At 45.0% G+C, this 72089-nt stretch overlaps 2 protein-coding genes across 2 annotated transcripts; both read left to right on the top strand.

The window, feature by feature from the left end:
- Positions 1-36236: 36236 nt before the first annotated feature.
- Positions 36237-41563, top strand: LOC144108542 (THAP domain-containing protein 2-like). Its single transcript, XM_077641756.1, has 5 exons — positions 36237-36339; positions 36494-36668; positions 38292-38408; positions 41156-41209; positions 41512-41563. The coding sequence occupies exons 1-3, from the start codon at positions 36269-36271 to the stop codon at positions 38307-38309; spliced, it is 264 nt and encodes an 87-aa protein (XP_077497882.1). The 5' UTR covers positions 36237-36268; the 3' UTR covers positions 38310-38408; positions 41156-41209; positions 41512-41563.
- Positions 41564-67501: 25938 nt separating this feature from the next.
- Positions 67502-69021, top strand: LOC144130039 (uncharacterized). The gene is made up of 2 exons (XM_077664074.1): positions 67502-68363; positions 68878-69021. Exons 1-2 carry the CDS (start codon positions 67515-67517, stop codon positions 69019-69021), a joined length of 993 nt encoding a protein of 330 aa, XP_077520200.1. The 5' UTR covers positions 67502-67514.
- The last annotated feature ends 3068 nt before the right edge of the window (positions 69022-72089 follow it).

The raw sequence follows: 72089 nt of genomic DNA, 5'->3' as shown, positions 1-72089 counted from the left end.
TGTTTCTCAGCAGCGTTTTTGTATTTGAGGAATGATTCTCTGTAGTGAGATGAACGGGAAACTGCAGAAAAATATTCACCCAAAATATCTGCCTGTTCTTCTAAATTTGTCTGTATGCCAGGGGTTGATAGAAACGGAACTGTGAATGGGGAGTAGCTGCCATTTATCTTTTTTACCATCTGCCACATTTGTTTTGACGTAATTGAGCTGTTTATTGAGGACACGTAACCTTGCCATGAAGGTTTTCTGCATTACGGCGAATATATCGAGCTTTTGCTCTTGCCTTTTTAAAGTTTATTAAATTCTCGTGCGTTGGGTACCTACGAAAAATTCCCCAAGCTTTGTTTTGTTTCTTTTTTGCATCTCTGCATTCCTGTGTATACCAAATTTTGTGATTCTGCTTTACTACTCCAGATGACCGAGGAATTGCTAGGCGTGCAGCTGTTAAAATGCAGTTTGTGATAACTTCATTCAGTTCGTCTATGCTGAGGTCATCTGAAAATATTTTATCTAAACTGGCCCTTTCTCTAAAAAGTTCCCAGTCGGCTAATTGTAACTTCCACCGTCGTGGTTTCGTTGGGGTGACTAGTAGTGGGGATGTTAGGCTTATTAATACAGGGAGGTGATCGCTGCCGTATGGGTTATCGATGACATCCCATTTAAAAAAACAAAAGAGAGAAGGTGAAGTAAAAGACAAATCTATGCAACTCATTTTCCCCGTGCTCAGAGAGCAGTATGTACCTTTGCCGGTGTTAAGAAGGCAAACATTATTACTTAGAATAAAATCTTCTAAAATACGACCTCTTGCATCAGTGTGTGCAGTGCCCCAAAAACCGGAGTGGGCATTAAAATCACCAACTAGCAGATATGGCTCCGGTAGCTGTTCTGAAAGGGATTCTAAATCATGAAGCGTTACTGTTAGGTGTGGGTCAAGATATACGGTACATATTGTGAGTGTTTTAAAATGAAGAATGGTGACTGCGACGGCTTCGTATTTGGTTTTAAGTTTGATCTCGCGGGTTACCACACCATTCTGGGTGACAATGGCAACACCTCCAGACAGTTTGCTTGCTTGCTCTCGGTCACACCGAAAGATATTGTACTTGTTTAAAATATTTTTTTTTGTTTTGGACCTAAGTTGGTATCCTGTAAGCACAAAGCCACCGGGGACATTGTGTTTAAAAGCTCTTTTCTGTCAGAATAGTTATTCATTAGTCCCCGGCAGTTCCACTGTATAAGGAACGCCATATTTGACTAGTGTAGTTAAAACTTAGGGTACCGGTTTTGGGGGTGCCAATACCGGGGTCTTTTTTCTTTTTCGCTCCAGGGAGCTGTGCCTCTGCTGCAGCAAAGGCGAGTTCTGAGTTGTGTCCATCGTCTCATTAGAGGCTCTGGACTTCCGCGGTGAACCCGCAGGTGTACGGTTTGTGGGCTTCTCCCGACTGGGAGAAGCCTTACGGGCGGCCGACTGAGGGGCCGGCAGGCCCTTGCTCAGAGGTGGCAGGGCAGCCTTCGCTGCGTCTGCCGGGGGCGGGGGTGGCCCTGCCTCAGGTATTTCCTGGGCAGTGGCCGAAGCCTGGTGTGGTGTGCCGCCCCTGCGCACCACATCGGCGAAATTTGTTTTTGCCGTGAACTGGAAAGCTGATGGGAGTCTTTTTCGTGCTTCTTGATAAGTTATGTTTTCCTTTGTCTTTATTGTTATTTCCTTCTCTCTCTTCCAGGCAGGACATGACCTCGAGTACGCGGGGTGATCCCCTTCGCAGTTCGCGCACAGTGGTGAAGCACTGCAGTCCACAGATTCATGATTGTTTGACGAACATTTGGCGCATGTTTGGCGGCCACGACAGCTCTGTGAGCCATGGCCAAATCTTTGACATTTGAAGCAGCGTCTGGGGTTTGGGATGTACGGTCTTACATTTATTTTAAGATATCCTACTTCTATGCTTTCGGGAAATTGGCTGGAGGCAAAGGTCAGGACTATGTGTTTTGTTTCTATTTCCTTGTCATCTTTTCGGGTTTTAATACGATGTACTTCGGTGGCGTTCTGCTCTTTCAGACCCTCCAACATCTCTTCTTCAGAAAGGTTCAGGAAATCGTGTTCAGATATTATTATCAGATTGTGTGTGCTTGTATCTCCGAGAACTCTGCACAAAAGAAAGGCCTTCTCGACGAGATTTACCGCTTGAAGTGAGATCCTTCTACGAGCATCGTCAACAGCTCACAGTAGAGGACGATCTGCTACTCTATGCAGTCTGTGTTGTTGTCCCACTCACGTGAGGAAAGAAATTTCGGGCCTTTTGCACGAAGGTCACTTTGGTCACTTTACTGATATGCAAGTTCCAATTATGCTTCAGATGCCAAGTACAGAGCACGCGTTTCTGGAGGCTCCCCATTACCCTTGCCCAAGCACTGTAATATGCTGGCGCATCATCTGACATGAAGAGCTCAGTGCAAAGTGCCTCACCAAGCCTGTCTGATTGCGTGAAAAAAAAGCAACCATAGTTCCCTCCGTACAACTTTTTGAGAGCAGGTAGGCGCATGGAATCCCTGACCAGTCGTCGCCAATTACCAGCAATGTTTTTAGTTGCAGCATAGAGAATTAGTTGCCATTAGTAGAGCCTATGCACACACTTTTCTTACCATCATCGAGCAGGAATTCCCTCTGAGTGGTATTCATAAGAGCCGTTTTGAACTTCCCTATGCCTTGTTCTGTAAGCAGCTCTTTATAAGCGTACAGCAAAACTGAGGTTTCTTGAAGCTCATCAATCCACATCCTCATGCTGACAAACTCATCTGGGTCTTGTGCTCCTCATATCCAATATGAAACTTGCACTTTACATTGTAAACGTCGTGCCTGCTCAAAGTATGGAGCCCATTTAATTCATCTCCACCAGTTGCGTGTGCACCAAGCAAAATCTTTTTACTAACGCTGGCTGAAATAAATGCTTTTTGCGTTCTAGTGTTGAGAGCGTCTTGGTTCCTGTGGCTCCATCTGCTAGCCTAGATCAAGACTAGGTTTAGCGGCCGACTGAATTCTGTAACACTGCCATTTCCACATGGCGTCACAATTGCTTGGAATCCAGGATCAAGTTCCTTCAAGCTACGTTAATTCAAGACCATCTTCTTCGTAGTGAAGGCTCACGCTTCTTCGTTATACTCCACTGTCGGTCTGAGATGTAACCTCAGTTCGCCGGTTTGGTAGGCCTAGCACCACCACCAGCATTCAACTTCGATCAGCTGGCTTCCTGGTCATCACGGGTGGAACAATTTGAAGATTTTCTGTTGCTACGGTAGCGTCTTTGGCAAATAATGAAGTCAAGGTTTGTATGCATCTATAGTGTGCGGGAGTTTAAGTGCACCGTGTCCTCAATTCACTTCGGCACTCAGAGGTGGAATGTATGAGTACACACGTCAAGCAACACTTCACAGCCTATTACAGAAGTTTTCGCTTTCATTAGCACATACGCCAACGATCCGAGAGCGTAGATGCATTCTACTTTGCCCTGCGTTCGATGGTAAAGAAGCTGTAACTTTTGGTCTGCAGCTGTCGAGGACAGGTGGACATAGACCGCTTTGTTGTTGGCCTGCTCGATGCCAAGCTTTCAGAACAGCTGTGTCGCATGTCAGATCTGACTCTTGAAAAAGCATTTTTGTATGCTTGCTTGCACAAGGACGCGCAGAAGGAAAGAAAGGAAAGGGCACAAGATGGGTCTCTGACTGTGAAGTCCGAAGGACCAGCGCACAAAAACAACGGACAGAGTAGAAGAAGGACGACGTAGACAGAAGCGCTAAAGATCAGCGCTCATGTCTACGTCGTCCTTCTGCTCTGTCCTTTGTTTTTGTGCGCTGGTCCTTCGGACTTTATGGATAACCAACTAGCCCAACAGCAAGTGTTGCTAAAGTTAATCTCTGGCTGTGCATGTAAGCACGTGCATCACAAATCCATTCCAACAGAAACACGTCAAAAAACAGATTTGCAACTTCTGCGGACCCGAAGCTCATGTGCATGCCTTCTGGCCTGTGCACAATGCTGTATGTAGGAATAAAGGTTTCAGTTACAGGAATACTTACAGGTCACATTACAGGAATAAAGATTTCAGTTCATGTGGCTTAAGATCAAGAATATCAATGTTATCCTTTAGGTATGTGTTTAGTATATTAGGAATTCGATATTTTAGTGTCTGAAATCCATAATTAGTCCGGAAGGAATGCACTTTCCAAAACTCGAGATTGCGTGTGGGGTAGCGTGATGGACCTTTTATGGCTAATTCGGCAAACCTTATTAAACTATTGCATTTAGCTTTCTTTTCCCTGATAAGCCCAAGGCACAGGTGATAATTGTACATGTTTTCAAAACGTATTATGCCAAGGTTTTGCATTACAGAGTATATATCACAATCGTATTGAGAGCGTGTAATAATTCTAAGAACCCTTCGCTGTAATATACTCAACTTGTTTATGTTAGTTAGGGTAGTACCCCAGACCAGACTACAATATTGTAAATGAGAGACAAACAAGGAATTATATAGGAGTAACAAAATATTTTTAGGGAGGAAATCTCTATGTCTGTACAAAACCGTTAATCGAGGCGAGCTTACTTGAGATGTAATCGACGTGTCTGTCCCAGGACATATGTTCCGTGAAGATCACTCCCAACGTTTTAAATTCACTCACTATTTCTATCTCCGTATTATTTAAACTAAGCGTTTAATTAGGTGGAATCTGTCGTGTCTTAGGACGGAAAACAATCGCTTTTGTTTTAGGAATGCTGATTACCAAGCCATTTTCCTGTGCCCAAGCAGCTACCTTAGCGAGTACACAGTTGGCTATCAAACAATTCTGTGCAGTCATCGGAAGAAAAGAATATGCTAGTATCATCGGCGTAAATTACAAACTTAGCTCGATCATCAAGACTGTCAATATCATTTAAGTATAGATTAAACAAAAGGGGGCCAAGAATACTCCCTTGAGGAACTCCAGTGTGAGTTTGTATTAAATGTGAAGGGTGACCATTGACCTCAACAAATTGACAACGATGAGAGAGGTATGATTTAATTAATTCCCATGCATTTCCGCGAATGCCATAAGATTCCAACTTTTCGAGGAGTAAGGTTCTGTTCAGGTAATCAAAAGCTTTAGTGAAATCAATGAACACACCCAACACAAGTTTTTTAGCTTCGATATTATGTAAAATATACTCCTTTTGATCAAGTAGTGCTAATTGGGTAGACCGATGTTTCCGAAACCCGTACTGTGCGCTCGACAATGCGTCTAATGTATCTAAAAAGGAAACAAGGCGAACCAGAAGAAGTTTTTCTAATTCTTTAGAGAACGCTGGCAGAATTGATATGGGACGGTAATTGCCGAGGTCATTGTGATCTCCTTTTTTATAAATTGGTTTCACTTTCGCTACTTGAAGCTGTTTCGGGAAGGTACCTGTAGTAAAACTCAGATTGAAAATGTGCGTTAGTACAGGTGCTATACAATCAATAACGTATTTTAATGGCTCGATTTGCATACCTTGAGTGTCACAGCTGCGTGAATTCTTGAGATTCAAGAATATAGAAGAAATTTCTTCGTCTGAAGTAGGTGTAAGAAATAAGCTGTGTGGGCAAGGAGGGTTATTAGAGAGCTTTGTATGTCTAGATAGCTGAGGGGTTGGGAGGCTAGCGAAGTGATCATTAAATGCGTCGGCTAGGGAAGCCCCATTAACTATTATTCCATTTATCAAAAGTTCTTCCACTGGGCTAGTTCTTTGTGAGCGGCAAAGATCTTCATTTAGTTTCCTCCATGTTGATTTACTCTTATTTTTAACTGCACTAAAAGACTTTTCTCGGTAATGTGCTTTAGCTTTCTTAATATCTTTATTTAGCTTATTCCGATACTTCTTGAATTCTGTCAGGAGGATGATATCTTTGGTCTGAATGAACCTGTGGAACATGTCGTTCTTTATTTTTATTCTTGCCATTAGATCGCCATTAATCCATGGCTTTCTTCTTTTTCTGGATAAATTAATAGTAACAAAAGGAAAACAAGATATATAAATGTCAGTGAACTTTTGAATGAAACAATCATAAGCAGAATTTACATCCGAGCTGTTAAAAAAATCTGACCAGTCAACTCTCATGACATCCCTGCAAAATGCTTCCAGCTGGTTGGGCAAAATCTGTTGGAACGTAACTTTACGCTGTGCTAATTTTTCTTTATTTGGAGATTTGACACATAGAATAATCGGCAGGTGGTCGCTAATATCGTAAGCTAAGACACCAGATTTAAGCTCATTCGACTGGTAATTAGTTAGAAAAATATCAATTCGTGTAGATGACTGTAACGTGACTCTTGTTGGCAAACTGATCGTATTTCTAATATAATACATTTCTAGCATTAGCTTAAAGTGTTTAACAGGACCAGACGAGTCAAGCAAGTTTATGTTAAAATCTCCTCCGCAAACGAGACTTAGGTCGTTGTCATTTGTGTATGAAAAAAGGGACTCCAGGAAGTTGAAGAATGTGTCAAGGTTGCCTGCTGGTGGGCGATATATCGTAACAAAAAGTTTACGGTGCGAGAGAACAGACAAAACTTCAAATTCGCTTGAAGAACGTGTATATACAGGTAGTCTTTCATACTTTATATCCTTTCTTATTAACATCATAACACCACCTCCTCGGCCGTACTCTCGATTGAGAGTACAAGAGTCATACTCGGGCAAGCAAAAAGGGTAATCTGCAGTGTCATACCATGTTTCTGTTAACATGAGTACATCAAACTGAACATTTATTTGACTCAAGAGGGATTCTAGAGAAGTGCTCTTATTTCTGGCGGACTGCAAATTTGCATGAAACACCTTGAAAGACGATTTAAAATCAGAACCAATGAACTTGATTGCCTCATTGGGCAAAATGCAACTGTGACGAGCCATAGTGCATAAGCGAGGAAACTAGAATACATCGCTGATGGGCCTTTTACTCTGTGGCAGATTCTATCATATGCAGGTCATTCAGAGACTTGATACGCAAAGCGCTGTCCCCCTCTTTCCGCCGGACGTAGATTTTAGCATTACGGTGCCAAACAAACTTGAAGTTGTGGTCTTTTGCCCATTTTTTTGTTGCCATGAGTAGTTCCCTGCACTGTTTGGTTATGTTTTCTTGAAGATAGATAGCAGTTTCAGCATCACGAAGAACCTTTCGCTTTTCAAACCAGACGTCCCTTGTTTCTTGCCTAGCAAAGCGGACTATGATGCCTGGAATCTTATCGGGTTTCGTCGGCAGGCGGTGAATAGCAAGTAGGTCATCTTTATCAAGTGCTGGTACCCTTAGCGTTTCGAAGTCATTCATGGTGATATCTTTTTTTCTGACACGGAGTGTCTGAGGAGTAACACTGATGGCTTTGTGCTATGAGGCTAGCTTAAAATTTTGCAGTGCACTAGCAGGTGATGGAATATGTATGACTCACGCACTTTTCTTAACCTTGTTAAATATTGTTGCATGGTCCCTTCAATTCCTACATTTTGTTAGAGCAATATGAGCTGTCTTCGCAAGGATGGCTTTGTGTGACAGTCTTGTTTTTTACTGTAACATGGGCTACTCATGCTAACGAAATGCCCAAATTAACTCGTCACACTTGGCCGCTCAGTGACATCATACATTTAACAAAAAAGTTGAATTCTGTTTTGAAATAAACGCTGGAAAAAGACTTCCAAATTTTGAAAAATGTATACTGAAGAGTACAACCTAACATAGCACACAGTACATTTCATATATTTACAATACTGCTGCTCTTGTACCAAAAACCTACGAAATAGCCAAAACAACTTAATCATGCACATATGTATCAGAGATTACAGCAAGAAGATGTATGGTAGGAGATCTTCAGCAAGAGTCTTCACAATGGCAGCAAAAAGAAAATGACCTGTGTTTTTGCTCAGTGGTAAACACACACATTTTTCACAGAATTCTTTTACACCCCACATACAGTCTCTTAGAAAGCCCCTTGGCTCTTTAAACACCTATGTCAGGCAGGTGGGGCATTGCAGGAATAGAGTTTGCAATATTGGCATAGTACTGACCACAAATAAAGGTTTCTCTACCGGCTGTTAGAAAATTTCTTACTCGGACAATGTTTAGATCTTTCAGCTTCAGACAGCTACCTCCAGGTTTTGTTGAAAGCTCTTTGTTTTTAACTGTCAGTTTACTGAATTGCTGGCCATCGAAATTTGGTGGGACAGGGCCATTGTTGTGCATGTTAGAAAGCTTAATGCCATTTTCGCTTGGATGACGTGGCTCCTTCCAGTGCAACTTTAGCTCAGCAGCTCTCAAAAATTTGCTCGGCTGGAAGGGCACCCCCTCTGACTAGATTTTTTTCAGTTTTCCAAGAAAACTTTCAAATGGAAAGGCAGAAAATGATCCTAAATAGCCAAATCGTCGCACATCCTCTGCTAAACGTGCAAGGCTGTGTGTGCTGAGAGTATATATGCCATTACCATACAGGCTGCCAGCTAAGAAGCAGCTCCTCAGCTTTGTTACAGTAAGCCATACAGAGGTTGGGTGATGCTAGGGTAATGGCATAAGACAGTTTCAGAAAATGAAGGTAGAATGGATCAGGCAAGTGGTATTTGAGCACAACGGGGCCGAAGTACAATAGGAAGTTCCTGAACTCAGACGCCTTCCAGAACTCTAGGGCTCGCAGTGACCTTGGGCGGCGTTGAATTTCATATGGAGCATTAACACCCAACCGCACAAGCTTTTCAGAAATTTTGCGACGTGAACTCACAGGCAACTTCGATGCTGATGGGATCGTCGATGTCCAGTAGTGAACTAGCAGCCTTTTCATGGTACCAAGGCAAACAAGATGCATATAGTCTAGTGGGAATGTGCTAACTAATCCAATCGCAAGATCAAGCAATGGTGATGTGGAGTTATGGTGGTCAGGTTGTACCCTGTTGATGAATTATTCATCCGTATGCAGAGGGACAAACACATCAGGAAATATTACTTTCCTGTGTTCAGCTGAATACACACCCTTCTGCGAGCACTTTTCGCAAGCGAAGTAGGCTGCATGACCGTTGGTGCACTTGAGGAAGGCCCGCGCAGGCATGTCACAAACAAATGCGAGCACAACCACCGAGTACACATCATCAATCCCTCTTTGAGGAGAGAAGCGAGCTCCCTCACCACGTCTCGCATGTAGACTTCAGCACTCTCGGGTTTAGAGTCACCCATGTACAGAGATGCAATGAAAGGATCTCGACGTGAGCTTTCTTCAACCCGCACAAGAACAGGCCAAAACTGTTTTGACGAACTACGAAAAATAGGCACGCCATCGACATTCACCATCAGAGTGATTGCAGAAGTGTTGGTGGCTATGGCACCGCATTCTAGCAGCTCGGTGATGTTTTCAGTCACGCCGAAAAAGCAGTGAACGCCGCTTCCCATGCTGGTAACTTTGATGGAACGAGGTGTCCGCAGCAGTGCCCTGGCATCAGAAGGGAGATCGGGGTGGTGCGGTTGCAAAATCTTTAAAAGCTTCGTGACGTGCACGGCACAGATGTTACTCACGGCCCACGCACGAAGCTGGTTGCGTAGCTGTGGAGTTGTATCCGCTTCACTCTCGCTTGATGAAAGCTCTGAGGATTCCGCCGCTTCATCAGTTGCTCGTGGTTCGCGACACACAGCCGAAGCAGATTAATCACTGTCGGTGCCCTCAACGCAGTGTTCAGATCCGTGCTCGGGACACATACGCTCTATCTGGCGAGGTTCTTCACCTGGTACATCATTGCTTGTGGATGGTTCTCGCTGCATTGTAGCTCCGCCATATTCACAAAATGCTGCGATTTTGTTGGCTTTGCGCCTCAATTTCTCCCTCGTGCTAACGTCAATGAGGCGTCTCTTAGTCCTTTCCATTGGTGCCGTCCGCGCAGTATACGTGCGTAACTCACAGAAAATTTACACCCACAATAGCTCAGTGATGTTTTCAGTCATCCCGAAAAAGAAGTGAATGCTGCTTCCCATGCTGGTAACTGCGTTGTGGTCAACACGTGAAGCACGAAGCAGAATGAAAAAACAGCACGAGCCGTTGTTGCACGTAGTCACAAGTTTCCGCATGAAAAGGTGCACAATACAAATAGTCGGAAGATGCGATGCCAACGCTGTTTCAGGAAAATAGATCCCCACAAACTGCAAGCACTCGGTGACAACCACAGCCAACGTTGGTCACAGCGTAGTCAGGCAAGGTGGAGCCGGTGGCTTGTCTTGGCTGCGTTTAACCGAAACCTTCATGCGATGAACATGATAATGCACACTTTCTTTTATCAAGTTAAAACAAATTCAGATAACAGAAGTGTTTCTGAGATTAAAATAAAACGTACCCAAAAGCACATTTGTTTTGTCTTCACTACTTATCTGCTTTGGCCACACCACAAGCCAACGTGAGACAAAAAACTAGCAAAGGCTTGTTTTTGTACCTCATTGTGTAGCAAGGCATATGTGGTGAATGGAGTAATTCTTTGCACGTTTCTGGGCTGCTGACAGGTGAGTGCGCATTGTGAGTGCTACTGATTTGATGGCATGTTTATATCTTGTAGATATAGTTAAGTCTCCACTGCTTTATCGTTGAGGAGCCGTGAATTTCCGCATTTGTTGTCTTGTTTGCTGCATTTGAATAGCATCCGCGTTGCCACGTGCTATTTCCTACAAAAATAGTTATTGTAGAGAGAACATAACGTTACTCCGGTGCCCACGGTCAAATCGTCGTGGAGATGCGCCGATATAATGTTTCAGCAATCCTTTCTCTCTTGTTTTGATTGTGCAGGAATCACGGTGTCTTGCTAATACACCTTGAATCAACACGCACGTGGCTCACAAACTTCGTCAGTCAGCGCGCTCTTTTGGTGCAATTTAGCGCATGAAAAATTATCTTACTAGTTAACCCTCAGTGCTTTGTAGTTCGCAGAAAGATTGGCCAGTCTTTTTTTTTTAGCATTATCCATTAGAAGTAAATGTCTTCACGTTTAGGCAGCAAAGTCTACTCGTACGCTAGCTAACAGCGTTATGTTCTCGCAGGATATATTACATCGTGGAATTCCTCAGAGCGGACGAAGTCGCCGCAGTACCGAAAGTTTGGGTTAGGAACGGAGCCACATTTTGGCCTCCGTTCCGAAATCCTTCCCAGTGCCGGAACGCCATAAAAAATTGCGAGGAGCCCGGAGAAGGGTGACCTGTCCACAAGTGCCGCATCTTGGGCGAAGCTGGTGCGTTTTCGTATGTCTAAGTGGTGTTGCAACTGTAAAATACTACTGAAACTTTAGAACTGCCATGTGAAGTACATTCCCCAGAAAAGAGAAACCATTCCAAATCATATAATGCAGTAATTGTTATTGTAATCACCTGTCAAAGCTGCTTTTTCAATAATCCCGTGTTAATCATTTGCATTGAAATGCCCGTTAGCAAGTCCAATTAATGTGGTTCGCTAATACTGAAATCCTTGCTTGTAGCAAATCCAAATCCTTTTATTCAGCATTTTTTCCATAATAAGCAAGGAAAAAACACTGGGACAGGAACAAAAAGCTACTATCCTAGTAGCTTGACGGGGTTCCTGCCCTGTCTTGGCATGGGTAGCAGACAACAGGCACTTATGTACAAAACTTAAATAACGCCATAATCATGCACACGCTCAAACACAACATCGCATAAGTCATTTACAGGTCAGATTAACAACAACAATAAGACAGAAAACATAAAAAGGATAGAACATTCAAATGCACATTTGTGTCAAATACAGTCTTTGCCACTCCAGAATCATAAACAAATAGAGTTACATGCTTTGTGATATGAGGTATTCTTTCCATTTTTTCTTTGAGATGTTACATATGTCAATATTATTTGCTTGCAATAGATTAAGGTACTTCGGTATGTGGTACTGTAGTCTCTGTAGGCCATAATTTGTGCGCGAAAAAGGAATTGACCAGAATTCTCTTTTTCTAATGAGATAGGGTTCTTCTGGATTTTTCCTGATTACAAAGCTTTATAAAAGTGACGCTGTCATCTTTCATGGCTTCTTTGTATTTCATAATGAGGTTAAATTGGTGAACGTCCTGTAAAGGAAGCACATTAAAGGAGGAAAATAGTACTTGTGTATGGGCATCATAGGGAGCATTTGCTACGTGACGAATGGCTTTCTTCTGCAGCAGACGCAATTTGTTTATGTTGCGTTGGCTGGTGTTAGCCCAGATAAGGCTACAATAATTGATATGAGGGAGAAACAAGGAATTATAAAGCATAAGTTTAATTTTCATTGGAAGCATGTGCCGGAACCGAGAAAGCAAACCCGTAGCTTTCGCTAGCTTTCCTGCCACATGGTCCACGTGCGTATTCCAACTTAAGTTTTGATTAAAGATTACCCCTAAGCTTTTAACTTCACTTGCTAGTTTTATTTCCTCTGATCCAAGCTGCATGTTGAAATCCCTAGTAATATTTTTGTGCACAGGCGCAAATAACAGAGCTTTTGTTTTGCTAGTATTGATTTCAAAACCGTTTGCTTTAGTCCACTGAAGCAATTTCATTAGTGTTGTATTTGCGGAAACCTTTAAATCGTTTAAGTCATTCGACTGGAAGAAAAGGCTAGTGTCATCTGCATATATAATATAATATGCATGTCTGCTAACATTTATTATATCATTTATATAGATGTTAAATAGTATCGGCGGTCCCAATATGCTGCCCTGTGGTACCCCTGCAGTAATATTTAGTACACTAGAACGCCATTCATTAACTACAACACACTGCTTGCGATGATTAAGATATGGTTTAAGAAGTGTACCAGGAATACCGCGGAAACTATAATGGTCTAATTTGGCAGACAGGATTGTATGGTCGATTCTATCAAGCGCTTTTGAGAAATCGATAAAAACAGCAAAAGTAAGTATATTTTCCTCAAAACCTTTAAGCAATAATTCTTTCTGCGTTAAGAGGGCCAACTCTGTAGATCGACCTTTACAAAATCCAAATTGCTGCTCCGAGAGAATCATATGCTTGTCACAGAAAGACATTATTCTCTTGCATATAACCGTTTCTAATCCTTTGGAAAAAATGGGTAGCACAGAGATTGGCCGATAGTTTGATAAATTGTTTTTGTCACCAAATTTAAGTATAACACTTACTCTGGAACACTGCATGCTTTCTGGGAAAGTACCTGCTTGTAAGCAAGCATTAAAGATAAAAGAAAGTTGGGGTACTAGAAGGTCGGGGACATATTTTACAGGTTTGATTTCTAAGTCATCAATGTCTCTGACCTTGCTGTTCTTTAGAGACATGAAAACAGAATATATTTCTTCATTAGTGTATGGCTCAAAGAATGCAGTTTTAGAATTTTGTGAGCTTAAGAATGTTTTAGCGGCATTCCTGTCAACCGCGTGCGAACATAAGGAGAGAGTTGATAAGTTTTCATTAAACTTTTCTGCAAGTTCTTCGCTCTGAAGTATTTCATCATTTAGTGTTAAACGAAATTCACCATTGTGGCGAGTGCCAGAGTTCAAGAGTTTGCTGAGTTTGCGCCATAAGACATCACTTTTTGTACAGGAAAAAAGATTTACAAAGTATTTTTAATTTTACGTAAAAAGTTTGTTACATAATTCCTGTATTTTTTGAAAGCTGCAAGGTCAGCCAGGTTTTTTGTTTTTGTGAACTTCTCGTACAATTTTTCCTTCCTTTTTATCATTAGAAGACATTCATCTGTCATCCACGGCTTACGCAGTTTTTTACACTTCTTTACCACCTTAAGTTTAAGACAGGAATAGTAACATGTTTCGAAAAGGGCCATAAATGTTTCATAGGCTCCTTCAGCACATGTGCATTCAAACACTGGGTCCCAACATATGAGTGAAATTTCGTTTCGGAATATTTCTAGAGTCTCCGGATTTATTTCTCGCAGAGTATATGTCTCCGAACAGAGTTTACTCCTTTTAAGAAAGTCACCTGCTTTGCAGAACATGTAGATAGGGAAATGATCGCTTAAGCTTGTCACAATTCTCCCCGACATTGCACAGTCATGAATGTTATTTGTCACAAGTAAGTCTAAAAGGCTTTCGGAGTGATGACTGATTCGTGTAGGTACAGATATAACATTGTGACAAAAATATGAATCAAGAAGTATCTTAAATTCACGTGCTGGCACTGTGTTTTCTAATAAATTAATGTTGCAGTCACCACCTAGAATCAAATGCATCTTATTAACAGTTGCAAAATTGAGCAACTTTTCTAAATAGCCAAAAAAATTGTTTATATTTCCTTGAGTGGGGCGGTAAAGGACTACAAAGAGTTTGCTTTTACACTGTAGGATTAGAACTTCATAGTCGTCATTAACTTCTGAAAATGCTGGTTGCAAAGAACATGAAAATTTTTCCGATGCTAACTGCAGCACACCACCGCCACGTCGGTTTTTCCTATTTAAATAAAAACTTCTCTATCCAAGCCGACTCAACACGTCATCCTCACATGTGTACCATGTTTCAATGATCATAATAAAATGAAAACTGAAACGGAATTCACTAAAGAACAGAGTGAGTTAATCTGCTTTGTTTCGCGCGCTTTGGGCATTACAGTGCAGGATGGTGAGATAGCTTTAGGTGCAGCCATAAAAACAACAAGAAAAGATAGAAGAAATAAGTTTCTGTGTGCTTAAGGGGTGGAGACAACATTGTGAATCTTGTGCAGATCAGCTTCACAGTCAATTCTTATCACACGAGAGGTTTCCGATTCACGTGCGTACACTCTGCCGTTCTTGACCCATGCAAAACGCCATTTCATGTCACGTTTCCTTCCGATCGTCATGCCTAGCAATCTTTTCAGCTTCGGGCACAGATGCTCGTTTAGAAAGACCGGTTCTTTCTCAGAGAAGCCTAGTTCATCTGATTCAAACTTCATCTTTTTTGCTTTTCCGAGAACGGCATCACGCTTCGCACGATTATTGAACACCACCACAATGTTTGAGCCAAGTCCAGTTTTCTCCTGCTGCCTTTCACTGTCACTTTCATTGGATTTATTTCTGTCGGTGGTGGTATTCCGTGTAGGAACCCGATGGCACACTTGAACATCTTGTTCTGTTATTGGCTCTCTGACTACATCGCCAACCTTGGCGAGGATATCAAATAGGTTTTCATTTTCTTTTGGGGGAATCCCTTTAATTTCAATGTTATTCCGCCTAGAGTACTGCTCCTGTGCAGTGATTCGCAACGAGTTTTCATTTGCAATTTTTTTCAGTTGTTGAAGCTCATCTGTCATTTCAGCATTAATTGCTCTGAGAGCAGTGTTTTCTTTCTTCAAGTTAGCACACTCCTTTCGGAAGTCCTCAACATCTTGGTTCATGTGTTCTAGACTGGCTTTTATCTCACGGATTTCTTTGCGCATCTCGCGTTTGAAGTCAGCCAGCTCAGTTCCCATGGCAAATTTCACTGCGCTTGCAAGGCTCAGTACACAAAAATGTTTGACAACAGATGGCAGCAAAGGCAACGGAAAAAACTACCGGCAGGAAACAGCCAAAACTCAAGAGTTCTAACCTGTGAACAAGTCGAAAAAATGAGCGTCTGCTCTGTACGTCGCCTCCGCTGCCAAGTGAGAGCTGAGCCGCTGGCGTCGTCCTTTTCAAGGCAGCTGAAGCGGACCACGTGGTTCCACGCTGGGCTTGCTGACGCCAGTCTTCGCTGCTGCCTCCGTTAATCAGCTTGATCGGCACTCGATAAAGGTGAAGGCTGGCCGGGTGCGCCTGTGAACAAGTCGAAAAAATGAGCGTCCGCTCTGTCCGTCGCCTCCGCTGCCAAGTCAGCATACGCAGAAGCCAAGAAACAGGAGAAAAAGACAGAAGTAGTGTCAGACTTAACAACAGATGATGAAGTTGTAAAGAAGAGAACCAGGAAGCCGACTGAAAAGCTTCTGTTGTGTGCAGGTGAGTTTTCGGATTTCTTTTGTGCCAAGAAAACGGAAAACTTTGCGCACTAGCAATCCTTGGATGACAAAAGATATTGCGCGTCTGGGACGTAAGCTTAAGAAAGCGAGACAACAACACTCAAAGCATCCTTCATCGGCCACTGCAGATAAGATTTCCATGCTACGCCTGTCGTTGCGGAACGCTATCAATACAGCCAAACACCAATTCCACACTGTACGTATGAAAAATTTCCTTGTTTCTTCTCCAAGCAAGTTCTGGCAATATCTCGCGCCACGCAAGAAATTGATTCTTGGCCTTTCTGCAGATAGTGCGGGTATGCACGACAAGTTAGAAACAGCGCAGGCGCTCAACCAGTACTTCAGCTCGATATTCACTCACGATGACGGCTGCAAGCCACATTTTTCTTCCTTTGATGATCTGGCACCAATTAGTGACATTTGCATAACTGAGGAAGGTGTGCTAGCTCTTCTGCTTAACTTGGACACAAAGAAGTCACCAGGGATTGACGAAATACCTAATGCCTTTCTGGTACGGTACGCTGAATGGTCCGCCAAATATTTAACTTTAATATTTAGGAAATCACTAAACTGCTCTGAATTGCCAAGTGATTGGAAACACGCAAAAATCACCCCGATTCCCAAAGACCAACACAAATCAGCACCTTCTTCCTACCGGCCAATTTCTCTTTTGTGCACTTCAGTAAAATTCCTTGAACACATCATCTGTAAACACTTGACTAACTTTCTCGAGGAGAACCACGTCCTTGATAATCGCCAGCACGGGTTCCGTCGCGGTCTCTCCACAGTAACGCAGCTTATTGCAACAGTCCACGATTTAGCGGCAGCACTAGATAGGCATAATCAAGTTGATATTGTTTTTCTTGATTTCGAGAAAGCATTCGATCGTGTGTCTCATCAAAAATTACTGCAGAAGTTAAAACCTATACTGAAACACGAGTGCCTACTCTCATGGATCGAAGCCTATCTTTCGCATAGACGCCAAAGTGTGGTTGTTGATGGTGTCCTCTCTGATTCTGTCCCAGTAGAATCCGGTATTCCGCAGGGCTCAGTCTTGGGTCCCCTTTTCTTTCTAGTATTTATTAATGACATAGTTCACAACGTACATGTTAAAATACGGCTTTTCGCAGACGATTGCATACTTTATCAAGAAATTTCTAGCCCTGAAGATCAACTCCTTTTAAGCGATTCACTGTCTGCAGTAGAAAAATGGTGCTCCACGTGGCAAATGACTTTGAATTCCAACAAGACAGTAGCGATGACTGTGACACGTAAAAAGAATCCTTTTAGTTTTACATACCGCTTAGCCAATGAGCCCCTCTTAGTTGTCAACGCTTTTAAATACTTAGGAATTCAGATAGCCTCAGACCTTCGATGGAACGAGCACATATCGTATATAGAAAAAAAAGCTCTAAGACAACTGCACTACTTGAGAAGAACGCTGGCACAATCCACACAAGAAATAAAGCTTTTAGCTTACAAAACATTTGTTCGGCCAATTTTGGAATATGCTGCGGCAGTGTGGGATCCCTGGACCGAAAGTAACAAACTTAAAATAGAAAATGTCCAACGCAAAGCTGCTAGATTTATCTTTAATTGTTACAGTTGGAATATTTCCCCAACAGCCCTACTGCAAACCGCAGGACTTGAACACCTGGCCATGCGTCGTCATCGAGAAAAATTAAAGTTATTCTACTTGTATTATCACAATAAACTAACAATAGAGGAAGGAATTTTAGTTGAGCACATATCTCGACACCCTACACGCTCTTACCATACCAAGAAAGTTGCCGCGTTTTCATGCAAAACTAATGTATTTAAGTATTCGTTCTTTCCCCATACTATCATTAAGTGGAATGGTTTACCTGCTGATGTTGTCAATTGCGAATCGGTGGATTTATTTTTACAAGCTCTGAAGGATGTATAGGGCTCTTATGTATCCTTGTTTTGGGCCAAGTCCGATGCCTTCGTTTGCTGCCAGGATCGATGTCATTATATGTTCTATGTCTTTGTAATCGATTTTATGTTGTATGTACTGGTTTTTGCTCTGTTCGCTATCTGCTTCTTTTGCAATGTACTTGTTATTTTTATCAATATGTTTGTACCCCACTCCTGCCTAAGGCCTGTAACACAGGCCGGCAGTATTTGCTAAATAAATAAATAAATAAATAAGTGTGTTGGTCCGGCATGGTTGTGTTATTTTGTGTTTTAATCATTATATTCCACAACATATATCATAGGTTTTGCTGCTATTTCTGTAATGTACTTCTGCAAGCTACTTATAAAATAAAATAACTGCAATCACTGTTGCAATTTTTAACATTACAGAGTCCGAGAATGAAAGCGGAAATGAAATGCCAAGAAGCAAAAAACAAAAGAGGGCTAGGATTCGTCGCATTTCCAGTGACGAGAGTGACGACTCTTGTCATGAACTATCGGAAACTGCAAGGTCACCAGTTCAGCAGCTGGCATTTGCTGCGTGCCCTGCGCCAAGAGCAGCACTTCCACCACAGAACTCAGCGATGCCAAATCAAGCGGAAAGTGCAACACTAGGTGAACACTTACCACTTGTGCTTGTACTGAGGTAGTTGTAGTCACCATCTATTACACAGTCCATTGTTGAAATACGAACTAAGATCACAAGTGGACGTGTTTAGCTCTGTAGGGGTGCTTTCATAAGCTGGTATAAAAAAAAATTCGCCAGTTTTGAAATTCTGGGCAGCAGCCCATTTTTGCCATGGTATTGTTATTGTAGTGTTTTGTAATTTTCATGCTTCTGTTTGTTCCAGGGCTCCTTAAGAATTCCATTAAAATGCTGGCAAGAATGAAGAAAAAATCGATCAACTTTCCGAAAGTATTACAAAATTCGAACGGGCTCAAGAAAGCACTCCAATTATGATATCCGCAAGTGCCGATATCATTCTTCACTTGCCACTTTCAAGCCTTGAAGGACTGGCAAGCGTGGAGGATCTTCTTGACGACCCAGAGAACAGGAAGATTTTGGCAAGCACTTCTTTATATCTTTTTGAGGAGTTAAGCTGCTGCTTGTTTTGTTTTATAGGTTTCAAAGTTGTATTATTTCATTTTTGGCCATATGTAATGATGCCCTATGCCAGCATTTGAAGTAGCTGAAGTCTTTTCGACATGGAGGCTGAGTTGGTCAGTGGCATTCGGCTGCTAAGCTGATGGATGTGAGATCGAATCCCAGCCGCAGTGGCCACATTTGAAGGGGGAGGGGCAAGATGCTAAGAAGACCCTCTACTTCTTGAGAGCAAGACATAGTAAAGAACCCAGTATGGTCTAAATTAATCTAAACTTCTCAACTACAGTGCTTCATAGTTTGTGTACAGCTTTCAGGTGGTGCAGCTCTAGTGGCAAAACATACAGCAGAATACAGAAATGAGTTTAATGGCAGCCTCAGTACATGAGCAAACATTTTGACGCCAGCATTTTTCGGCTTGCCTTCATCTAGGTATGTGTGGTCATTATTCGTGGGGTTAAATCAGGCCTTCATTCCAAGGAGAAAGCGCAAGTATGGAGGTGACTACATGGAGTCACATTTTTTTCAATATTTCTCTGCACTTCATTTCTAACGGTTCAGCCATTTCACCTGCTGTATCCTCTATGCCTGGACAACCATCTTTTCTGGTTTACATCTACCACCTTGCCGTTCATTCAGATCTACATCCTCACCAGTCCTACTTCGACAAAAGGCCCTATTTGGTCCCTGCCGATCATGACCACACTTGCCCAGATAAAGATGAAGTCCTCTTGTCAAACTGTGGTTAGCGTTCCGAGGCTGCCCTCATATTTTATTTCTTTTACTCAGTTTTGTCTTTCCGTCATTAAAATATGAGGCATATATACATACTTTTGGGCACCATCTAGCCCAAATTGAAGTTTTTCTATATACACTTACTTGCGGTTTGAGAATTTATTGGCAGTTTGCGTATTCATTCGATGATTACCTAGGCAATTGTTTGAATTTAAGGTTGCATTTACGCTCATTATCACATGTTTGTATCACATTTTTTGATGTTCTCAGGTATCCCACCTCGCTTTGATTGGAGGTTCGAACCAGAAAGGTACGGTACGCGCAGCTGATGAAAAGGAACATAACAGACGAGCTGGCAAAGGACTATTGCCTGACGGGCAGAAAAGGCAAGAAGGCGTTTGCAGATTTAAGGATCATGAATGTGATCATCGGTTAGTGAAAATTTCGCCTTTTATGTTGATGACTTTTATCTTATCACGAACATTCGTTATATCAGTGCTTAATTGCTTATGTTAAGCGCTGAAAGGGAACAGTGTAGCCAGTGATGCAGACATTGAAGAGACATGTGCATCTGAACAAACATTCAGCAGCTATCTTATTTTTCGCCGTTAAAAGGGATTTACATGCAGCATGGTAAATGATCACGCGGTATGAAATAGCTTGGAAGCTGTATATCTTTGAAATTCATAACAGAAGCTACGCAAGTGCGGTTTCAGTATTGTAAAAGGTATAGGGTTAATTCTGTGATACTGTTTATTTTTGCAGCAGCACTTCGGCAGTCTTGCCCATCAGGAAAAGAAGTCGACTTTAAACATGACGTCGCTGATCATTTTCGTCATGCTCCAGCACGCTGCAAAAAAACAGTAAGTCTGCGCCAATGTTCCTAGGTTGAATGTGGAAGCTGGACTGATCACTGAGCAGGTTTGTACAGTGCCATGGAAGTAAATGTACTCTGTATTCTGCTAGAGACAGCATGCTCTCCAGTGGTCTGAGCTGCTTCTGAGCACAGAGTAGGGATTAATGCCCAATGTGCAGGGGTTATTGTGTGTAGCTATACGATGAAAACAGTGGGACGTGCAGATTAACTTCCATTTCATGGTGCAGTGTCCTGTCCAACCAGCGTGCTGTAGTGACCACGGCGGCCCAGCTGGAGACTGATCATGCCTAATAAACATTCACTTCAGATGTGTGCCGTTGTTTGCACTGTGGTGCCTGCAAGTGACAGGTGAGCAGTGTAAGTAGACCTTGAGAAACACACCACTGCTTAGCCACTTTTTTGCAGGTGGCTTACATATATGTAGTGCGAGTAAGCCAGTTAATGCTAAAAGATAATTCACACTTGTCAATCGGCTAAGGCCTCATCTTGCACACCGTGATGTAGTTTATTGAATCCTACTGTTTTTTTGTGAACTCAGTGCATGCATTGCGGATAGTAAAGCAATATAGTGGCAACGTTATTTTGTGCATATCTTGTTAATGCAACTTCAGGATAATGTCATGTCAATTGAACTGAACATGGCGCAACGTTATTGTGTAATGTTGCCTGGTGATCAAAAAAGTGACGTTAGCAACAATCAGCCAACGTTATACACTGACATTCGATACTATTCATGCAACGTTCTGGCAACATTTTGCGTCAATCGGGCGCCAGGCTTGCTGACTGCACTTGCCTCGCACACGGTTAAGAGAAGCATGAATCGGTACTCACGTCTGGGTTCAGGATGCCCACACACGGCATCCGCTTCAGCGCAGCCGTCAACTTGCGGTTAAGCAAGCGACGACTTGCCTCGGCGTCCGTCGAGGCAAAACACCGCGGCAACACCTTTGCCACAAGCACGACAGGTGCCACGTCGCTCAGCAGAAGCAGGACAAGGGCCTGTGATACGAAAAGATGTATGAGAATTCCGTACTGAAATCGACAGCAATTCGAAGTGCTCAGCAATTGCGTATTACCTTGACGTTAACGCATATCGCTTGCGGACTGGCATTAGCGCTTGCGAGGTGCACGGCGTCGTAGCCCCCGAAGCTAAACGTACAGGTCTCAACCGACGGGCATAAACGTAGGCGAGTTCTGCACAATCGCTTGAGTTGGCTGTCGCCGACAAGTACGCCCCGCATAGCCATTGCTAAACTTAAATAACGCAACCATTGTGGCCTAGGGACTGTCAAGCTCTAGGTTCAATAAATTGAGCAGCTAAAAACGCTAGGCTCAACGCGCTAGGAACACTAGAGGGCTGGTGTACCTAGGGTGTTCCGCAGAGGTTACACGCCTTGTACCCTATCAGCCTGTCTTTGTCCCAATTGTGTGTGATGTGGGATCGGAGCCAGCTCGGAAAGTGAGGCCTCGAGCCAGGGTGGTGAACAAATTTCTTCTAGACATCAACCCACATACATTTTTTTTTTTCCTTTTTTTTGCAAATAGTTTGAAAAATTATACAAGTTCGTGCTACTAGCTTCATGGAAAAGCCCAAAAATATTTCTGGTTCGCATTTTGGCTTTCTAAAACAGAAACACACCGAAACAACTTTATTAGCTTGGAAGCAAAATATGGAAGCGAAAACCTCCTCTACGCTACGTAAAGCAGTCTTCGTGTAGACAGCATAACGATCTTGAACGACCTTCAGCCCAACCAAGGATCGCTGTACATGACCATGTGTGCTACAGTTATGGTGTCGAAATCTTGACCCCTGTCCTTTATTGACCTCTGACCTTGAGTTAACCTTTGAAATTAGAGTACGTTCGGGTATACCTTTGATCTTAAGAACATCCGATGGGGTGATGTAAAGCCACGTGATGACATCCGATGGGGGTGTCGTAAGACCATGTGAAACCATGTCAGAGCCACATTGTCTTGTGGGTATATGCAGAAAGGCTGTCGCGAGAGTGTAGCGCAGCTGTCATAATCGGGCCTCAGACGCTTAGCAAGCGTGCTTGCTTTTCGCTGCATTCCAGGGTTAGCCATGTTAAGGCACTGCCAACTTTTTGTCCTTTTTTAGGAAAACTCAATTAGCCTTGATTTTCCGTATATTTCTGAAAAGATTTTTATTCCATAATTCACTAATTTATTGCTCAAATCTGAAAACCGATTTTCACAGGTAACTTCCTGCACCTTATTGGAGCGTGTTTAGAGCACCGCCATTAACAGGCGGTAAAAACCAATGATTCATCCCGCATAAAACCCAGCCATTGAGGCGTGCCGGAAGGCAGTTATATGGGACCCACGCTGTTCAATCTCTACATTAACACAGTGAACGTCGAGAGTAATGCAAAATTTTTCATCTATGCAGGTGACGTGCGCGTATTTCTTGCTGCGGAAACAATATGTGAATTTGCAAAATAAGCTAACAAATTTTTGCATAAATTCGTCGCATGGAGTGCAACACTTTTAAAAAGTAACGCAACAAAAACTAAAGGCTTTTTTTGTCATACAAAAATAAGCCCCTGAACACTATATACATGATTATGTTTGGTTAAATATCCACCGAAATAGCTTCCTCAGTAAAGTGTCTAGGAGTGACACCGCATTCTAACATGTCATGAGATTCGCACATCGATGATCCGGTCAAGGAGCTTACCAAATCAGACGCGCTTCTTAATACCACTTAATATCAGACTTTTACAAACGTTCCTTTTCTGCCAAACCTTTCCTACTGTCACTTGGTGTGGGGCACGAAAGCATTACAAAACATAATTAGGCCACAAGAATGCAGACAAAGGCCTTCCGTATTATTGCAAACGTTCCATTTCATTGTTCATGCCTGGCCTCTCCTTATAGCTGAAAATATCAGCAGTAACTGAGTTTGTTAAATCAGCGCTGTCAAGAACCGAAGAATTCGCGTCTCTATTAGTGCGAAAGCACTTCTAGCCGCACTCCGCAGGTTTTAGTGGTGTGCGTCTGTAAATGTGTGCGAAACGTCTGAGTAACAAATGTAAGTTGCTAAGTGGGTCAGTGGACACCTCAGTCACGCCGTGAGTGGCGCTGGCATCCATCTACAAATTGAGGAATTTATGCGCCTTTCCTTTTCTCAAAACCAGCGGAAACCTTTGGTCTCCGTTGATTATGAGTGAAGGAAAGGCGCATAACTGGGTCAGTGGACCGAGGGAGACAGTCGCTCTTTGAGATACGTGGCGGTGCTGTACACCTGCAGAAAACCGTGCTTTCACACAATATTTCGTGCATAGCAATGCTAAACCACCAGCAATTTTTTAATGCGAAAGATTACCAGCCCCTCTACAAGAAAAGCCGGCGCGTGTGTGTCTGTACTAGCAGATGGTACGGAAAACCCCAGCGAGGACAACAAAATTAGGTTGACATCATCAAGCGGCCGTATGACGCACACAGCAAGCCGAGCACCACCACTTCAGGCAATCGTAAACGTGTCCTCGGTCTATGTATTCTCGCCACTGGCCGACCTCTATGTGGGGCCAGTTTCTCCGGTATTCATACCAAAATTTTGACGCAACCATTTGTCGTACAGCGTTCGGAATGCTTTCATACACTATCTCGTTGCATATAGGTTCATTATCCAGTAAAGTTGGAGGCTGGCTTGCGACTGCGATTCGAACCGAGGGCATTTGCACCTTCTCGCATCAAAATTGTAATGCAACCTTTCGTCGCACAGCGTTGCGGGCGGTGTCAAAGGACGCGTTTAACCTCTGCGGATCACCCTAGGTACACCAGCCCTCTAGTCCGGTGTCATACGCGTCCGTGAGTGTGTTTGTGGGGGTGAGGGGGGTCAATGCACACAGGTGCAGTAATGCTTTCGCACTGCCACACGTAGTCTTATGTGTGTCTGTAGATGTTTTTTTCTTGAGTTGATTAACTTGCAACCTTAAAGTAACGTAGGGCACTTAAGACTACTTGCGTTATTTGTTTTTATTTTTTATTCCTTCTTAATTTTTAACTGTTTTCTTTAGTTTCTACTTTTTTTTTCTAATGACAGAACTGCTCATTAGCATACTGTCGTAAATCAACGCACATACAAGGTTAACCTTTGTTCGCCAAGAATCAAGGCGGTTTAAAACGCTTTAAATTACGAATTAGCATGCGTGATATACAAAATGCGATAGACGACCTGAGACTGGGCAAATCTCGGGGCCCGGACAGATTGGACACGGCTTTCTATAAAGGTTTTAAGAGTCAAGTTGCGCAGGCGTTACATCGAATTTTGATGGCAAAGAGAGATAACCCACACAATTTCCTTTAAGTGAAGTGGTACCGGCCACTTAGACATGCCAATGTGGATTACAATGTTTTCCTGAGTTTCCTAGCGAAGCGTTTACAATCATTAGTTAAAGATATTGTAGAGCCGCGCTAAAGTTGTGGCATATGGAGGAAGCATCTTTACAAATATCCACGTAGCTAGGAGCATTTTCGAATACTGCGGGGCATTAGATGATCGCATTGCAATGCTGGAACTGATTCTCGAAAAGCTTTCGATCGGGTCAGCCACGAAATCCTTTTTTCCTTACTGAATCAAGCCAATGTGGACTCAGCTTCGTATTAGGGAGTTCAAATGCCCTATGCAAGTTGTACTGCTAGAATAATCGTAAATAAAGAAGTCACAGAAAGTTTTCATATGAGGACGTCTGTCCGGCAAGTATGTCCTCTTTCTGCTTTATTATTGCGAAGACATTATACGACTCATCAGTCAGAAAATCTGGCGGTCCATCTCCAAGAAGCAAACCAAAATCCCACGTGACCTCATGACGTAATCGGCAGTACTTACATCAGGAAAAAAATTAAAATAAAATTTACACCAAAGTGGGTTTAGAACCCAGGCCGGCGCGAACAGATCAACTTCACTGTCCACTTCATTAGAGCATCACCGCTGCCCAACACATTGCGCTAAACTCCCTCTCTCTCAAGCTGGGTTTGTGTAACATCGTCTTCATTAACTTCCGTTCGGGCGGCACGAGTCGATCAGCTTAGTTGGCCACTGCGCAAGAGTAGTACCCTATCGCCGCTTGCCGAACAGCCCGCGTCCATGCTTTCGCATTCACATCATGTAAGTAGTCTTAAGTGCCCTCTGCATGTTTTGTTGGCCATCTACATGGAGCTATTTTGTTCAAAATTCATTCAGAATAAAGGCATCCAAGGATTTAGACGTAAGCAATGTGAAGTAAATATACTGTCGTATGCAGACGAAAAAGCCGCTTTCTGTCATAATAAAGGAAGTGTTTCCGGATCCATAAAAGATGCTACTCGATTTTGTGAGCAGACTGCCAGCGAAGTGAACTGCGACAAATCTTTGGGACTCTAGCATGGAGTTTAGAGAAACGCAACACCACTTCCTGAAGATATGTTGTAATCTGATGCACTTGCGAGACGTTAATCAGAAAGACAGCAGCGCACCGCAATGTGTCATCCAGCCATTAAAGAAAGAGGAAGGAAAGAAAGACTTAGCAGTAATTCAGGGAAGAAAAGCAGCTGGTAAGGATCAGGTAACAGCAGATCTGTTGAAGGACGGAGGGGAGATTGCGCTAGAAAAAATGGTGCCCTGACGGAATATCTGATGCCTAGGGCGTACCAGAAGCTTCTAAGAACGCTAAGCTCATCTTAATCCATCAAAAAGGAGACGCCCAGGACTTGAAAAATTACAGACCGGTCACCCTACTGTAAGTTGCCTATAAGGTATTTGCTAAGGTAATCGCTAATAGAGTTAGGGCAACCTTAGCCTTCAATCAACCAAATGATCAGGCAGGCTTTCGTAAAGGATTCTGGACGCCAGACCATATTCAAACTGTTAGTCAGGTAGTAGAGAATTGAGCAGAATATAAGCAACCCCTATATATAGTCTTCATTAATTTAAAATGAGTTAGACAGGCAGTACGGTGGGTCTCAAATTTAATATGCACAAAACCAAAGTAATGTTCAGCAGTCTCAGAAGGGAACAGCAGTTTACAATTGGTAACGAGGTTCTGGAAGGGGTAAGGTAGTGACCGCAGATAGGGATGACGAAAGTGAAGTAACGAGAAGAATAACAATGGGATGGAGCGCATTTGGAAGGCATTCTCAGATCATCAATGGCAGTTTACCAGTACCTCTCAAGTGAAAAGTATACAACAGCTCTGTCTTACCTGTACTCGTCCGCTGAGGCTAGCGAAAAGGGTTCAGATTAAGTTAAGGACAGCGCAGTGAGCTTTTGAAAGAAAATAGATGTGTGTAACGTTAAGAGACAGGAAAATTTCAGAGCGGGTCAGGGATCAAACACGGGTTAGTGGCGTCCTAGTCGAAATCAACAGGAAGAAATGTGCTTGGGCAGGACATGTAATGCAGTGGCAAGATAACTGATGGCCGTTAGGGTAAGGTACTGAAGTTCAAGGGAAAGGAAGCGTAGCAGAGGGCGGCAGAGAGTTAGGTGGACTGAGGAGATTAAGAATATTGCGGAGATAGGATAACCGCAGCTGGCACAGGGCAGGGTTAATTGGAAAAATATGGGAAGACTTTTGTTCTGCAGTGCGCGTAATGAAATTGATGATGATGATATCTTCATGGTACCTTAGAGTACCGCTTGAATACTACAAGGACCCGAGAGATTACTGGAGTGATATGTGTGTGAACATGTGCGCTCGAGGACAATGAATTGTGGTGGCCTTGTTTTGTCAATGTTTGCGCGTTCAACGGTATGAAATTTGTTCATTGCTGCAAAAGGGCGATTTGTTTTGGAAGCCCTGTCCATATCAAGACTTAGCGTGCAGAAAAAGCAAAGAGTGCTCTCGGTTGTTGTGTGGGCCAATGTAGAAGCTTGGGGACAACAGTCTTAAAAGCAACGCTAGTGTGTACGTCTATTCTCTGCGGCCTGGTCTTTTTTTCGTGCTGTTTTAAGAATGATTTTGTGTGGGCTTCGGTGCAGGCGAGAGAAGCAGTCAAACTAGTTTGTAATTTGTTTCGCTCAGCCCGGAGTAGGGTTAGAGCCACCAGCCTCGCCCTCAGACCGTGCATCTTGCCCTTCCTCGCCCTCTCCTCACCTCACCATGCTTTTCCTCCCCCACTCTCGTCCTCACTAATTTTATAGCGCCCATCCTCATTCACCTTAACCTCACCGACTGAAATCTTCATTAGGAGAGGGTGAGTACGCCCTCATGAGGGTTCGCCCTCGTGAGGATGCCCCCTCTGCGCACGACCTGTCACGGTCAGGGTGTTCTTGCAGCTTGCGAATAACTCCTGGTAGGCGTACTGTTGTCTACCGCTCTTCGGTAACGCGTACACTGCGTCATGGGTCACCCGTGGGTTACATCGTGTACACATGCTGTGCGCTAACGAATACCGAGTCATGCGATGAAGCCGCCGCGTTGGCTCAGTGCATATGGTGCTCGGCAGCTGACCCGAGAGACGCGGATTCGATCCTGGCCGCAGCAGTCGCATTTCGATGGCGGTGAGACGGTACTGTACGATGTGTGTGAACGTTAAAGCACGGCCGGTCTCGAGGGGAGTGGGTGCTTTTCTTCTTACGGCCTTCGCAATGGGGTCTGTTTCAGCCTCCCTCCGCACCTTCGTGGGGTGGCCAGTGCCCCACCGCTCCGCCACTGCGACCGCCGTTCACGCGGAAGGAGAACGCGTGCTCGCTCCCAGTTCGGCTCGCGTCAGTGCTAACCGTCAAGCCTCTATATTTTACCTCTTAAGTTTTACGCAAAGACAGCGTAGTCAACCCCATTGCCATGGGAGAAATCTGAAACAACGGATTTATTGCAAGTACCTACAGCACCCATGAGGCATTATTGTAGGGAGGATATAGCTACATACAATAATACATGCAAAGAAGATGCTCCTAAAACGTACGAGACCTGGAAGAAATACATCAGATCACCATTTCAACAGCACTTTGGAAATAAGGTGCACAAGCCACATCATTCGGAAGCTTATTCCTGTTGAGAATTGTGTTAGGGAAAAACGAATACTTAAATATATTAATGCGGCATTGATAACTCTTAATCTATTTCGTGTTGTCTAGTCTCTCCGACAAACCTAGCAGCACGTTTCTGTACCCTTTCTAACTTGTCAATGAGTGTACTCGTGAAAGGGTCCCATGCCAAACAAGCGTATTCTAATACTGGCCTGACATTTGTTAAATATCATGTTTCTTTTAGTACCCGGGGAGAGCTTTTGAAATTCCGTTGGAAAAAATACAGAAGACGAGAAGCTTTGGCAGTTATCATGTCAACGTGGGCTGTCCAATCTAGGGATGCTGTGAGTATAACACCAAGATACTTAACCTTATCTATAGTTTGGATAGTGTCATGGTTTATGAGGTACGATACTAAAATTTTCTTTTTTTTGTTTTTAAATTGTACATGGAAACACTTAGATACATTCAGTGCCATGCCCCACTTCAAGCACCAGACACAAATTTTGTCAAGTTTAGCCTGTAAGACGCACAAATCATCAAGGCACGTGACTGGGGAATACAAAACGCAATCGTCCACATACAGTCTGACAGTGGATCTGAGGCCGACAGGTATGTTATTGATGAATATGAAAAATGAAAATGAAAAAATGAAAAATGAAAAATCTTTATTTGCCATCATACAGATGGAGGGATTGTAGAAAAAAAAGCTGTCCTTGGACAGCTTGACGGGTCCACAATTCCTTATTTTGGCAGAGTGGCGGCAACGCGTAACATATTCTTGATATGCAAACATATACATACATATTTATTATGATACAGACTTAGTACTCGTAAACGAAAACAACAGAAAACAAAAAGAACAGAAAACAACAGCGGAACTCACTTCTACAAATCCAAACGAAAGCAACAGCAAGGCTAGATAACATTACATAGAAACCAAATACATCTGCCGGAGGTCCTTGTAGGTTACCGTGAAGAGGTCAAAACGGACAGAATTATAATAATTCAAAAGCGTTGGTATTGTGTACTTAAGGCACTGTTTCCCGTAACTTGAACGTGACATTGGTACTGACCAATCCTCGAAGTGTCTTGTAAGGTAACTTGGAGTTCTGTCTTGTAATTGGGGTAGGTTACGTATATTGTTGATATTCCTGTGGATTTCTTGTTTATATACATGGCTTAAGCGATATCTATAGAGATTGTGAGCTGGAATTACACCAGAGTTGCTAAAAAAAGTTGAGGTGGAAGCAGTATAAGAAGCATTATATGTGCGTCGGAGATACTTTTTCTGTAACCGGTGGATGTGTTCTATATTAGTGGATGTTGTGTTTCCCCATACTAATTGACAATAGTTCAAGTGTGACTGAAAGAGTGAAATGATAAAGCAAACGTTTGATGCGTGTGGGAAGGATATACCTTAAACGACCTATTACACCAGTTATTTGACTTATTTTGCTTAGAACATGCTTGACGTGATTATCCCAGGACATATTTGCGGAAAAGGTGACACCCAGACATTTGAAATTCTCGACTAAAGCGATGCATCGTGAGTTTATTATAATATCTTGATGCTGAGGTATGTGCTTGTTTTTCGGCCTGAATATAATCACTTTTGTTTTGCTTTCATTTACCTTCATTGCATTTACTCTCGACCATTCCTCTAAGGATTTCATTGCACTGTTACATTGTTCAACAAGAAGATTAATATCAGTCCCAGCAAAAAAAATACTAGTGTCATCTGCATAAATAATAAATTTTGCTTTAGGGTTAATAGTGACGATATCATTCAGATAGAGATTAAAATGTAAAGGTCCTAAAATACTTCCCTGCGGCACTCCACAACTAACAGCTTTAGCTTTCGATGTAAAGGCACCTATTTTCACAACTTGAGTTCTATTGGATAGGTAGGATTTCATAAGAGCTAGTGCCTGTCCTCGTATTCCATACTTACTTAATTTTTCCAGCAAAATGTTATGGTTAACTAAATCGAAGGCTTTAGAAAAGTCCACAAAAATGCCAACAACTATTGCTTTGTTTTCAAACGCCGTTAATATATATTCTTTCTGCTCTAGCAACGCTAATTCAACTGATTTGTTTTTACGGAAACCGAACTGGTGTCGTGTTAACAGATTGTTTTTCAATGAAATTTGCCATCCTCGAATACAAGACTTTTTCAAACAGCTTTGAAAAGATCGGTAAAATAGATACCGGCCTGTAATTTCCCAGCTCATTAAAATCTCCTTTTTTGTACAGAACAGTAACTTTTGCGCACTGCATTCCCGCTGGGAAAGTTGCTGATTCTAAACACATTAAAAATGTGGGTGAGGATCAATAAAGGTCGGAGCACAGAACCCTGTGGTACTCCAGATAAAACATCCACAGGCGATGATGACGCACCATTTATTACCACCTGCTGCTGAAGTGCGCTTAAATAATCTTTCAGCCAACCGAACAGGTAGTCAGGAAGGCCAAGGCATGATATTTTTTGGAGAAGAAGGTGGTGCGGCACAACGTCAAAAGCCTTCCTAAAATCTAGAAAAATGGCGTCTATCTCAAAACAGTTGTTTATCCCGGATCCAATGTCATGAATGAACTCAGCTGCGTTGCACATGACAGCCCTGATCGGAAGCCGTGCTGCGCTTATGTGAAAAAACTGTTATCTTGAAGGTGTTTTACAAGTCCAGAATAGATTATGTGCTCCAGGGTTTTGCAGCGAATAGACGTCGAAGAAATGGGGCAGTAATTGAATACCTGGCTGCGATCACTTTTTTTTTGTGAACTGGCGTGACATTGGCTATTTTCCAATCATTAGGTAATTTCGCGGTCTGTAGTGACTTATTGAATAAAGTAACCAAAAACAGACTAATACTCTCTGCGCAGTGCTTTAGAATAAAGTTAGGAATGCAGTCAGGACATTGTGCGGAATACGCATTTAGGTTTTGTAGCAGTGATTTGACACCTTGTTCGGTTATAACCATATCTGGCATTGCATTCAGCTGTTCCTGCTTTTCCGTAATTGTGTCTGAGGACCAAGCTGAGAAGACGGAATGAAAATATACATTGAAACACTCTGCTCGTGCTATGTCGTCTTTCAATAAACGTTCGCCATCCTTGATGGCCGGAATGCCAACAACATCCTTTTTGTTGCATTTGATAAAGCACCACACTTCTTTCGGGTTTGTTTTTTCTTTGTCTGCCAATGAGGATAGGTACAAGCGCGTTGCTGTCTTTAATTCGCTCTTAGGGTTTGTAGTCAGGATTTTCAGTTGTGCGTATACAGATGAGTTTTTTGTTTTACAAAACCTTTTATAAACCTGAGCTTTCTTTCTAATTGATGCACGAATTCTTTTATTGATCCATGGTTTATCCGCTCGTTTATTAGGTGGCATCAGCCTTCCGGGAATAATCTGATCAACGAGAAACAGCAGCTTATACCTGAATGCTGTCCACAGTTCGTCTACGTCACAGGAAATAGAACTATCTCTGAAAACCGTAAAAAATGACAAGTTCCCTAGTTATGGCTTCATAGTTACCTTTTTCATGCATGTAAACTTTCCTAAGACATGGCTTCGGCACTTCTATTGGTTTGCATACGACTGTTGCCGCTACCACTTCATGATCACTAATTCCAGGTGTGGCTACTACGATTTTTACAAGACCACTTCGATTAGAAAAAAGCAAATCTAAGGTATTGCCACCGTTCGATCCAACACTCGTAGGGAAGTCCACAAATTGACGCAGCGCGTAAACACTTACAATTTCATGCAGTGCACAATGAGGTGCAGAACCCTTCAAGATAATGGTTGTTCCATGTGATGTCTGGCAAGTTAATGTCGCCCCCTAACATGATAGGTTTCGAAGCTAGAATGGACAGCGAGCGGGAGAGGCTGAGTAAATGATCTTTGCTAGTGGAAGTAGGCGGCCTGTAGAACGAGCCCACGGTAAGACTGTTTCCGGCTGAAAGGATTAATTTGCAGCATACAGATTCTGATCGCTCATCACCACAGTCCAGAGGCACACTCTGTATTCGGTTATGCACGAGGACAAAGACGCCCCCGCCATGTGCATTACGGTCCTTGCGATAAGCTGTGTACCCATACGGGAAACCTTCAGCGCTCGAAATATCGCAGTCGAGCCAGGACTCTGTGCCAATGACAACATGAGTATGGACAGTACCGTTTGCGCGCTCTTTCCTTCAGGCCGACTGTGTATGGCTGAATCTATGCTTCGAGCACAGACGTCAACGCGTTCTACACTTATAGTTGGTTAAAAAGCAATGCTATTGACTTCTGTATATTTCGTCTTTCGGCTGGTCTGAATGAGCGTGTGGATATATATGCGACGTGTGACGCTTGGATGGCAAGTTTTAAGGAGCAAAGAGATTCTGCAGCGTAAATATGGCTCGTAAAATTTCATGCGCAGCTTCTTTAATTTTGCACAACAGCGGCATTAGCAAGAATTCTTGGTGCTCCGAAGAAAAACGCCTCATGTCTTTCGCAAAAGTAACGGGTATAGACAGAACCCAACCCTGCCCGCAGGAGCAGAGCACTCTTCACGCACGCGACGTCCAACTATTTCCTCTTGGAACAGCATTTTGAAGTTTGGCGGCGTGTCACGACTGGCCGCCCCCGCCGATGACAACGCAAAAATTAAGTCAGTTGTTTAATGTAACTACAAGCCCAAACTAACTGCCACCAAAGCAAAATTAGTTCGGGACTGCGCTGTGTCTCGATAAAATCGGCCTTCATGAGCGAACAGACTTATCTGAGATTCGATGACTACCGGCTTTGCATTATTCTCCGGAATTTCTGCAGCCTCCTCATCAATTTCGATAAACCCCCCGAGAGCATGAACGTTCCTCACGTCATTCACGAAACGAAGTAGCAAACCAAAAAACTTTTCCGCAAACTAACGGAGCTCCACTAAACCCCACAGGAATGCGCGTTATACCAGCTGCTGAGCTTACAATTTAAGGGGCTAAAAATTAAGATGCGGTGCTTACATTTCAGTTAAAGTCGCTGAATTCACGAGAATAGAGGGCCCTGGACATTGAACTACTTAATCTGAGATCTTTTACAAAGTTATTTAAAACAAATATTTTAGATAGCTTCAGGACAAGCAGGAGGTTGAATATATGGGGACAACAAAAATGGCGCTGTTTACAGTAGGTGAAGTCACACATTGAACATTCTTAATTTCTGGTTTGGTTTGGTTTACAGGGGTTTAGTGTCCCAAAGCGACTCAGGCTATGAGGGACGCCGTAGTGAAGGTTCCGAATATTTCCACCACCTGGGGCTCTTTAACGTGCACTGACATCGCACAGCACACGGGTCTATAGAATTTCACCTCCATCGAAATTCGACCACCGTGGCCGGGAGCAAACTCGCGTCTTTCGGGTCAGTAGCCGAGCGCCATAGCTATTGAGCCACCTCGGTGGCTCATAATTTCAGAAATTGCGATACTCAGCACGCGTCAATATCTGTGGCAGCATACGCAGTTTGTACTGTTTGCTTCTGTTACGTTCTGGTAACGTTATTCAGGCCAGAATGACGACAAGAACGCATGCGTGTCCTAGAACGAAAACAGTTCGGCGGCGCAGCGATAAAGCAAGTGCTCAGTCAACTAAGGTCACAAGGACGGTCGGTGTCAGCCTTACAAAATTTAAAGGTGACAAGCAACTTGAAGCATTAGAGGCCTGATGCGCTTACGACAATTTTGAACACGAAGAGAGACTTGCACGCGGCAACAGTCATTCGAGAGAAATCTGGTGGCCTCTCGTTCGGCGAACAAAAACGGAAAGGCCGAGTGCCATTGATTTCGACCAGAGAACAATGCATTTCAACACTTTCTGACATTCCCTGCGCATTAGCAGTTAATTCTTTTGAGCTATCGCTACAGGACTCTCGTTTAAGGAAGTTTTGACGTATACGAGGGAGAAAATAAGTACATTCAGTACGTGCGAAAAGCGATATCGGCATAATTAGGTACTATATGTATCTCTCAGTAATCAGTTTGTTCGACATTCCAACGTTAGTGTACATGAGTCTGACTTTCAACTCTACAAGTATCGTCTCAAGCTACCAGCTACGGTGCTATTGGATTTACGGCGCACGCCTCGTAGAGAATTTTCTCCACGATATAATACATTTTTATGGGATGAGCGCAAAACTTTCGTTCCCCGAGATTTCATTCTCTTCACCCTTAGCATTAACTTGCCAATTAATCACGCACGTTGAGACATACGAGAGAAAGTTATCAGAGTATTTCCTTCTGGATTTAAAACGACAAATGCTCGACACAGTTCTCATATATGGGAGATTGATTGCTCATTTTAAATCTTTTCAGCGAGCAAAATTTGTGATGAAGAATCTGTGCACATGTGGACTGTGCTGAAGACACGCACCTTAAGCATCTGCATTTTTTTCTTTGATTTCGGTGCGGCGCTCACCATGAACCAGCGGGCTGCAGCGCGAAACCAGGCAATAGCTAGCCGCCGCCGCAGATGCAGGCGGGGAGCCAGCGTAGGGTAGTCGCCCCTCTGGCGGCGGCGGGAGGCGCAACTCCCGGGGAAAAACTCCCATTGCCTCCACGGCGAATCAGAAGGCCGTAGAAAACAGCGCGCGCTCCTCTCGAGACCGGCCATGGTTAAAGAACCACAGGTGTTCAAGATTATCAAGAGGCCTCCACTACGGCGTCCCTCATAGCTTGAGTCGCTTTGGGACGTTTAGCCTCATAAACCATGAAGAAACTTTTGTCTAGAATACTTTCCATAAGGCAGCTCTGTTTTCAGCTTCCCGTTCCATTTTTCCTGCAGGGTTGCGCGATAAGAATAGGCTTCTCTACTGTCTGCCCAACCACTAACTGTCGATGTTGCTGGTAAATCCACAGCGTTTCTGTGATCTTGGCAGGTCACCAGGGCGCCTGTGGCAGCCTTGGTTTCTGTTGAAGTTGAAGTTTATTTCTCGCTTTTAGTGGCACAGGTATCACTGGGAGATAGAGGACGCAGGGGAAAAAGCTGGTTGAATGCAGCTTGAGAGGCACACTACGCCCACATTTCCGAGGCAGCGTATTGCCTCAGTTATTCACAAGACAGCTACAGGTGAGGTAGTCGAAACCAAAACTAAAGTATCAACATGAATTAAATACAACATTTCAACATTTAACATCCCAATCAAACAAAAACCAATGTAAATACTACAAAACAACAGCACTACATCACCCAAGTGTACAACATAAGCAGAATTTACCCGCATTATCATCTTATTTACTGCTCAGAGCAAGTTCAAGCTAAACGTCTTCAAACAGGTACACAATGGTTTTTAGGCTCTTCACTGTGATATCTCTTAGCGATATGTTGTTATTTTCTATAATGTTCAGGTATTTTGAAAGAATAAAAGACAATGATTGCATACCGCATTCGGTGCGACAAACAGGCAATGACCAAGGAAAATGAGACCGGGCATGAAGGAAAGAAGGAAAAGAGGAGAGGCTGCTACGTCACATTTTTTGAAGCCGGAAACGAGGGCTCCGCCATGACACTTGGCCGTTTTCTCAGCCAATGGCATGCGAGCGCCGCAAAGATCAACGCGAGCGGCGCGAGCAGACGATTTCGCGCCGCGCCAGGCTGTCGGCAGCTGTCAGACACGGCGGAGAGTGAGACTTCTGCTCCCATTGACAACAAAGACGCTGCGATGCCCAGCTGCTGCGTTCCTGGGTGTCGGTCGCGCACGCCAGGACAAGAACCGGGCGTCACTTTCCACACGTAAGTATACTGCATTTTGTTTTCGTATTTAATTGACTGCGTAATGAGTAAAATGCATGCTCGCAGAACATAACGCACGACACGGCGTGAACGTGGTATTCGTACCGCCCCGGCTCTTTGTCCGAGTGCAGTGAATAGTATTGTTTTCAAACAGGTTTCCGAAAGATCCAGAGCGAAGGAGGCAGTGGACTGAGGCCGTTAGACCAGGCCAAAGAGACTGGGAGCCAGCAAAATGGACCTGCGTATGTTCAAAACATTTCCTGCCCGAGCACTTCGATCGGATGTCGCCGCTCGTAGTTCGTATACGTGCGGATGCCGTCCCCCTTCAGGTGAGGAACCACCTTCTATACATTCTCAAGAGATTGGAAAGAAATGCTCTTATTGAGAAGGTGCTTTATTATAACTTGACTGCATAAGCATGCGTTCAATATGATGTTTTAGGTGTTCGTGCAAGAAATAGAACGATTTGTGAATAAATGGCTTTAGCTAGACGTTATGATCGAGTAGCGCGGCTACAGTACTCCCGCACTGATAAAAAGTAATTGTGTCATTATACTCCTAAACTGGCTGCGGTTTATATATGGCTCTGGTGAAATTCTGCTTACTGTACATGATAATTTATTTATTTATTAGCTTACGCACTCCATCATTAGAAGAAAATAAAAAAGAGAGCATCGAGCACACCACAGTTTTCCTTGGGGCATCATTTCTATTTAATTATTACTTGTAGTGTGCAAATGTTTGCGCCTAGCAGTAGGCCGTGCATTTTTTGTTGTCATCTCGGCCATAGAACCTGGGAAGTGTCACTGAGAGAGCACTGTAATTCCTTAAAACTATAGTTCGCTTACAAAGGAAATCACAAAGAAGTTCCATAAGGTATAGAGCACCGTACGTATTTGCTCGCGTGATTTGCGCACGTTTTTTCTTTAGTTAGGGCTCCAAAAAGAGGGTGCGGAATTCACGCGCAAGCGAGCTATCCGAACACGTCCTAAAAAAAAGGTTGGCACCCCTCGCCCCATGGCAACAAGGTTGACACGTCCCCCCCCCCCCTTCCCCACGCTATAGCTCCCCGCGGGGTGGCATGACATGACGGCACGTGCTTAGCTCAAAGCAATAAACGCGCAAAGATTCAATCGCGAAGTCAGCCGTGGGAGGAGATAACGGGCAATAAAACGGGGCCCTTGCGTGTGCCCGACTGACTAGCGGCAAACCGTATAGCAAACGGTACGGTAGAGTTTTGGATTCGGGCCAGCGTCCGGGACAGCGACCGCCAGCGCGAGCAAGCCGGGTAAACGGCACAGTTCGCACCCGCGTACATGCTGATGGTCTGGCTCAGCATAGTGCGCAAAATGTGCGAGTAGTTTTTTTTTTTATCGGGTTAAAAGTTTGAAACTTTTTGGGGTGCATAATCTATGTGCGGGCGCAAATTACGCGAGTAAATACGGTATATGTCATACACATAAGGAAAAAGGGAAGCATGAGACAAAGAAAAAAAGGCAAAACACAGGCAGAAAGCTTGGCCAAATGTTTAGGGGAATCCCGATTTCTTTTGCGAAGTTTCTGTGGAAACAATTTATTGCTTTCCTTTAGCCGCATAGCTGCGCTTGGGTGGATGCCAATGAGTATAATTAGCTCCCTTATTATACAGATACGGCAGTTCTGCATATATAATTCCTCATACACATACCATACACACTTCATGGGGTTTAGCTGGGTGAGCCTGAGGAGAGACACCCCACTCTCCCTTCTCAAAAATATGGTAGACCTGCTGTACTAACAAGGCATTTCTCTGCTGTTGCTTTCTTAACAAATGGGTGCACTCTCGCCCACTGGCTGTGTCCCATATTGACAGTCTCAGATTGGTACATCTGTCTGTTGAATTACATGCATCTTTTCAGTTAAGGCTGGCGTTCCACTGCGAGCATGTGATGCACCTCATTATTCATTTACAGCAGGAACCCCTTTCATAGCAGCCAGGCGATGGCACAGCTGTTGCTGCCACTGCTCAGCATGGCGCCCAGCAAGCACTAACACAAAGTCACACATCTCCAGCGTCTCCACTGCAACAGGTATTTTCAAACAGCGCTGTTTTGTGACTACTACAGCTATTCAAAGCATCACAGTGGCTGTGTATATGTTGGAGTAGGAGCTACAAACACTGCTTCCTGGCACGGGCTCACCAGAAGATTTATCCGAATCCCATGACACACTAGTCATCATATTTCTTAGCCCTTCAGACAGCACTCAAAACAGTCTTAAAGTGTGATGATCCACCTCCATCTTTCACTAGCTGCTTAAAGCTGAACACCTTGTATGCTTGGTACATGATGTATGCGTTAACAGACAAAGAGGGCAATATCATTAGCAATATGGATACGATATCAAATAGCCAAAGAGACACAAATCTATGCAGTAGCCAATGCAATCAGAACGTTAATGAGAGAAGCCGCAGCGCACAGCAATGGGACATCCCGTAGCAGTAAGAGAAGAGGAAGTAACGGAAGCCTTAGTAGGAATGAAAAGCGGGAAAGCAGCTGGTGAGGATCAGGTAACAGCAGATTTGTTGAAGGAGGGAGGGGAGATTGTGCTAGTAGAACTAGCCATCCTATATATGCAATGCCTTGTGACCTCGAGAGTACCAGGAGCTTGGAAGAATGCTAACATTATCTTTATAAAGGAGACGTCAAGGACTTGAAGAATTACAGACCGATCAGGTTACTGTTCATTGCCTACTAAGTATTTTCTAAGGTAATCGCTAATAGTCAGGACAACCTTAGGCTTTAATCAACCAAATAATTAGGCAGGCTTTCGTAAAAGATACTCAACAATAGATCATATTCACGCTATTAGTGAGTGATAGAGGAATGCACAGATTATAACCGACCCCTATATATGGCCTTCATTGATTACGAGAAAGCCTTTAACTCAGTGGAAACCTCAACTGTCATGCAGGCACTGCAGAATCAGCGTGTGGAAGAGTGTTATGTGAAAATATTGGAAGATATTTATAACGATTGCACGCCTACCATAGTCCTCCATATAGTCAGCAATAAAATTCCAATAAGGAAGGGTGTCAGGCAGGGAGACATGATCTCGTCAGTGCTATTCACTGCCTGTTTACAGGAGGTATTCCGCGGCCTGAAATGGGAACATTTGGGGATAAGAGTTAATGGAGAATACCTGAGTAATTTGCGATTCGCTGATGACATTGCCTTGCTAAGCCACTCAGGACAAGAACTGCAAAGCATGATCAATGAGTTAGACAGGCAGAGCAGAATGGTGGGGCTAAAATTAATATGCAGAAAACCAAAGTAGAAACAGCAGTTCGCAATTGGTAGCGAGGTGCTGGAAGTAGTAAGAGAATATGCCTACTTAGGGCAGGTAGTGACCGCTAATACAGATCATGAAAGGGAAATAACTAGAAGAATAAGAATGGGTGGAGCGCATATTTATTTATTTATTTATTCAAAATACCTTACAGGGCCCAGAAGGGCATTGAGTAAGGGGGGCAAAACAATAGATTAAGCAAATAGGAAGAATAAATTAAAAACAACCCGTGATACAAGGCAAAAATTAAACACAATTATAAATATACAGGGCAAAACGTAACTAAAAGACATACATCACCGCGAGCAACAAAAAATTAAATTAGTAGCAAGAATGCATCGCAAGTGCCCAATAGGCATCAAAAGGAAAAAGCAGTAGTCATAAAAAGCATACAGATGGCTGAAATTGCACAAGAAACCAAAACTTTGTAAAATACCAACGAGAAGAAAAGGGGACCAAGGACACAGAACAACCTGAAACAAGACACAATGTCGTTAAAGAAAATGTTTGTGCAGTTGGTCTTGAAATGATTGGTGGTTGCCGATAGATGCGATACAGTCGGGAAGATCATTCCAAAGAATAATGGCACGTGGAAGTGCAGATGAATTGAATGCTAAGGTTCTTCCGTAAATGCGTGTAATGCTATACTGATTATGTAGGCGGCGTGAAATGCGTGAAGGCTCTTCGAGGGGCAAGGGAGATGGCCTGGTGCTATGACGATATTTATGAAGTAAGCATAAAAGAGCGATGGAGCGACGAATATGTAATGGTTCGAGGGAGATATCAAGTTTAATCTTAGTGATACTGGACTGGGGGTGGTACTTTTGTGTGATGAAACGAGCGGCTCTATTTTGTACGGATTCAAGCATGTTGATCAGGTAATTTTGATAAGGGGACCACATAGGTGAAGCAAATTCTAGTTGAGGACGCACGATTGGCGAGGACGCACGATTCATGATGGCAGGTCTCCCAGATCATGAATGGCAGTTTACCATTATCCCTCAAGAGAAAAGTCTACGACAACTGTATCTTACCGGTACTCATCTATGGGGCAGAAATGTGGAGGCTAATAAAGAGGGTTCAGCTTAAGTTAAGGACAACACAGTGAGCTATGGATAGGAAAATGACAGGTGTAACGTTAAGAAACCAGAAGTAGGCAGAGTGGACGAGGGAACAAACGTGGGTTAATGACCTCCTAGTTAAAATCAAGAGGAAGAAGTGGGCTTGGGCAGGGCACGTAATGCAAAGGCAAGATAACCGCTGGTCCTTAAGGGTAACAGAGTGAATTCCAAGAGAAGGCAAGCGTAGCAGGGGGCGGCAGGAAGTTAGGTGGGCGGGTGAGATTAAGGAGTTTGCGGGAATGCGGTGTCCGCAGCTGGCAAAGGACAGGGTTAATTGGAGACATGGGAGAGGCCTTCACCCTTCAGTGGGCGTAGTCAGGCTGATGATGACGATGATGACATTCCTCCAGAATAAATTTTTTTTACAGGCACCTATGGATGTCGCTGAAAGCCAGGAGACTTTGGCAGGCCCATCACAACAGGTATTTTACAATATGCCATTTTGTGACTGCATCAATTCGAAGAACAACAGTGTCTGAGTTTATGTCGCAGCACGAGCGACCAAAAACAGATTTCTCTAACAGAATGCATCCTGGCACTGGCTCAGAGGAAGTTTTCTCTGAATCGCCTCAACACATTAGTCATTTTTTATAATCCTTTTGACAGAACTGAAAACACAGCCTAGCAGTGTGATGCTTTTCTATTTTTCAGTAGTTGCTTAGAACTGAATACATCTTATGCTTTGGTAGAAGCATATTTCACAAGAATATTTTTTTTTTCACAGGCACCTATGGATGTCACTGAAAGCCAGGAAACTTTACCAGGCCCTTCACAACAGGTAGGTTACGATATACCATTTTGTGACAGCAACTGCTAGAAGATTGACAGTGTCTGAGTTTATCTCGCAGCATGAGTCAAGAAACGGGTGAATTTTTATGTAAAAGAAAGCTCCCTGGCGCAGGCTCAGAGGAAGTTTTGACCAAGCCACCTCAGCACACCAGTCATATCTTTATTCCTTCAGACATAACTCAAAACGGTCTAGTAGTGTGATGCTTCTCCACTTTTCACTAGGTGCTGAAAACTGAACGCTTGTTATGTCTCGGTACACACACATTTCTCCTGAACAAAATTTTTTTACAGGCATCTAAGGATGTGGCCACAATGCTGGACATTCAGCCAAGGCCATCTCAAGCCTTTCAACTTACACCAGTAAGTTTCATATCGTCCTGTGTGGTTTCCATCCAGGTTTATTCACTGCATGAGGTAGGATGTCGTTGCAATTCTGCAATGTAAAGTGAAGTAGAACCTGCAGTTGTTTGTCAGGCCCCGTGCTTACCGGAGACAGTAGCAGAGTGCAGTAGGTTCTGCAAAGATCCTTCATATAGGATGGTACCTTTTTGTGGAACCACATAAGCACATTAGTAACTGCCACAATATTCTTTCATGTGCCTTCATTGCTTATGTTCGTTACACAAATCAATATAGTCATCTCGTCAGAGTTCCACTACAAATAATCTGTCAGTATCAAGAAATATTTGGCTATGCAAGACATACTCCACCAGGTCAGTGATATCTTTTCTACAAAATTTTCTCACGTTATTCCAAACTGGTTTTACTGATTTTGGACAAGGTCATTGACAGCTATGTAGAAAGTATTCGGTGCAAACTGGCATGCGTGCTACATGAAAAATTTGTGCTGTCATGTTTTCTTCTTTTTCAGTTGTTCCTTGTATAAGTTTTCATGAAATACTTCTTATATGGGTACATGCCAACCTCTTTAACGTCAGTTCCAGTGGGCATTCAGAAAAGGAGATTGCACGACACAAAATTTAATGCAATAATTTTTAAAGCTGTATGTATTCACGCTTCTACACAGTTGTGCTATTAACCCTGCTTTATTTCTGCAACACTTTGAGTGTATAATAAAAATAAAATGTGTAGACATATAACATTACCTTAACATGCTAGGTGATATGAGTTTAACAATGTGCGAGCGTTTTTCTTTTGCAGTGACATCGAAAGCCATTGAGTACATATGCACTGAAGCTGTTGCGTGGCCCAGTAGTGGGCATGCCGAGTAATTTTGTGATTAGCCTCATGTCCTGCTTTCCTTCTTATGCATTGATGCATGGCGGAGGAGAACAGCGCAACAGGCATTCTAAGGTGGGCTGCATTACTAAACAGTTTATCTTATGCAGGAACTTCCGACTTTGCCAACCGCCCCAGCCTCTGTTGGGACGCCACGAAGAAGGAGGCCAGCAATGGTAAATGGACCTGTCAAATGTGCCTATTTCTGAAGCAGAATTCAACACCATGAATGTCAAATGCTTGTGCATATGCCAAGAGCGTATTTGATAGCGTGAGTGGCCCATCCACAGCATGCATTATTAGCATAATCTTGCACACAGCATGTGCAGGCACCCAGACTGTGTGAATGGACTTAGCTTGATTTCGCCGTGGCAATTTTTACTAATAACTACTAACTGATCTGCATGGTATATTGTATGCAATGATGAATCAATAAACCAATGAATTTTTACGTGTGTGAGTGGCCTGCATCTCAAGCTGAGGAGCACATTATGGAATCTTCTTCTTGGACACCTCTCCATCTACCAGAGGAGAATCGGTGAGTCACAGCTTCATTTATTGATCTATTCAAGTACCCTAAGGGTCCACTAGGGGCATTACATAGGGGGAGATGGGGGGGACTCAAAGCGGAACAAAATTGTTTCAGAAACAAAAAAAGCAGCGTAGGTACGGCACTCAGGTGCAAGTCGAGAAACATCATTGCCAAGTAAATATTCTTACGAAAATTCAGAAAGAAAAAATAAACAGCAGGTGCGAATTAGTCATCTGAGAAATCAAATTTTGTTACTGAAAGTGTGAGGAATCCATATAAGTGATCCTGACTGAAATAACAAAGACTCTGTTATCATGGCAACCCTGGAAGGTAAATCATTGCATTCTTTCATCATTAGGTTACAGGTGAATTTTTGTACTTTTCCATGTGGACAAAAGCAGGGTTACCCATGTAGGCATTACCGGCTTGATGCGAGGTGAGGTGCCGGTAAAATATGTGACAGGGCAAATGATCTGTTGCTATGGTACAATGTGCGAGAAAAAGATGATCAAGTGAATTTTCTGTGCGTTGTGAGTGATGGCATGCTGAGCATTTCCATCAGAGGTGAAACACTTTGATATTAAAGTAGGACGAGAAGATTAACTGAGCTCCTTCATTCTTCTTTTAATGAAACATTCGGAGTGCTTTGTGTTTTATATGTGCGCACTGTTGTAACTGTGGTATGCAAGGCTTGGGTGTGCATTGTTCTAATGATGCATTGCATTTTCTATCTCTCTTCATAGGAGGACACACCCGAAAAAGCTTACTTGAGAGCAAGGGCTCCATGGTTTTCTGCAATGCATGCTCAGTCAAGAGAAAGCATAAAAAGGATGCAGCAAACAAGGCGGAGACTGCAAAAGAAAAATGCGGAACTAAAATTTGTTCTGTCAGCTTTAACTACTGAGAATATCCTCTTGACAGAGCAAGTGTCTGTTTTAGATGGCCTGGGTAAAGTAAATAAGCACCTACTTGAAAGACAAGTCGGAAAGCATGGTGGAATTGGCACTCCAAAGCAGTACTCCCCTGAACTGAGAACTTTTGCCTTAACTTTAAATTTCTATTCCCCACGAGCCTATCAGTATGCCAGGAAAGTTTTTGACACGTGCCTTCCACATCCCAGAACTCTGCGAAAATGGTACGAGACTGTTGATGGCCAGGCAGGACTTTCAACAGAAGCTTTCAATGCACTAAACATGAAGTGTGCTGAAACAGCAAGCAAGGGGCACCGAACAGTTTGCAGCCTCATGGTTGATGAAATGGCTATTCGGCAAAACATCCAGTGGAACAAACGCAACTTTGCAGGGCTTGTTGACTTTGGCAGTGGCATTGACAGCGACTCTTTGCCACAAGAAAAGGCTGCATTCGTTATAATGGCTGTGGCTATTAATGGGCGATGGAAGTTGCCCCTTGGGTACTTCCTAGTTGATGGCCTAATTGGAACACAGAGGGCTAACCTTGTCACCCGGTGCCTTCATAAGGCACATGATGCTGGAGCTATGGATGCTTCACTCACTTGTGACGGGGCGCCCGCAAATCTGGCTATGTTGCAAGAGCTTGGGTGTGATTTCCAACATGTGGGAGACCTAAAAACAACCTTTCGACACCCAGCTACCCAGGAACCAGTGGCAGCTTTTTTGGATCCCTGCCATATGCTAAAACTTGTGAGGAATGCACTGGCACACAAGAGGTACTTTATTGACCACCAAGGAAGGACAGTGTCATGGGAGCATATTGAGCGGCTGCATACTGTGCAGCAGAAAGAAGGCCTACATTTGGCTAACAAGTTGCGCAGAGCTCATATTGAGTGGCAGCGGCAGCCCATGAAAGTTAGACTTGCTGCCCAAGTAATGAGCACTTCTGTTGCGACAGCACTAGCCGAGTGCAGGGAACTTGACCTGGAAGGTTTTTCTGGCACACAGGCAACAGAGAATTTTTTGTTGAAAATTAATGACACATTTGATGCCCTAAATTCTAGAAGCCCATATCATAAAGGTTGGAAGAAACCTATAAATGAAAAGAACATTGAAGCTTTCGAAGGCATGTTCAAAACCACAACCCATTACCTCTCTTCCTTGAAGGAGTCTGCAAATGAAAGACGAATGATTGAAACAAACCGAAAGACAGGTTTCTTAAGTTTTATCATCTGCGTGCAAAGCCTGATTAGTCTTTTTCATTTTCTTGTCACTGAAAAACGAGTGCTGAAGTACATTCCGGCCCACAAAATTTGCCAGGACCATTTGGAACTGTTTTTTGGCCTTATTCGAGCACATGGCGGGCATAATGACAACCCTACTACACAGCAGTTTCGTGCTGCCTTCAAAAAAGTGATTGTTCAAAGTGAACTGGCTGATGTATCAACAGGCAACTGTCTGAGCCTGGACAGCATCTCGATATTGTCATGCAGCAGTGCAACAGTTATTTCTTCTCAGGTCTTGAATATATCTGCACCAAGGAGGCAACTTCTAGACAGTGATGCTGTTCAGCAGTCTCAGGTAACAGCTGCAGACCATGACTACATCATAGCTCCAGGCTACATCAGTGAATGTGGAGGCCGAATTGTGGCTTACATGGCAGGTTATGTAGCTCATAAATTGGCTGCAAAGCTGACTTGTGAGCACTGCACAAGTGCACTACTCACAACAGAACGAGGAAACATTTACTCACTAATTAAGAGGAAAAGCAGAGGAGGGCTGAAATACCCATCAGAAAGTGTACTGAAGATCTGTCAAAAATCGGAGGCGGTGATCAGGACGGCAGTGCGCCTGAACAAATTGGCATCAAGAACACTACTCACTGATCTTCTCCACGAGGTTCTTTACGCATTCCACGGTAGCGAGCTCTTCAATGAACTTCATGAGCACATGTTCGACAACTCTCCACTCGACAATCATTACATACACCTTGTCAGAAGTGTTGCAGAAAATTACATCAACATGCGCTTGTTTCATGTTGGCAAGCAGGCAACCGAGAGCCTGCACACTGCTCAGGTCCGGCAGATATTTAAAAAAATAACTCAATTCAAGGGGCAGTGACTGATGCGACAGTGAGAATTCAAAAATCAGACTTGGTTTTCGTCAGCACATGTCTTAATTTACCGCAGAGTATGAATGCAACCAGCCCATAGGGGTCCCATGCTTCATGTTGACACTGCAGCTTGCTGCCGCAATATGAGCTGAATAAGAATCTTACATGTAACAGACTTTCATGTCTGACTTTGTCAGAATAAAATTCTATTCAAACGGCCGCTCACAGTTTACAGTACATTACAACCTGTCATACTGAGTATTGAAAAGAATAGCTTTTTAATGTGAATGCGTCATGTACACCACCGACTTAGGCTCATGCTTGATGGCAGTCACTGTCAGTTTTTTCAGGAGTAATCAGGGTTTTGATTTAGCTTGATTGCTACTGAATCAACCAGAAATTACCTGCTTCCTAAAATCAGATTTTCGTCTTTTGTGGTAAATGAACAATACGCACATTTTAAAAAAGAAGTCAGTTAAGTAAAATCAGTACATGTCCAGAGCGCAAATGCTAGTTCTTGTTCATGAATCTATATACTGTAGATTCACAGATGGACATGTACTATTGGTCACTGATGTTCAAGAATAGGGGCTGCAGTTAGCAGTCTCCCAGAGCTTTCTTTACAGCGTGCCTGCACTACTGTCCTTTAGGGTACAGGGTGACTGAAGTATCTCGTATTTTGTAAAAAATATGGAGTGCATGTTTTTCATACTATAGAAGCCAGAATAATCAAGAGAGTAATTAGTGTACCATACTTACAATTTTAGTTCTAGATATTAAACACAACTGAAGGTGATTTTGGCCTTTCAAAGTAATAGTGTCAAAAGGGGGTGATCATCCCACTGCACGCAGCAACAGAGTAAGCACTAGCATATAAGTTTTGCAACAAATTCATGTTCTTAAATGATGAAAACACTTTTCCACATGCACTTGGTACATTCATGCATACAGAGGACAACCTTATCATTCTACCAGCCGCAATTTGTACATTATATTAAACATTCTTTAGCTGTCATCATGCCTTAGTTGTGCACAGCTCAAATGCCCGACTTATGTGCAGACTATGTTGGTTGGCTCGTGGTTTTGACAAATATAAAACAGCATGTGCACACAAGTACCACATAGTACACAACAAACAGAACAGAAAATTGGACAGAAAACTATGCTATTTCTATACTGTTTTAGGCTAGGCAGATAAGAGTCAAATACAACAATGCAACAATATAAACAGTGTCAGCAGGGTGCTCTCTTTCTTTACATATATTACAGAAAGGAATACATGAAGCAGAAGGGAGGAAAATGATTCACTTTTTCCACTAGCTGCGACAACTGTTACCAATTTTTCAAGTCACTTCCATGCAGTGCTCCAATTACTTTGCATTTGCATCGCTTAAATTTTATCAACTTTGTGATGCAGAAACAACTACCGAGAAATGAAAGCTTTCACACAATTTGGCAAGATCGGTCCACAAATATTTTTCTGTCTCAAAGCCCCCATTTACTGCCTTCCTATATATGTTTTACTCTCTCTGTTCGAATGGTTCATGGTTGCAAAGTGATCTAATTCAGTTGTGCATTTCTTCTTCTGGTCTTTTTTGTTGAATCCTTTTTATGTGTGTTCTCCTTCCATGTGTTATCACTTTTGTTAAAAGATTTTGCTTGCTTCAGGTAGCAAGCTATGTTTTGTAATAAGTGTTATGCTGTATCAAACCTTTTTAAAGCTCATATTTTGATTGTCCAATAAAATACAAATTTTGGACTTCATTAATCCGTTTAATCAGCTGAATGCAAGAAAGTGCAACTCGGCGAGGTGGTCGCGAGGGTCGACTCGGCATCTCGGTAAACGGTAAGTTGCGAGGTACACTCAATCTTAGGAGGCATGGCCTTACACTTCACCACCCTTAAGCGCAAATGTTTTAAACCTAACACTGCGCCTCCTAAACCCGGCTATGTGTCCTTACGCTCGCACAACAGCACTCGATCGAGACAGCAGCGCGGGTCGGTCGATCCACTGGGTCCATATCGGAGAAAACTTGCACGCAGTTGACATATCGCTCGCACAGCGTACAGTAAACATATGGTACGCTTCAGACTGCTTCGCGTATCGCTTTGCTGACGGATACCATCGCATGCGGCGCGGCTTCCTTGGCACTGCAGGCTTCGGTGAGCACACCGCGGCCCACGCATATCGGTCACCACCAGTTGTGACCGTCATGCATAGGGGAATGTAGACGCAACGGGTATGCTTACAAGGACACGGTCTGGACGAGTTTGTATTTATTCGTGGTTAAAACAGCGCGGGAAAAATACACAAAAATGAAGGAACACGCAGAACACGTATTCACACAAAAAACAATTAGGCGCCGACTCGCACGTTTTCTTCCCGCGCTGCTGTAACCATAAACCAGCGTGTCACCGTCGTCTATCGCTTTATGAGCCGTCGGCACTGTCAATTTCTCCTTGGAACAAGGCTAGCAGCGTTGAGGGACGCAACCGCACAAAGCCGAAAGAGAATAGCGCCAAGCCAAGCCTTTTCAGAGAAAGCTGTCGCGGGCTTCCAAAACAACCGCTTTCGTCAAGACGGCATCCTGAATGAACTAAGCGCACAGCAATGAAGACCAGCACCGACTACAGGCCTCTGGAACTTTGTGCCTCCCGCGGACCACAACGATTGAATAAAAATGCGAATTTCCAACTCTACTCGACCGATCTGCCGACATGGGTGATGCGTGAAGCAGACGACGCCGCTGCGCCCAACGCTGCTATTGGCTGCGCCATCGGCCAACAAATCCCAGTAGGCCTTGCAAAACCACGTGACTTCCTGCACGTTTTTTTGTCATGCGGCTTGGATAGCGAGGGCCTCTCCTATGGTTTCCTTCCTCCGTGAGACCGGGTATCAGACACCGTTGAATAGCGAGATATTTGTAGTAGCGAGAGAGTGGTTTCATTGTTAGCAATAACCGCAGTTTTGTACATTGATAGCAATCTATAAGGAAACAAAGAAGTGATATTTAGAATGCCAAATTTAATGAAGTATGGATACGTGTGGTTATGCCACGATACGTTTGCTATTAGTCTAATTGCCCGCTTTTTTGCTGTTATTAGTTTGGATATGTTGTGCTGGGTTGTCGTATCCCAAAATGCGAGAAAGAATGCTTGATAAATAATTACCTTTACTTGAGACAGAAGTGTGTCCCCAATGTTGGCAAATAAAGCCTGGACTCCATGTACGCGAAAACTCATGCGAACCCGAAGGCGACGGCGGCAAGCGACGAGCGACGCCGTCGCGCGAAGCAAAATGCATGTGTCGCTTGCCGTGCCGCTCGGATCTGCACCCACAGAAAATTTCGCTCGTCGCCCGGAAGTCCACCACGCGACTGGCCAACCAGAGCCCCCCAAAGCCGTTTCCGGTTTGTCTACGGTTTCTCACGGGTACATCTCACGAAACCCGCCCGTCGTCTTGGTCATCGCCACCGTCGAGAAAATATTTGGTTTTGTAGCTGAGAGGCAGACCCGCATGATTTAAATAATTAAAACAATCCACTTGTTGGGCGCGGAGGGCTAACAGCATTTGGAGCGGGCTACGCGAGCGGGTGTACCTGTCTGTTCCCTCTGCGTCCTCGGTGTTTTAGCGCTTCTGAAAAGTTTGGGATGAAGAATGTGCGCACATATGAAGGGTGCTGAAGAGACACACCTTAAGCATCTGCATTTTGTTTTCTTTGATTTCGGTGCGGCGCTCACCACGAACCAGAGGGCTAGAGCGCGAAACCAGGCAATAGCCACCCGCCGCCGCAGATACAGGCGTGGAGCCAGCGGTGAGGTCGTCGCGCCTCTAGCGGCGGAGGACGGCGCAACTCCAAGAGAAAAACCGCCATTGCTTCCACGGCGAAGGAGAAGGCCGTAATACAGTGCTCTAGAATATGGGTAGTGGGTTCAGGGAGCGGCCAGCGGTGAGGCGACTTGTGTCGACGATACCAGATGGCGCCACCAGAGTATGGGCTGTATGAAATGCGGCGCGCCGCGCCTTGGATGCGCGCTGTGCATAGAATCGTCTTGAAATAAGCAAGGCTCTGTCTTTTAAAACAGGTCCTACAAATAGGTGAAGCTGTACACAGATATTGTCGGCGAATAAAGAAAATTAGATGTAGTAGTAGCCAACAGCCGATAGCGCGGTGGTGCGGACGAGCGGCCCCGTTAATGCTTCGCAACGCTGATCGTGCTCTTTTGCAGGTACGGCTCCCATATTTCAACGTTAGTGCATACTAGTATTATCGCCACCCATAGGAAAGGCTGAGTACAGGGAGAGGAGCAAACATTCTATCGATCATCGGGGTTATCCAGCGGCCAACTCGAAGCTGTCGGCAAACGTGGCCGAGTGTACTCCAGCTTGAGCCATCGGAAGTGTTTTAGTAGAGGGGCGGGGCAACAAGAAATTGGAATAAAAAAAAACGCTTCACTTAGAGACCGTTGTGTGTACAGCGTACTATATGTGAATGCGATAATTTTAAGTGTGGTATCCATGCCTCTGTTTTGTAAAAAGGAAAGGAACGCCGACCAAAGGTTGTTGTTAAAAAAGACGTTCTGGCTTCCCTATGGAGGCCTTGATAACTCTGATCAAGGCTTCCGTAGGGAAGCCGAAAAGTCTTTTTTTCTAACAACCTTTGGTCGGCGTTCCTTTCCTTTTTACATGAATCTTCTACCTGACCGGACGAGTTTTCGTCGAACTTTAGATTTCATGCCCCTGTTTTAATTGTTGTTTTGATGCATGCATTTTTTTCATCAAAACGAAGGGTCAATTGCCCCCGATGTATAAACGCTGATGAATGCAAGACAAGATAAAATAACTTTTATAAAACAAAGCACTCCTTTATTGCAGCGCTCCAACTATGCACAGTGTGAGACATATTCTTGAATTTCTCAAAGGAATGCCGTGTTTTCTTGTTTGCACAGTACATTTAGCCGCGCGACTATGAGCACTTATTTGCCCATGTTAGCATGAAGCTTCTTTTTCCTACGAGCTTCTCGCGACTCATTGATTGATTTAACATAAAAATGCAGCCTTGTCAAAACATAAAACTTGAGAATGCTGACTGTGAGCGCTTCTGAGTGCTGGCTGCACCCTACACCACATGAAATCTGAGATTTTCCCAGCACCATAACATCTACTATGCTGTTACTGCACAGCTTTTCCTGACTAAAAAAAGTTATGAAAAGGTTTTCCAGCCTTCTCACCATCAAAAAAAGCACACGAGACGGGTAGAGCAACCCTCCTTTGTCACAAATTGCAGTAAACTCACTGCAAACTCTCTGGCTCCACGCATTGATTTTCGCCCATTCTTAGCTTGCAGTACACAGTACCACTGTAATCAGTTATGCGATGGCAGCTCCAGTATTCTGAAGGAACATCCAGTTTAGAAAAATCGTCCGGCACCGATGCTTCGTCAACTTCACAAGGGTCTTGGTCGTTCGCCAACACGCTACTCTCAGTGTCAATGCCCGGACACCTCGATTCCTTGTTAACGTCGGAAGCATTACTTTGTGGTCTTTTCGCTTCATTAGGATATGTACTTGTGCTTTTCCTCTTTCTAGGTGGTCTCTGTAGCGGTGTTTTCTTTGACAGATAGCTGGGCAGCAAAGTTGGCACCGCATCGGGTAAAAGTTCCGGCTTTCCACGCGGGATGCGGACTTCTTTGCCGTCAATGATGTGTATAAAGTCCCTCACAATCATTAAAGCTGCGAACTGGGCGAGTTCCTTTCTTCGTTGTGTCCCGTTGTTTTATTGCGCTGTTCAAATATGAATCCCTCACAATGCATGATGGCTCGAAATGTAGCTCACACACACAGCAGTTTTCGTCCAAAACCTTATCTTTTCGATGAAGGTTGCGTTCCCACTGCTTCCGTCGGTTCTCATCCTTTGGCACAGCGAAGAGCGACGGCTGATCGCCTTTCGTCCACTGGTATCCCGTTTTGCACCCGGGAGCAAAACAATGCCGTTGACGCCGACGATTCGGCATGACCGTAGTCTTAACGCCGCGAACTCACAAAGAGGAAAAATGCACCGCACAAAAAGCAACAAACAGCTGCAGGCAGCTTGACGGGACTGCTAGCCGCGCGCGCGGGCGCGCCGAGCCTACAGCCCACGCTACAACAGCGCCACCGCTTACATCCGGGACCTGTCGACACTCGCCGCCTCACTGCATCGCATGGAGCGCGCCGGCTCCTGAACCCACTACCCATATTCTAGAGCACTGTAGCCGTAAGTAGAGTGTACTAGAATGTTTTGAGTGGCGCGACCAGCCGCCGCGGAGAGGGCCGGTGAGCGTGGAAGTTGGCGGTGGCGCTGCAGTCAACCGCACTTGAATGCGTCTCCGCGGTCAGCCTGCCGTTTGCTGCCGCGCACGGAAGTCGCTGCGCAATTAATGCCCGCTTGATGTTCATATTAATGCATCGTTCCTCTTTAGTAAAATTAATTATGCAAATGCTGTGACCTCACGCACCCCATAAAAAAAACTCCAAAAAATGCGTAGCAGTAAGTGAAATGCCTGGAATTTTACACAGGTGCTCCCTTCCCTGTGTAGATCCACGATCTTCCTTAGTTTGCACGACGCTGCGACACGGAATTACGTAACAGCTTAGCGGAATGCAGTGACTGCAATGTTGTTGCCATAATGCCATGGCACACACGACGGGGAATAGGCCGGGGTTCGGCGAGCAGCGTGCCGCGGTCGCATGGAACGCTCGCTTTCGTTGTCGTCTTTTAGCGCACGTAGTTCTTTAGAAGGGCGAGCTAGTGGACTTACTGCAGCATCAGTGCAAGTAGAGCCTTTGTAAAAAACTTAAGAGTCGACGGGGTTCGCTTCCGAGCCACATCGCGTAGCTCGTAATGCATTTCCAGCGTTCCATATTTCCTGAAGGTAATATTTTTGGTCCCGTTACCTCCAATGGGCTGAACGCCGAAAAGTGCTACAGGAGCCCCACTACACGGCCGAGAAGCAAACACCGTGAGCTGAGCTCTTGACAAAGGCTGTACCTAGTAAAAGTGCAGTTCTCGTTCATATCTCTAATAGCAACTTTCCATGAACTTGAGAGAAGCGCCAATAATAGGTCAGGCAAAGTTTGTGCACGGAAACCCAGTATTAAGGCCGCAGTAGCCCCCCGCTTAAAAAAAATACAATATGCATGACACAACTAATTTTATTTACATATACTGTGCCCCAACTCAGTCCTCAACAAAATCTTGCATCTCCTACACACGGCTCAACTTTAAATGCTGCTGTGCTTTCCTTCGGGCAAAGTCACGAGACTTGTTGAGACCTTTGACGAAAAAATGCATTCTAGTCACAAGATAAAACCCAGTCAAATTCGAGGTGAGCTCCTTGAAGTGCTGATCACATCCAATACGGTTCATGCCTGTCTTGTTCAGAAGAGCAAGCACATCCATAATGCTGTCGTGATGCAGTTCTCTAGAGCTAAAACATCCTGTGAAAATGTCCTCGAGCTGACTGATAAATTTGAAGAGGCTCAATGTGGGGTAGAGCAAGCCACCAAAATCGCATGCGTTTGTAAATGTGGCCGCAGTCAATTTTTTGCCATCGGGAGCTGGTAACAGAAGCTGATCCATGCACACATGACATTTTGTTTTGAAGACGCACTTCCTTGCAACATACCCTGCAATATAGTACGTAAGCCTTGAGTCAGTCCTCTGATTGTTACAACAATGTTCTGTCATAGCTTCTTTGTTGCTAAGAACTCTTTCTGCCTCATCAAGATTACCCATGTTGATCAGCATATCAATAAGTTGCTGCTCCTTTTGTGAACCTGCCGCTTGGTCCTTGACTGAAAGAAGCGAGCTAACCATAACCTCAGGCACATTTGACCCAGAGACGCTCTTTGCCAGATTATAATAATTGAGGCAGTTGATGGTAATTAGGAATTGCTGTGGGCTTGGGTGGGCATTACACCCCGACGACTGCCTTACTATGCCAAATGTGCTCTCGAGCTTGTCTTGGCTCAGGCGTGATGTCATCACATATGAAAAGCCAAGCTCTGAATGTGCATAAGTCAACAGCTCCAAGGTACTTGTAAGAGTGACTCTCAGTCCTTCAGCTGTTGATTCACTCAGGAACTTCCCCTTCTTTGCATGAGCTTCCCACTTATCCAAGAAGTCCAGGAAATTCACAAGCTCCTGCGCTGCAGATGAGTCTGGCTTCAATGCTTCAGATGGGAAACGTGACGTCATTGTGGTGATCAAGGACTCCATCCTCCTGTAGAAAAGTAACCATAATTGGTTTTAAGTTTGCTGAATTGACGGTATCAATCATGAAAATGATGTGACATTGCAGATAAAGAAAATGCCAAAAACATCTAAGCATTGAAAAAAATGGCAATACTATATTGAATTATAGCAACAGTAGCTGCACTTCGACGAAGAACGTGAAATGCAAAATAGCCCATGTGCTGTACAACATGAGTGCCCTTTAAAAATCCCTAAGTGGTGATCTCGTATAACCCATGTCACTTTTGGATGTTGGAATAAATAGGCCTTTTACAAAGGGACAGGATAAGAATGCAAAAGCAAGCGCAAGATGATAATTTCGAATATCAATAGGAGGGCTGAATTAGCAATACACACCGGAAAAACATCTGTGTTGCTGCAATGTTTCCACAACGTTTTTCAAGCTGGGGCTTGTAGAGATGCAGGCCTCTTAGAGTGTCCGAGCTGAACAGCTGAAAAGCGTAGGACACTCTCATCTTCTCGAAGTTGTTAGGCTCAAGATGCACTTTTGTCAGTCGGGGCATTGCCTTCAGTGTTATATTGTTTGCGTCTAGATTGAGGGCTTCCTTAAGTGGCTCCAGGGATACCTATATGAAAAAATCAAAATGAGGACGAACAGAAATGACCTATTACATCTTGTGTTCTGATGCAATGCAAAATAAAAATGTTCATGCTCATATGAACCACAAGCGCTCAACACAATTTATAGCCATATTATAGACAGTCATGCCTGCGCCAGGGCGCAAACCATGGTGCACCAAAGCTATAGTGATGCCTACCATTGTTTATTATGAGAAATGAACTTACTGTTCCGTCTGGTGTGTCGAAGGTTGTTTGCAGAAGCCGATTGCGAAGGTTCTTCACCAGATGAGGAAAGTCCGACAGGAAATGTAGGAAACGTTTGTTGTCCAATGGGTGGACCCTCTTTGCTACTATTTCCTTTGCTGTTGCCTTCACACCCATCGCTCGCCACATCTTCCAATTCCATGGCGCAGCATCACATGTCACATAATCAACAAACAGACCGGCTTGCTCAGCGAGAACTGTGGCGTCAAGGATAATCTTTGCAAGAAGATCTCCTTTGATGTTGGTATGGGTTGCAAATGTGCCCAAGATCTGAGTCCACTTTCCAACTAAAGGAACGAACATAACCACAAGCCCATGATTTGACAGCAGATGTACCTGCTCCTTCGGTGTGTAAGGGCCCAAGTCCACGAAGCCAGCAACTTTGCCAGCACTGTCAACGGAGAGGTGCTCGGATAGAGACATCTCGTCTACAATCAGCCCGCCGTGACACCTGAAAGGGTCCATTGCAGAGGTTTTCTTCTTCAGTGCTTCCAGCATGTTCTGATTGAACCCAAAACTGCCCATGTAATTTGACAAATACTTTCTGATGGTACATCTGCTTGGAAGCACGAGGATGTTTTGTCTGCGTATGTATTCACAAAGCCTAGGGCTTCGCATCTTCAGGAGAATGCACTCAAGCAGACACTCTTTGTCGTATGACATGCCTCGAGTGCTTTTTCTTTTTGCAGCTTGAAAGCACAGTTTTACAGCTAGCTGTTGCTTAGGCGTCAAAGATTGAATTCTGTCCTGCAGAATGCTCTCGGCGGTGGCTGCAGCAGCTTTCTTCATGCTAGCGATAACACAACATAGTGTTTTAACCTTTGATTCAAGTCTCTTAGCTTTTTTGTTCGACGCTCGGAGTTTGCACAAATTGCTGCAAGTAGTTTTCGTCACTCGGCATTTCAGGCGTGACTTTCTCGTCTGTAGGGTCTTGCGGAGGTACTTGCAGTGTATGCAAGGCAACCCTGTAAAAAAATAGAAAAAAAATTGATCCTTAAATTGCCTTACAAAATGTGATACAGTACTCTTTAATATTTCTTGTCACATGATAAAACTTGCTGAAGCAGGTATGACGATATAAATTGCTTATTTGGGGTAGTTTTACTTAAATGTATCACCTGTGCTCTACATTTCGTGAAATAAGAACATTTCAATCTTACCAGCATCTGGTGATCTCCCTGAGCAGTTCACACTGAAGAGGGTTCCTCTTCTTGACTGGATTTGTGCATGAAGAGCTTTCGTGAGCTCACACGCAGCCACAAACGACGCTTCCGCCGCTCCACAGCACACAGGAATGTTTGCAGCACTTTGCAAGGAGGAAGGGAATTTTAATGAAAGAAAGGCGGAGAGGTCGGCCGGTGGTAACAGGGCCCTGGCCTGCTACTCCACACAGGGGAAAGGGAAGAGGAGGAAAAGGAAAGTGTGAATGAAGGCTGATGATGGCAGAATACAATGAGTTTCACGGGTGATGTCTATGCACACGCACACACACACACACACAACACTGGCTGGCGCTCGCATCGCGGTTACTGGACACACATAAAACTCAAAACTGGTGTCTGCAACACAACACCGACACATGTCATTAACCATGTAGGTTGTGCACAGGCGGTCACAAACGAGTATCCAGGCCTGTTTCACACAAAAAGTTGAGCAGGGCTTTTGTCACACGCCACCAATCAGAACGTCTCGTCCTTGCGCCCAGAAGAGTTTCCTCAGAGAGAGGGCGAGAGTCCAGGTTTTTCACGGTCGCCTCCAATGTTGTTCTTTCAGAAGTATACTTCGGGCACGCGCAAAGAAGGTGTCCAATAGTCTCTGGTGTGTTGCACTGTGCGCAATTTGGGTGACTTTCGATGCCGATCTTGTGAAGATAGTGTTTGGTGTAGGCAACGCCAAGCCGTAGCCGGTGGAGTAAAGTCCCATGACGTCGCACCACCACAGATGGGAAATGTAATCGTGAGCCAGCGTCAAGCTTACACACGCGGTCCTGTTGATGACTCGGATCATGCCAGTGCGACTGCATTGCCGCCTGCATTAAATGCGCCAACAAGGCTCCAATGTCTGATCTTGAAAAGGCTATCTCAATGAAAGCACCATCACTATGTGCCATCCGAGCCTCGGCGTCAGCACGCTCGTTTCCCGCTATGCCGCAATGGCTCGGTATCCATTGAAACTTTATGATATGGCCGCGGTGGAAAGCCTCGGCTAACAAAAGCACAATCTGTTGAACCAGCTGCTCGCATGCTCTTGGTTTTAGATAAGTTTGTACGACCTGTAATGCCGATCTCGAGTCGCAGAATATAGTCCATTGCTGCGCTGGCTGGTGACCAATATAAAGGACGGCTTCTCGTATGGCTGCCAATTCGGTTGCCGTAGAGGACGTTTTGTGCATGAGCCTGAAACGGTGACATGAGGCATTTCCTGGCACTATCACCGCTGCAGCTGAAGAAGTGGTCGTAACGGATCCGTCCACGAAAACATGCTGGGTGTTAGTATACATAGATGTAATGTATGACAGCGCCAGCTGTTTCAGTCCGACTGTTGGAATGTGCGTTTTCTTTGTTATCCCTGGGATTGTTGTCCGTATAGATGGTTTTGGTACTGCCCAAAGTGGCACCTCCGCAATCTGGTGTGGCGCGTAGTTCGAAGGCAGCGCATTGCGCTGCATCCAAAGGGCTCTGAAAAAGGCTGCATCTGGACGCACCGCACGAATGTTAGTCAGGGGGTGATGACGATGCCTGGTCAGATGCCGCAAATGCACACGAAGTGGCTCCTGTTGGAAATAAATTCGTGCTGGGCAGGCGCGGGCCTCATAAAATGTGCCCCATGTAGAAGTTTTACATGGCAAACCCAAGCATACTCTTAAAGCACGAGCCTGCGCGCTTTCAAGCACACGCAGGCCTGATAGTCTGACCCCCGAGAGAACGGGTGCACTGTATCTGAGAAGGCCGACTACCAGCGCCTGGTACACGTGTAGTAAAGATCGCTCAGAGGGACCCCAACATTTTCCTGCCATACACCGCACAATGCTTGCAAAGCTGTCGAGCTTTTTCTTAAGCACAGAAATGTGCTTCGTCCAGGACAGGTCACGGTCTATCGTAACACCTAAGAATTTGTGATGTGTTACGTATGGAACAATTTGCCCATCGATTGTGACCGGATACCACGCCATTATCTTGCGTGTGAAAGCCAATGTTACGCTTTTAGTTGGCGAAAGTTCAAGCCCCTGACGGCGCAAGTACGCAGACGTAATGGACACCGAACGCTGCAATCTTGCTTGCACTTGGGGACGCGTGACACTTGATGTCCAGATGCAAATATCGTCTGCGTAGGCGGATATTGAAACAGTCTTCGGTAGTTGTTTGAAAAGGCCAATGAGCACGAGATTGAACAACGTTGGACTGAGCACTCCTCCCTGAGGAACACCACAAGCAACATGATGATCTGCTGTGTCACCTTCAAGAGTCTCCATGTAGACTGTCCGGTTTGTCAAATAGCTTGCAATCCAATTGTGTAGACGTCCGCCTATACCACATTCTTCGAGTGCATTTAGTACCGCATCATGCTGAACATTATCGAATGCGCCCTTTATGTCGAGGAAAAGAGCAGCAGTCAACCTGTGACGGCGTTTTTCATGTTCTACCGTTGACACGAGATCAATTACACTGTCGATGGCAGACCGGGCACTTTGCAAGAGCTCTTTTGCTTCTTGCACGGTCATCACACGGCACTTATTTATCAGCTTTTCTGACACAAACACTTTACACTCGACACTGTCCTGGCTTGAGCAATCAAAAAACACGGCTCTGTCGATTGCGAGCTCGTTTGAGCGGGAGTCCAATGTGCAGGCCACGTATGACACTCCAGGAAAGTTTGGAAATTCATGCGGTGCCCATGACTTCGAAGGAAGTGCGAGGTTGCGAAGATCAGCTAGACCAAAGCAGTCAGCACTAGCATCGTTTCCTTCTTGTCCTACTGCACCACGATCAATGTCGTCTGATCGAGTAGGAGATAAAGCATCCGTGCGACGACGCTTTATCTTCTTTTCAGGAGTCACTATTTGTCGTCGTTTCCTCTCTGGCCTCGGTGCCGGTGTTTTCACGCTCAGGTAGTTGGGCAAGTTCGGCAAGATTGTCGGCACCGCATCGGGGGAAAGAGTTGGTGATCCTCTAGGAATTCGCAATTCAGCACCATTCACAATGTGCACATAGTCTCTTATTATGAAACGCGACTCAAAATGCAGCTCACACACTGCACAGTCGACGTCGAGTGCTTTGTCAGACCTGTGTAAATTCCGTTGCCAAACCAGTCGCCGTTCTTCGTCAGCAGGAGCTTTGAAAAGGGAGAGCTTGCGGTTATGTCCAGTTCGAGCATATCCCGTCTTGCACCCTGGCGCGTAGCAGTGATTTAGACGTCGCTTGGGAGGCATCACAGGTGAAGAGCGGGCCAGCAGAGATTTCTCGGTAGGAAGAACTGCCAAAACCAAGTACAACAACCATTCACAGCAAGCAAGGGTCTTCAAGTGCGGGCGACGACAGCGCCGCCGCAACTTTCTACACAAGCGGGGGCCTCGGCGAACAATAGAACCGGTCTCCGCTCCTTCCACTCAAAACATTCTAGTACACTCTACCGTAAGAGCGCACGCCCCTCTCGAGACCGGCAGTGGTTAAAGAACCCCTGGTGTTCAAGATTATCAACAGGCCTCCACTACTGCGTCCCTCATAGCTTGAGTCGCTTTGGGACATTAAACCTCATAAACCATGAAGAAACTTTTGTTTACAATACTTTCAATGAGGCAGCTCTGTTTTCAGCTTCCCGTTCCTTTATTCCTGCAGGTTTCGCGATAAGTATAGGCTTCTCGACTTGATTGATTTTCTTGCCTCTTCTCTTTCAACGCCAGAAATCTGGATGAGGGCGCCAACGCGGTATGCGCGAGGACGTGGAGAGCGGTTCGCGACGTTACCCTCTGCAACTTCGCAAAGCCCGGCGTGTTCCTGGACGGGCGTCAAGGGCAGCTATTCGACGCCGTGGTCGCATGCCTTTCCCTAGACAGCGGTTCGGTGGACCAGGAGGCCAACCGACACGCCTGCCGCAACCTGGCGGCGCTGCTCAAAGCCGGCGGGGTGCTAGTGGCGTGCGGTGTGACGGGAAATCCGCATTACACGCTGTCCACCAGACGCTTCCCTTCGCTGGTGTCGTGCGAGGACTCCATCAAGGAATCTCTCCTTTGGGCCGGTTTGACCGTGTGCCACTGGGCGGACGAGAAGTGGCCCGCGTACATGTGGCAGTACGTCGACTACGATTAAGCATACGTCACGGTAGCCAGTAAGGCTACAGTGAACAGCAGGCGGTCGAGACAATCGATGATCGGTTCTGACCCCAACTGATTTTGTCTTTGTGGGAAGCATTTCTGCTGGCGACTGCGGTGGTCAGTAAAATTTGTGTTCGCAGACTGCAACTGCATGCTCATCATTTCATGCTATTATTCGTCATTTCGGGAATAAAGACAGCGGTTATAGTTCCCGGAGACCAAGTATGGCCAGCGAAAAGAATAACTGCGGGACTAGGCAGTAATGCGCAAGTTTCAACGACTGAATGTTAAGCGCTCGGTAGCAAAGAGACTAACGGAGGGAACAATGCCATCACTTTCAGGCAATGCATTTTCACTCTGCTCCGCTGTAAATGAACAACTTTCCCAGGCAGCACAACAACCTTGGTCAAACACTGGGCGATCATTGGCAAAAATGGGCAAGAACGGCGGTCCTACATTGGCATTTAGGCAAAGCGCTTCCAATTTGACACGTTGGCCCCACTTTCAGGCCAGTTTTGGGCCAACTTTTGATCGATCGAGTGGCCAACGCAGTCCTAGAGTACGTTCCGCGGCATGGGCCAGTAAAGGCCTCGGATTGGTTTTCCAGCTTTTGGGCACTGGCATGTAGCTTTCAAACATTAGTATCCAGCTTTCAAACATTGATAGCCAGCTTTCAAACAGTGGTATCCTGCTTTCGAAAACTGGTACATATGAAACATAACCCACTGCCCAATGACTGAAACTGTGGATTACCATTCAACCTAGGAAATATTCATAAATGAGGGCGACCAATAATTCAAGAAAATGACCGGTTTATTGCATCGAGTTACAAGGATCATGCTTCTAGCGCACCCTGAATGGCTTGTGCAGCTGCCAGTCATCCTGGGAATTAAAGAAAAGGAAAACCCAAGAACATGATGGACGAGGCTCTGGGAATATCATTTATTTTAAAGTTTGCTGCGTGCCGATGGTTCAGGTTAGACAACGGAGCTCGGCAAGCTGCTGTAGCATGGCGAAGACATCCATAAAGTGCTTAACGGAGCTGTCCTCCTGTGAACTTATCAGTCATATCTGAAGTAATCGTTGCACTCCTCTTACAAGAGGACCCTTGCACTGCACTCAAATTCTTCGTCCAGCTCTTGCATGTTGATTGCACAATGTGTTGAGCCTGCTGAGAGAGGCGTGATGTCATGATGAACCTAAATATGGCCGTCACAGAACATAAGCAGAAGGGATTAAATACCACTGGATTTTCTGAGGCACAGTCGGCGTGAAGACACTCATCCCCAGGATTCCGGCCTATGCGCCTCGAAAAACGGTCGCGCCATCTCGCGACAGCCGGCGGCGCGACTGTGCGTAACTCAATGGCGATGAAAAATAAAAATTAATACCTAGTCGCGCATAAAAGTTAGAGATTAGCTCTCTCGCCTGTATGTTAAATGCTTCTTAATGTTTCTTTTAGTAGAGTTTCATCAATGTAGATTACATATTGCGTTTACCATGCGCAATGAGCTACGATACAGTGTACTAGAATAGGGGCAGTGTGTTCAGGCGGCGGAGCGCGCCACGCACCGTCGTGAAGCCGGCAGCGTAGACAGGTCCCGGATGTATGTGGTGGCGCTGCAGTCGCACCGGCTGTACGGACGCGTTCTCCGTGTGTTGCGGCGGGTTGCAGCGTGCTTCTTGAGCTCCACCTTGCTTGTGAAGAAACGGGGTGTTTCGGCCGCACGGGCAGTGCTAGCAGTGTGATGTTTTGCTGCGGTGTTCGCGAGTGAGAGCCAATGCCTAATCGCCGACGGCAATGTCATTGCTTTGCGCCGGGGTGCGACACCGGCTACAAGTGGGCCCAAGGCGAGCAGCCTTCCCTCTTCGCCGTGCCGAAAGATGAAGGAAAAAGAAAGGTTTGGGAACGAAACCTGCATCGAAAAGATAAGGTCCTTGATGAAAGTTGCTCGGTCTGCGAGCGTCATTTCGATCCTTCTTGTATCCTACGGGATTACGTCCACATTATAGAGGGGAAAGAGGTACGCATTCCGCGAGGAAAGCCAGAGTTGCTGCCGGATGCCGTACCTACGCTCCTACCAAACACGCCGGGCTATTTATCGAAGAAGGCGCCGACGCCTCGGGCGCCAAGAAAGCGGAAGAGCCCTACGGTGTGTTCTGCTGATCCCATCCCATCCAACCTTTGAGGCAAGCGTTCAGAATTGACAGCGGGAACATCACTCTCAAGGCGATGCCCGGCCTCACGCTGGTACATCTGCAGCCGAATGGCTTTGAGAAAATGCGAGTGACCCTTGCATTTCAGCTGTTTGGGGACCGTGTTTTGAATGGTCTGAATTTCTACAAAGACACGTTGGAATCGTCGTGGGGGAAGATTGATGCAACGTTATCATTTTTCACGTAAGCAGAAATAACTATTAACGTTTCAGGACAAGTGAGCAGCGAGTACAAGTGAATTTTTTAAAGATGCACTTTACCATTGTGACATTCTGTCTTTGCTTCTTCTTTAATGTGGTCTGTTCATGTTCTCGTCCTTACTTTTCTTCACCGCAATGTTTCTGTCTAAAATAGGAAAACCTTTCAACTTCATGCATAATTATATTCTGTGCTCGTTGCAAAACATTCTTATGCTTGTCGAACCACAGCCCATTACTGAGGATCCCATGTGTTTGTGAATGTCGTTGATTGATTGACGGGGTTATGCACCACGAAGTGGCACAGTGGGCTTTGAGGAGCGCCGTAATCGAAAATTGTGGAATAATTTAGTCCACCTGAGATTCCTAACTGCACACAACAATATAAGCACATAGATGTTTGCAATGTGCCCCCATAAGAATATAACCGCCGCTGGATACCACTTCATGTTGAGCAACAGAAAACCGTAGCCAATGAACCACTGTGGTGGGTGAGCGCTGTTCAGAATTACCGCCTTCAGGAACGTGCATATCAACTGTGTTCCTAGTTTCCCTTACAAGCGTTGCAGATAAATGATAACTTTAGCCTATTTATGAACTTCGCACTGTTTCAGGGCTATCAACAAGCTGATCAAGATCATGACTTCTCGGTTCCCAGCCAAAGCCCTTCGTCCAGGATCCGAAAATGTGAAGACTCTGAAGGAATTCCTCGAGTTTTTGTCTCGCTGGGAATCACATGCAAAAGGAGTTGGCGGCTTCTTGAGCCAGTCGACGGCAGATGGGCTCCGTGTGACACTGTGCAGCACTTTGGCCTTGTTAGAGTATTTGGGGGGAGAGGGTTTTAAATACCTATTAACATCTCGACTAAGTCAAGATAAGTTGGAGAACTTCTTTGGTATTGTGAGGCAGTCGTGTGGATCCAACGACCACCCAACGCCATCTCAATTCTTGATTGTCGTCAACTGCCTGTCTTTCTATAACTTGGCAAAAGCAATGCAAACAGGCAACACTGAGGCCAATGAAGATTTGGTCTCGCTACTTCACTCACCTGATAAATCTGATATGGAAGGGAACGTTGCATCTCTTGATGAGTTAGTTGAAGCTGGAAATCTGACGGTGGTAGAACAAAGGCTAAACAGTACTACAGCTGAGCACCGGGCTTACGTGGAGGAAAAGAGCGATGACCGCCTCGTTCATTACATGGCAGGGTATGTTGCGCGGAAATTTCTTACTCGCAACAAATGTGAGCACTGCCGCTCTCTTCTTTTGCAGAACTCAAATGTCAGCAGCAGAGTCTCAAAATTCACAGAAATTTGTGATAGGGGAGGCTTGCTGTATCCCTCCAAGTTGCTTTTTGAAGCAGTAAAGAAACTTGAGGGGATATTTACAATCTTCTTCAGCCAAGAGGAGCTCTGCAGCGACAGCATAGTCGATGTCATGATTCTAGTGAAAGCCAAGTTTGGCTATGCCATAGGGTGCAAATTGCATGCTGATGATTTCACATCAGCAGTTGTGCGCTTTTATGTCTTAACAAGGCTGCACTTTTACGTTAAAGGTCTTAATCAGTCAAGAGAAGCACGACGAAAAAGGAAATTGCACTTGAAAGTTAGCCGTTGTTCTTAGCAGGCTTGTGCAACACATATGCTGACGCTCCTTTGCGTTTTTTTTATCTAAATACACGGCTTTTTTTTGTGCATTCCAAAGCCAATTTTGTAAATATAATTCAAAAATGAATTAAGGAATTCATTTAAGCACATTAATTCCGCTGTAGGTCTCCGTTGTTTGGATTGGAATGTACTCGCTCTTTTTCTGTGTTTAATCCCTTTTACTTGGCCTCTTTCCTACCTGTTTTATTCCTTTCATTCAAATGTGTGATGTTGGTGTGTCTCAGACTCGTACATGAGCCTGACGTTGGGGAGCTCTTCATGACGTAAATAAAAGTCACGAATAAACTGTGCAAATCCAGTCATTGCGGGTAATTCACGAAACCGGAGGATAGAACGAGGGACAAATGTTTACCATGTTTACCGCGAAAGAAGGTAAATACCAAGCAGGGAAGGCCTTTGGCTTTGGGCCGTGTACAGTTTTGTGTTTTCTACAACAGCGGCTGCATTTTTATGAGTGCGAACTGCGCAAGAAAATGCACCTGGAATCCGAGTTGCTTCAACTCAATCGAAGCCCTTTACTACGGTGCTACTTGAAGCGCGAGTGTTGCTTGTGGATATTAAACCCATTAATCAATGTTTTTTTTACGTTCGAATAACTTCTGGTTACGTTGTAGCGTGGCTCAACAGATTTAACGGCTTTACCCCACTATTTCGGTGTCTCCAAACCCTTTGCTGTCAGGTTTGTTAATAAATCCGTCTAATGAGCGTTGTGATGCGCTAAAGTACACATATAATTAATCTCTTATGTGAACGTCAGTTCCAAGCATGCATCTCCACATCCTCCGAGCATTTGCACGTCTGTTCGAGGCGGAGGATGATTACAACACTTCTAAAAACGCGCAGCGCCAGCGCTGCGCCGTTGGTTCCGTACAGCCCATGCTCCTGTAGCGCCATCTCGTGCTTTCTGCATGAAGCGCCTCAGCGGCAAGCGCTCCTGAACACACTGCCCCTATTCTAGTACACTGTAGCTACGATAGCATGGAGCCTATGGCGAGGTCCCGAAAAATACCCCACTTCACTTCATCGCTCGCCAAAGCCCTAATTGAAAATGCATCGACAAGCTCTCGGAGCTTCAGGTAGCGTAATGTCCTGCTTTAAAAGAGCTATAAAGTATATTACATTTCAGTGGAGCAAAAGATTTCCTGCGCTGTTTTTCTTTTGATTATCAATCCCCGCACCGACAAGACACGCGTGGCGCCCTCTCTCGGTGTGTTGGCAAGGCGCACGTCCCTGCTACAGTGGTCCTGCTACAGTGTCCCTGCTACAGTGCCGCTGTTTTGGTAGGTTCCTCTGGGAGGTTGAGCCGTTCCGTACGAATGCGCACTTTTATCAAAAGTTCCCCCATCGGTGTGAGGCTACGACCATGGGCTGCTACATAAAGTCCTACAAGAAAGCGCATGCCTACTATGAGGTGTATAGAGGAAATTATAAGGAGACCCGTTTGCTTGACAGGTACATTTATTAAGGCGCATACGGTGACCCCACGACACGGGCATAGGTGATAGTGAAATTGCGTAAGCATTAGCAGTGCAAAAGCAATGAAACTTCCAGGTACTTTCGTTCAAGTTGTGAAATGCGTAATTCCCGGACGCTCTTACTTCCCAGGCAGCACAACAGCATTGGTCGAACGTTGGGCTATCATTAGCAAAACTTGGCACGAACATCGGTCCTACACTGGCATTTACGCTGAGCGCTACCATTCTGACACATTGGCCCTACTTTCATGCCAAATTAGGGCCAACGTTCGGCCGATCAAGGGGCCAACGCAGTTTTGGCGTTCGTTCTACGACATGGGCCAGTAAAGGTCTCAGATTCGCATCCAGCTTTCGAATATCGGCATCCAGGTTTCGAACATTTGCATCCAGCCTTCTAAAATTGGTATCCAGCCGTCGAACATTGGTATCTGGCTTTCGAACAATGACATCCAGCTTTCTGCAACATGGGCCAGTAAAGGTCAGGGACTGGCATCCAACTTTCAAAAATTGGTACCCAGATTTCGAATAAACGTATCCAGCTTTCGAACCATGGCATCCAGTTTTTGAGCAATGGTATCCAGCTTTGGAAAACTGGCACATGCAATCCCGGCTACTGGTTACTGACCAGCATTTTCGATATAGTCTTCGAAAGTAACCAGGATGCATGGCTGGCTTCTTGCTTGGAGTGACAAATATGTGTACGGTAAGAACCCTAGGATGTCCTCACAATCCAATGCTCGCCTTTAGGGAAGGGCTGCCCTATACAACGGAGATGCAAACCTTGCACCCTGGTTAGTTTTCGCAAACATGGTACTATTCCACCTACCAGCCCGCAGTAAGGTAAGCGAGAATAGAGCCAACCAAAAGTATTAAAAAAAGATCTTTATTCAAAGCAGCTGTGAGGCGCTTGAGGTGGTGTGCCTATAGGCAGGGGTTAGTGTTGTATATGTGGTTTCGGTTTCGGTTTGGGGATCACCTGCCGCCAGAGGCACCAGTGTCGCTATGTGTATATATATGACTGTATGTGGCAACAACCCGGGATGGTTTTGGTTGCTAGCAGTTCGTGTACTTGGGCGGCACCCACCGCTACAACATTGGCGACGAGGATGGGATAATTTCGGGGGGCGTGACTTTCGCCGCTTGCTTTCAGGCGCCATGAGCATTTCTGGACTCGAGCCGCCGCCCCCGTTCCTGCCTGTGCCTGGTCGACCTGCTGTTGCGTGGCCGCAATGGTTCCGCATCTTCGAGAACTACGTGCTTGCTTCGGGGGCCTCTGACTGCACGCCGGATCGTCGCAAAGCACTACTTCTTCACAGCCTCGGCGTAGAAGGTCAGCGCATATTTTACACATTACCACTTCCACCGTTGGACAACGTCAAGCTCGGTGAGCAAACTGCTACTGAGAAAACGTCGGAAGATAGCAAGGGCACAGGCGACACAAGGCCTGAAGTATCGTCGTACGATATCGCAGTCGCCGCTCTGCATGCTCATTTTTCGGCAACAAGCAATGTTGTTGCCGAACGGCATCGTTTCAGTAGGCGAGTTCAGCAAGCTGGTGAATCAGTGAATGAGTACATCACTGCATTGCGGGAGCTTTCTGTTTCATGCTCTTTTCCTGCCGAAGAAGATTCGCTGCGTGACCAGTTCGTTGCTGGTATTTCGTCTCGGAGCTTGCGCGAGCGTCTTCTGCTTGAAGGATCGTCCCTCTCGTTCGCTAAAGCAGTACTACTGGCAAGGCAGTTTGAGCTGGCGTACAATGATCTGCAAGAATTTCCTTCTGTAGATGTTGGACGCATAAATACTCGTGGAAATACGCCTACGCGTACACCAGAATCCGACGAGAGCTCGAAGTGGTCGCACAACCGCCAGTATCGTTGTTATCGCTGCGGTTCATCCCGGCACAATGCAGCATCAGTTCGCTGTCCAGCCAAAAGCAAGCGTTGTCACCATTGCGGTGTCATGGGTCACTTCCGCTCAGTTTGCCAGAAACGAAGCTCCGCTCCGGTGCGTGAGGTAGACAGCCAAGACTCTCCTAGCGAGGAAGTTTTGAGCATTCTAGCTGTGACGACGGCCGCTCGCTCCGCTGTTTACGTCACAGTTTCGATTGACCGTGCGGACATAACTTTTCTTGTAGATTCTGGGTCGTCAGTTTCCATTGTTGCACACGATCTTTTTAAGCAGTATTTTGAAGGCAAAGTACTTTTGGCCCCGACTGTTCGGTTACTGGACTATTCAAAACAGCCAATTCCGGTTCGTGGCTGTTTCTTCGCTGACGTTACGTACAAAGCTAGCACAACAAGCCTTCTTTTCTACGTCGTAGAACAAGGCACCTCACTCTTGGGTATCGATGCCATCAAGGCCCTCGGTCTACAGATTGATGGGTCATCTCTGCAATGCCTTGAAACGACGCTAACTTCTAATTCTCGAAGGGAACAGCGCCCTGACCCGACGAAAGCCGTGCAGGATATTAACCTCCCAAAGGAATTAGTTGGCGAGTTTGGATCTATTTTCGATCCAGGTCTTGGCCTCGCGAAAGGTTTTGTGCATCACGTCAAAACGCGATCCACGGTGCAGCCAGTGCAATCTAAACTTCGGCGCCTTCCGCTCTCGCTACGACCATTGGTCTCGGAAGAGCTCCATCGGTTGGAAAATCTGGACGTGATAGAGAGGGTGGAGGCATCTGAATGGGTGTCACCCATTGTGGTCGTTAAGAAGAAAGAGGGAGGTATTCGCCTCTGTGTAGACCTTCGACAAGCAAACAAAGCTGTCGTAATAGACAGCTTTCCCCTTCCTCATACAGAACAGCTATTGCATAGTTTAGTGGGGGCTACAAATTTTTCTAAGCTATACCTCGCATCAGCTTACCACCAGGTCATGCTTCACCCTGCGAGTCGCGATTTGACCGCATTTATAACTCACGAAGGCCTCTTTCGTTTTAAACGAGTGTGCTTCGGACTGGCTTCCGCGCCTTCTGCATTTCAGAGTATGATGTCCAAAGTGCTGCAGGGACGTAAGGGCGTGCTCTTCTATATAGATGACATTATAGTCTTCGGGCGGGGCCGGCAGGAGCACATAGATAACCTTGCAGCAGTACTTCAACGCATTAAAGAGGCAGGACTCAAACTGAACAGCAAATGTATCTTCGATACGCAGGAACTTTCATTTTTGGGTCACAGGATCACAGCAAGTGGTATTGTTCCGCTGGAGGAAAAGGTTGCTTCCATCAAGGATACACCGGCACCCACCAATACAGCCAGCCTTCGATCATTCCTGGGACTGGCAGAATACTACTCTAGGTTCGTTCCCAATTTTGCCGATATGGTTGAACCGATGCGCGTTCTGCTTCGAAAGGGGCAACCATTTGTTTGGTCTGGCGAGGTAGACTCCAGTTTTCGAAAGACCAAAGAGGCACTTGCGTCCAACATAGTCCTGCGGATGTTCGATGCATCTCTTCCAGTTGTTGTTTCCACTGACGCTTCAGACTGTGGGCTTGGAGCGGTTCTCCAACAGGTGGAGGGAGAGAAACTACACACTGTCGCCTTTGCTTCTCGAGCGCTTTCATCTGCAGAGAGGAGATATTCAGTAGGAGAACGCGAAGCGCTTGCGTGTGTTTGGGCGTGCGAGAAGTGGCATGTTTACTTGTGGGGACGCCATTTCACGTTGCTTACTGACCATCAAGCCTTGGTCGCATTGCTGTCTACTCAAGGGCCAGGAAGGCGTCCTTTGCGAATAGCACGGTGGGCGGAGCGCCTACTGCAGTACAACTATACAGTAAAGTACCGGAAGGGTTCGCAAAATCGAGTAGCAGATGCGCTCTCTCACCTCCCTGCGTCACCTCCTCAGGAAGAAGAGACTTTACCAGACGAAACTGTATCAGTTGCCCTTATATCTTCTTGCATTACCAGGGAAGAGTTTGAACAGGCCCAGTCGGAAGACAGCACACTGCAACGAATCAAGGCCTACATTGAATCGTCCTGGCCTGCGCAAAAATCTCTGCCGGGTGAGCTTCAACCGTTCCTCAAACTTCGCGATGAACTCTCAGTGGTGGACAATTTGATTTTGCGTGGCGAACGCCTTGTGGTTCCCGCCTCACTTACAGCACGGATAATTACCGCTGCTCATGAGGCTCACCCTGGAATTGTACGAACGAAAGCACGTCTGCGAGAAAAATTTTGGTGGCCAGCCATGGACAGGCAAGTCGAGCTAGCTATTCAAACGTGTAGTATATGCCAGGCAGCGGACAAGAGCACGAAGGTTATGGCTGCACCATTGAACCCGGTCCCCTTACCAAAGGAACCGTGGCTAAAGCTTGGCATGGACATTGTTGGCCCATTTGAGAGAGCACCACACGATTGTCGATATGCGATCACGCTGGTCGACTACTTTTCTAAGTGGCCCGAAGTATACTTTTGCAACCAAGTCACAACACGCACAGTAACAGGCTTCTTGGTGTCAGTATTCGCACGTGAAGGTTACCCAGAGGAAATTGTTTGTGATAACGGGCCACAGTTTTCATCTCGAGAGTTCCAAGTTTTTCTGCAGGATCGCGGCATCCGCTTGCGGCATTCGTCCGTATGCTACCCGCAAGCAAACGGACAGGTAGAACGGTTCAACAGAGTTTTTAAAAGCTTTGTTCAAGTGGCTACACTCGAGCAGCGTCCCTTACGCCAAACGGTAACAGAATACTTGGGCATTCACCGTTGTACGTCGCATGCCACAACTGCAGTTGCTCCAGCACTTCTCCTGCATGGACGTCTACCAAGGATTCGGCTCGATGTCGTTGGGTATCCGTCAGCAATATTTGCAACCGACCCTACTTCAGAGCTCCACCGCCTACGCGAGCGGGTGAAGCAAAAGCAGCAATCCAGTAAACTATACACAGACGCTCGCAGGGCCGCAAGGGAAACCAAAGTGAATGTTGGTGACCTTGTACGAGTACGCAGACAAACTGCTTTTAAAGGTGACCTGGCTTTTAGCCGTCCAAGAAAAGTGATAAGAAAACAGGGGCAATGGTCCTTCCAACTTGATGATGGAAAAACGTGGAACGCTTCAAAGTTGTCAAGGATGCCACGAGCTTCTGCATCTATCTGTGGGTGGGGGGAAAGGAGTGATACAAATGACACCGCTAGGGAAAGCAGCTCACCGCCTACCTTGGAGAGACCCGTTTCAGAAGCGCCAACCGGAACTTCAGCTGTGGCTGCTGCGAAGCAGCCGCCTATGTCACCAGTGACCGGCTGTGAGCCGGAAGAAACTTCGCCTGCCGCCAGTGGTTTCTCAGAAGCATCGAGACCTCAGCGTAGGGTACAGCCATCAAGGAATAGACGACCTCCAGACCGCTATGGACACTAAGTACAGAAAGACACGTTTTGCAGTGAACGTGAACGTGTCACAATCTGCACGAGTGTTGAGTTTGCTGACGTTGTGAAATATGGACATAAATGGAGTTGTATCTTGTTTTCCTCTTTTTGTTTTATATTTTTGTATTAGGTGCATAAGACAAGCACATTGTTGTTAGTGTAAATATAATTCTGTAAAAGAGTACTAACGTACTACCACTACTAAATCACTAACCCATGTAGCTGTCTTTTTTTATAAGGAAGGGAATATGTTGTATATGTGGTTTCGGTTTCGGTTTGGGGATCACCTGCCGCCAGAGGCACCAGTGTCGCTATGTGTATATATGCGCCTTTTCACTGTTTACAAACACGCGCCTCTGACGCTCATTGGCTG

This window comes from Amblyomma americanum, chromosome 1 (genome assembly GCF_052857255.1).
Source record: "Amblyomma americanum isolate KBUSLIRL-KWMA chromosome 1, ASM5285725v1, whole genome shotgun sequence".
In the NCBI taxonomy this organism is placed as follows: domain Eukaryota; kingdom Metazoa; phylum Arthropoda; class Arachnida; order Ixodida; family Ixodidae; genus Amblyomma; species Amblyomma americanum.
This window is presented reverse-complemented; position numbering and strand designations above follow the sequence as displayed.

What these genes read in the sequence shown, in the direction of transcription:
- LOC144108542 (XM_077641756.1), top strand. Translation starts at nt 36,269, where the DNA reads ATGCCCAGCTGCTGCGTTCCTGGGTGTCGGTCGCGCACGCCAGGACAA. An exon ending in CCGGGCGTCACTTTCCACAC is followed by an intron (nt 36,340 to 36,493) that starts GTAAGTATACTG and finishes GTTTTCAAACAG; the next exon opens with GTTTCCGAAAGATCCAGAGC.
- LOC144130039 (XM_077664074.1), top strand. Translation starts at nt 67,515, where the DNA reads ATGAGCATTTCTGGACTCGAGCCGCCGCCCCCGTTCCTGCCTGTGCCT. An exon ending in AGAAACGAAGCTCCGCTCCG is followed by an intron (nt 68,364 to 68,877) that starts GTGCGTGAGGTA and finishes TTTTCGATCCAG; the next exon opens with GTCTTGGCCTCGCGAAAGGT.